Source organism: Sarcophilus harrisii, chromosome 3 (assembly GCF_902635505.1).
Source record: "Sarcophilus harrisii chromosome 3, mSarHar1.11, whole genome shotgun sequence".
Classification (NCBI taxonomy): Eukaryota; Metazoa; Chordata; class Mammalia; order Dasyuromorphia; family Dasyuridae; genus Sarcophilus; species Sarcophilus harrisii.
In genome coordinates, this window is record NC_045428.1 from 597,145,031 (window position 1) to 597,217,119 (window position 72,089).

Below are 72,089 nucleotides of genomic sequence, written 5' to 3' on the forward strand. Positions count from 1 at the left end.
GAGTGAGATGGACAGAAATTAAATTTGTCTAAATAAATAAAGAATGTAAAAATAACCACCACAAATACTAATTAGAAAATTCATACAGCAGTTGGCTAAAGGATGGTGATGAGTCATGAAGGGCATGCTCAGATGAAGAGATAATTAAAACTTATGTGTGAAGATACATCCAACATCAAATCTGATTTAGTTTTTTTCAGGTACCTCATAATATTGCTATGATACATAAGGAAATGCTTTAGAATGATGTCTTCTGCTGTCATAGGATTTATGATTTACCCATTCGTGGGTGTTCCACTGTGGCCTCAGAAGGATCACATAACATTTGGGAAAGAAGATGCAGCCCAGTAACCCAACACTAGAGCTCAAGATGGAAAAGACTTCTACAGCTACCATAGTTTTCCCCTTGGTGCTTTGGTAAGTGGGCAAAAAGGAGATCCAGACACTGCAGAATACTAGCATGCTGAATGTGATAAATTTTGTTTCATTAAAGGTATCAGGGAGATTTCTGGCCAAAAAAGCCACAGAGAAACTTACCAGGGCCAGGAATCCCATGTAGCCCAGGACAAAGTAGAACGCAATGAGAGAACCTATGTTGCACTGTAGGGTGATGTATTCAGGCTCTGAGTGTGGATCTGCATCTGGGAATGGGGGAGAAACCAACAGCCAGATACCACAGAGAATCACTTGGATCAAAGAGCAGATAAGCATAATAGAAATGGGTGTTTTGGAGCCAATCCATTTTCTGCTTCTGCTCCCTGGTCTTATGGCTTTGAAGACTAGAACTACTGTGATGGTTTTAGCCAAAATGGTGGAGATGGCTATTGTGAATGTGATTCCAAATATTGTCTGTTGAAGGAGACATGTAATTGAATTGGGCTTACCAATGAAGAGCAAGGAAGACAAGAAACATTGGCTTAGGGAGAGGAGTAAGGTATAGCTGAGAGTTCTATTATTGGCTTTCACTATGGGGGGTGTCCTTATGCTTCACAAATACCCCAATGATCAGAACTGTCAGGACACAGAAGGCCAGAGCTGTGAAGGTCAGAGTAATTCCCAGCGGTTCCTCATAGACTAGAAAGGTCACCATCTTTGGCAGGCAGAGATTTTTCTCCTTATTGGAATATTCATTTTCAGGACACATGATACACTGGTTCATATCTAAAGATAAAGATATAATTATAACCAGATTTCATCAACCTTGGCATACATTAATACAATTTTTTAATCTGAAAGTCTTGACTATAAAGGGTCCTTTGTTTCTAAAATATTTGCTCAACATCTCTTTTCTCTCTAGGTCCCACAGACTAATAAGGATAGAAAACAGGACTTACACTTATGCTTTGGAACCTACTCAGTAACTGTTTATACATATGAGTGTATACATTTATATATATATATATATATATATACATATACATATACATATACATTCATATATACATATTGCTTCTGACAGCTAACTCCACTCCCATCCTGGACCTCATTCCATCCTTTTAAAAAAAATCATTTATTTATTTATTTTACCATTCTTTTCTTTTTTAAGTTTTTAGTTCCAAATCTTTCCCTCTTTCAAACACCTTATTTCCCATTGAGAAGACAAATAATATAAGAATAACTATGTGAAACTGCATAAAAAATGGCAAGAAAAAATAAAGTGAGAAAAAAATTTTCTTTATATGTACTTTGGAATTGTTTTGGATAACTGTATTGATTACAGAGACTATATCATTCATAGTTGATCATCATTTTGACATTGATATAGCTTTGCACAATAATCTCCTGGTTCTTCTCACTTTACTTTTCAGTATTTTATATGTCTTGTAATTTTTTTTTAATCACTGCCCTTATCATTTTCCATTGCACAATAGTATTCCATCACAATCATATGCCACAACTTGTTCAGTCATTTCCCAACTATTGAGCATTGGTTTAATTTCCACATAATTGCCATCAAAACAAAACCAACAAGAAACAAAAATAATCAGGGTTACTCTGAAAGCATTTATACATAGAGGTCCTTTTCCTTTTATTTTTTGATTTCTTTGGGATGCAGATATAGCAGCAATATTGATGTTTGAAAAAATTATGCATACTTTTTTCTCTTTACGAAAATTTCAAAAATGTTCTCCAAAATGTTTAGATAAATTAACTACTTCACCAAAAATTCTTTAGTGTACCAGTTTTCCATCAACCAGTCCTGCATTTGTGTATTGTGATGTGTACAAAGTGTTTCCTTATTGTTGCAAGTAGCATTTCTTTAATAAAGAGTGATATAGAAGTTGGGTTTTTTTTAAATCACTGTACATAGCTTTAATTTCTTCTTTTTAAAAACTACCTGTACATATTTTTGATCATTTATCAATCGGAGAATGGCTCCTATTTTTTTCCAGTATATCGCTCTTTTTCATTCAATTTTTTGGAGATTATTCAAACATAATCAACTCATAATCACGCCTGTTATTATACTTTTCTTTAGTCTCTAGTCATTTCTGGCCTTTTCATCAGAACCACTTTAAAATCTTCCATTTCATTACATGATCTCTTCCTTGAGCTCTTGCAACTATAAGCCTTAGAACTCTTCTCTGCATTCAAACTATGACTATGGCACCTGTTTGACAGTAGCTGACCACTAGAATCCTTACTTTAGGCAGAACAGTACTCATTCAGTCAAATGAGAAGAAGGTAACTCTGGTATTGCATCAGCATGTGAATTTCTGAGCACTTATACCATCTTTGGGACTTGAGAATTATATCAATAGACTTAAAAGTAAAGACAACTGGCATACAGATGATCTTGTGTTGTCCCCCTCACCAAAGTCACTGAGGGAAAAGACTAAAAGTAATGAAAAGTGACTCACCAAGTCTGTGAAGAGCCAGAGTCAGTTTTGAGGTCCAAATCTCTGGTGATCCACCAAAAATTGGAAAAAGTAAATAAAGCCTGAACCAACAAAAGATTTTAGGGGAAAAACAGTTCAAATTCTGGAGCATAAGCAGACAAAAAATGAAAAAGAAAATAAATGAAAATCAAAAGGAAAGCACTCTCTATATGAACTAAATGAGTTCAACATCAACAAATAAATTTTGGAAGAAAAAAATTTAATTAATCAATACCTGATGAGAAAGAGGTCACTGTGAATTCCCAAGAAAACATGTATTCACTGCAACATGTTTCTAATTCAAAAGTAAAATAAAAATTATGATAGCAGAATTTGTGTTCTTAAAGGCAGAAATAATTGGAAACATGGAGAAATATATATTCATAATGATATATTTTACCAATTTGAAAATATAAAATACATAAAAATATAGAGAATGAAGGGCATTTGGGAAGAAGAAAAATAATAATGTTAACAGGAAACATTGTATTTATACAATCCAAACATACTGATTTCAAAGTCAGAATGTGAGGAGAAAACTTTTACAGGACAGGTTTCACAGAATAAGACAATCCCCAAATTGAATAACAATGCAAGAAACAATAAAAAAAAATACTGTGCAACATGTCAGAACATGATAAAGATATTGAAAGTCAAAAGAATCCATAGAGTATTTTGAAGAAAATCAAAACAGACATCCTTTTCTGCAAACTCAAAGACAAACACACATAAAAGTTAAGAAATTCTCATGACTTAATGGGAAATTTTTAAAGTGCATAAGAGAAAAATAATCAAATATAAATAAAAAGGCTCTAGAAATATCTAATGCTGTGAAGGTTTGTTAAAGATTCAAAATCACAAATAAAGAAAACAATCATGGGATTGGCAGGATATAAAGAAACACATAATAAAAGATTCAGGAAATTTTCTATCATTTTCTAATATTTTGCTTCTATATCTTCTGAAAGAATTGATCATTTTAAGAATGATTCACAATTTAGAAAAAAAAGAGCATGTGAAATGTACAATGAAATAATAGCAATGATTTCAAATAGGAAAATAAAAATAAAGATATTATTAGCTTTGAGTGAAAAACAAAGACTACTATAAAAGGAAAAAATAAACAAAAGACTATGTTTCTATAAAGGAAACCTAACAATAGAAAAAAAGAAGACATTTACAGAAGAGAAGAGAGGAAAGGAATATTTTTTTAGGAAAAAATACAACAATGATTAGTTGAAGGGAATTAATATAAGGAAAATTTTATTAAATACTTAATTGAATAGAAGATATAAAAGGGAAAATATTTGGATAACTAAATAAATGAGATAAATGCAATTAATTAGTTAATAAAATTCAGAAACTATTAGAAAGTGAAAAACTAGTAAAGTTGCTCTAGAGGGGAAGGAAGGAAGCTATGGGATTAAGACAACTTTTCTAAACAAAAACAGTAGCAAGATTAAAATATTGCCTTTGCTAGGGTAGAATTTAAAATGAAATTCTAATTTGGAAAAGAAAACAATATTGGAAACAAATGGATCAAGATATAACCAAAGTTTTCAGAAAAATATGGCAGAATTTTGAATGCAATGGATAGATAAATCATTTTAAAATTCCAGATAAATTAGAAGAAAAATAAGATATATTTTAGATCATCTTCTTAAAATATGTCCATTTCCAGAAAGATGTGATGGAGTAACAATGTATTATAGTAGAAAGATTTTGCAAATAAGTGTGAAATGCATAAATAGGAAAGACATCATCAATATTTCCCACTTGTATCTCCTGAGGTTCATCATATGCTCCATGAGCTAGGTTGTACACTGTATGGAGCAGCAGGTTTGAAATCAGGAAAACCTGAGATCAAATCTGACCTTAATTATGTGACCTTTGGTAATTCAATTAGATTCTGTTTGCCTTAATTTCATTTTCTGTCCATGTGGAAAATAATAGCACCTCCCACTGAGGCGTATTGTGAGGATAAAAAAAAAAAATCATAAATGTAAAGCCACTGGGCTTGGCTTTCTGAAGTTATTGTTATTGTTTTCTTCCTGCAAGATTGCTACTCTAAAATTCATGCCTTTTTAGTATCCTTTTCCCTTGTGTCTCTCAGTCTCTAATCAGAGAAAATAGTGGGTGGACTTCAGAGAACTTGAAGATCCTCATTTCAACTAGATTCCCCTGGTGGTCAGAATGGGAATGACTTCTCATTCAGCTACAGGACTTCAATGTTCTTATCTCTCAAGTTTTTTTTTTTTTGTTTTTGTTTTTGTTTTTGTTTTTTTTCATGTGCTGTCTTCCTCATTACATTTTAAATTCTTTTAGGCAGAAACTATTTTTTGATTTTTTTTTTTTTTTGGTATCTCCAGTGCCTAGAACATTTTAACCATTTCATAAATGTTTAGGTGATTAATTTCAATTAGCATAATAAAATAGTCTTCAATTTAGGAATTTAGGAAACACAGACCCATATTGAGACAATGAAATTTTATAGTGAATGTGTCAAGAATAAATAGAATTATTAAAAATGATGAAAAAGACAATGATATGGAATTGCACATGTTTAACTATATTGGATTACTTGCTTTCTAGGGGAGTGAGATGGAAGAGAGGGAGGAGAGAAATTTGGAGCACAAGGTTTTGCAGGAGTTGGAAACTATCTTTGTATATATGTTGAAAATAAAAACCCATTATTTAAAAATGATAATGATATTTTAAACATAATTTATATATATATATACATATATACAAACATACAAACATATATATATACAAAGACATACATATAAATGTAAATAAATCCTGTTTTAAATAATATGCATTACCATAAAAACATAGATTAACAAAATTCAACATTCTCCAAAGATAAATTGCAAAATATAATGATGCCACAAGTGTTCCAAATCACTAATAAAAGAAATTGTAAAATAAAAGTGAAAAAAAATCCCTGATTTTTCTTGGTCCTGTTCCCCATACCAGGATCACTCTTTGGCTCTGTTCTGACTACTAACTTCTGAAGATTCCTCTGATTCCAACTAAAATCCCACCTTCTTCAGGAAGTCTTTTTATCTCTTTCATCTCTTTAATACTTTCCCCTTTTGATTATTCTGTCATTACTGTGCCTGTCATTTGTTCATATTTGGTGGCATGTTGTCTCCCCCTTTAGATTATAAAGGTTATAATTATCATTTCGGAAATAGCTAATAACATTATGACACATAAATATGATGGAATTTTTCTTTGGTTGTTTTGAGCAATGGTAATTATTATATTATAATAAATATAAAGACCAATGGAAAGACTTGTCTGAAAGAATAGATAATGATGTAATCTGAGTGAAAAAACAAAGTAGAATGTGTATAATGGTCATCACAATTCCAATAGAAAAAAAAAACAACAAAATGCAACGAATATAATAAAAGAATGTATGTTTCAAAATTACAAAGGATAGATATATGACCCTAATGAAAAGATATGAGAAGAAACTACAAGCTGTTTTTTTGGCAGGGAGGTGAATTCCAAAAATCTTTTATACTGCATATTTTTTTTTGATGTATTGATTTGTTTTACTGATTTTATAGACTTTTTTTCCTTTTCCCTTTACTTTAAAAATTATTCTTGTTATATTGTATGATGCTCTGAGAGGAAAGAATGTAATGGAGAGATTTTGGTAATATATAAAAAAGATATTAATAAATATTCAAAACATGGATTTTCAAACTTAAAAAGTGCTTTATTACCTATTTACCAGATGATACAGACACAACAACTTGCATATGTATGTATATGTATACATGTGTATATATGCTTTCTTCACTTTGGATGAAAAAATCTGATATTAGGTATATCATTTTTATTTCTTTTCCAGTTTGAGTTTTCATTTTTTCCCTAAGTTTCTGAGCATCACAGTTATAAATGTAAACAAAAGGCATTCAATTCCCAGTTTTCATTTTTGATATTGTGCTGACACTACCCACTTTGTTCTGCCAGCTTGCTTGTCCCCATCTCTGGTATTTTTCCAATGGTGTCCAGATATTTGCCCCAGGTGATTTATTTCCATAGAATGTATATGACCTTAAGAGTCAATTTCAATTCTATACCCAACACTCTTGTAAGGTAAGGAGGAGGCATTTCTCTGTATATACTCACCAGTCTTGTTGGAAATATCCCCCTCTGGGCAAGGGATACAATCAAAGCAACAGATGGCCATGCCCTCACGGGCAGATTTCTGAAATCCCAAGCCACACTTCTCAGTGCACGCAGAATGGGGAATCTGAATAAGGAAGAAATCTTTGAGGGGGCTTATCACTCAAATAGTCTAGAAGGTCCATAACAGTTTGGGAACCGATGATGTTGGAAGGTCATAAATTTTGGAGAGTTTTTGGAGGAGTAATCATACCTTGTCTATGTGTCTAAGGATTCAACCAATCAAATAATAAGCATTTATCAATTACTTTATGTGTAACATTCTGCTAATTTCTAGGAAATATTAAGTGAATGAAATGTGATTCTATCTTGAAGAAAATACTCAAGAAGTCAATTGACAAATAAGCAAGAATTCCCAAATGGATTTAAATTTAAACTGCAGACAGGCTTACACAAATAATATATATGTACACAAATATTTTTTTAATATATGTACATCTCATTATATAAATATATGATATTCTTATTTGAACTCTTGTTATGAATCTTTTTATGCATACTATTCTAAAACATACCTACTAAAGACAGGTATCATTCAGGATCCTGTCCTGGACCGTCTTTTATTCTCCCTTTATACTTCTAACTTGGTGACTTCATCAATTCCCATGGATTTCATTGTCATCTCTATGCTAAAATTTACCAAATCTACTGTTCCTCTACTGATATTTCTGTTGACTTCCAATCTCGCATTTCGTATTGACTTTCAAAAGTCTTAAATTGAATGTCCAGTAAATATTTTAAACTCATTATTTCTAAAACTATGCTTTTTACCTTTTCTCTGAAACTTTAAAATGTTTTATCTACTTTATTTCTGTTGGGCACAACAGCAGTTCCCAGTCTTTCAGGTTTACAACCCAAGAGTCATTCTGGATTCCTCAGTATCTCTCAACCCTTCATATCCAAGCTGTAGCCAAGGATTGACCTTTTGCTCTTTTGACACTTTCATCATTTTAGGACAAGCTCTTATCAATTCATTCCTAGATTATTTCAATAGCCTAGTCGAAGGTCTGCCTACATTGTCTCTTCCCACTCCAATGATTTTATTCATCTAATAAATTGATTTTTAAAGCACAGGTCAGATTTTTTTTCACCCTCCCTCCTCATCACAATAAACATATTCATATACAACATATACAAAATGTTCTATTTGACATTCAAAACTCTTCATGATCTATGCCTCTCCTACACTTCCAGCATTCTTAAACTTTATTCTCTTAGATTTACTCTTTGATTCAGTGATATTGACTCACTGGCTGTTCCAGACACTTTATCTTGTGGCTTCAGACATTTTCCCTGACACCTCCTCCATTTCTAAGACTTCCTTTAAGTCTTAATTAAACTCTTCAACAGGAATCTCTTTGAAGACTGAGACTGTCCTGTGTCTGCTCTTGTATTCCAAGAGTCTAATATAAAGTCTGATACATCTTTTTGTTATTAAGTCATTTTTCAGTCATGTCCATCTCTTTGTTATCCCATTTTGGAGATTTCTTGGCAGAGTTATTGAAGTGATTTGCCATTTCCTTCTTCAGCTCATTTTACAGATGAAGTATTGAAGTAAATAAGAATAAAAATCCATGATGTTTTGTCTTCCTAATTTTGGGTCAAGTATTTTATCCATTTCTAGATGTTCTCTCCCCACCCCAGCATATAATAGATACTTAAATAATATTTACTGATTGACTGAACCCTGTGTCACTTAGGAGGGAAGGTAACCCAACCTCTATATCTAAAGCTTGAATACTTTCCCACTAAATACCACTTTCACTTTGAACATACAGAGGGTATCACAAAGTACCCCATTTATAAAAACTATAGCAAAACAGAAATGAGAGAATGTATCCAGGGGAGAATATATGAAAGAATATAGAGGATGAAAGAGCTTTCCTGTTGGAAATGGGTTGATGAAATTTAACTAAAGGAAATTGTCTTTTATCTCATGCACTAGGAAACTCCCTGAAGGTCACCTGAATAGGAATATGGTACACATGGCCAATTCCTTTCATGTATTGCCAGAATATTATTCTTTCAATAGCTTCCATCTTCTCTCTCAAACCTGGCCACCAGAAGTACTGGAATTGATTCACTGATTTAAGAGTTCTCAAGGTTGAGCACTCCCAAAAGAGAACTAGTCTTTTCATTGATGATTATTTCCCTTAAAGGAAGTGGATAGAGAGATAGACAAACACACACACACACACACACACACACACACACACACACACATATACATACATACATAGATAGATAGACAGACAGATGAACTACAACCATTTATTGTACTCCCTACCCCACCCCCACAAATAAAAAAATCCTAAATGATTATTTCACTGACAGTGTATAAACAGGAAATTCAATTAATTTAATTAACAGGACATTAAATATCTCTTCATCCTTCCCCAACTTAACTTATTGATTTTTTTTTGTTTTTATCCTTGTGGAATGGTATCAAAATTTTTAGTAGTAAGAACTTCAATACTTATAAATTAAATATGTCCTTTGGAGGGAAAAAAAGAAGTGAAATTAAAATTCCCATTTATAGACTTTCTTATGTCCATACTCTAAAGAAAAATCTCCCTGTGAATTACTACTAACCTTTAGATACAATTGGTTCCACATGATCATATTCTCATGGATGGAAAGATCTTCACCAAATGGAGCATGAGGAATAAACTCTCCCACTTTTACCAGAACTTCGGTACCATTATCAAAGATTGCAAAATTAGTAATATCATAGTTTCTCGCAGCAATCCTTTTCTCATCCATGAACACCTGGTCACCGACAGTGTTGTTAAATTGGATGTTCCTAAGAACAGAGTGCAGCTGAATGGAAAGAGAATTTAGTTGTGATGCTTCAATGCAAGATGCCCCCCCAAAATTTTGAATTGTTAGAATATAATCTTTTCATCAATCTCAGGCACACAGTGATGATTATAATCTTCAACCTTCAAAGAATTTGACCTCCTTAATTAATTTTTTTTCAATTCATTTATGTGATCAAAACTTTTTTATTATTCCATTTCTCACCATGCTTCACTCTCCTAAAGTTGGTCGTCACTTTTGGTGGGATTTCTGATTGTTTAATCCCTCAATAGATTTTCACAATATTAAGGAATATTAAATAGTGACGATTATTTTACTTTCTTCCCTTTTCAATCCTGCCTCCATTTTAATCTTTTCCTCATTACATCATCCTATACTCTCAAATCCTTTGATCACTTGTCTTATTGACTCTCTTGCTATATCTCAGAACTGGAATGTTCATCCAACAACCCTTTCCTAACTCAATTCACTATCTGTTGTTTAGAACTGATAGAAGTCACATATACCACTATATTAAATATATTATGAATTTATGTTAACACACTACATTTGAACACTCAAAAAGAAAGAAATTTGTTTGATTCATTTGTAAATAATTTGCTCTCTCACTCCTCACATTGATTTTTTACTCTTTTAAAGTCACATATCCCCCTTTTTAAAAAATTTCTTTACCCCAGCATCTCAGCCTTTATTGAGTTTGTGGAGGACATAAGATAGGAAATATCTCTCATAGAACCAGAGTTTCATAGAATGATGGGTAGAGAAGACCTTGTAAATTGCATGCAACCCCACCATGTTATTGATGAGCTGCATAAAGATTAATATAGACATTTGCCACGTTAACACAAGTAACAAGTTTCCTTTCCTCATATTCTGGAAAAAGATACATCCTTCAATTAATTATTTTTCTTTTTTTTTTTAAATACTGTACTTTCTCCTATCTCTTGTTTCTTTCCAACTTCATTCTAATATGTTTAAGCTACTTGAATCATCAAAACAAAGAAAAAAACCAACTACACTCAATCACACTAGTTTTACCAAGCTATTCTTTTATCTTCTTTTCATTTCTCATTCACAATTCTAAAGAGAGAATGAAACAAAGAAATTGTCTCCAACTACTAAGACAGAATCTTTCTTAGCTCACTTAATACTTTTTTCTGAATTCTGATGTCATCACTGAACAATAAAAGCTCTCTTAAAAATTAGTAGTTTAATCACTTTCTTTAAAACAGATTTCTACTTCAATTGCTTATTGTCTTTTAAATTTTGTACTATTCAAACATACTTCATTCATTCTAATTCTTCTAAAAAAATCTTCACTAAACCCTATTAGTGTGACTGAAGCTATCTATTATACTTCATTTTTCTTCTCTATCATTTACATTTTTAGGAAACAACAATAAGAAACATAACCCAACTTGTCTCCACTGAACACCACAATTTATGATACTATCAACCAACCCTTTTAAAGTGGATCCTGACATGATCACTGGACAGTGATCAGTGTTTTTTTAATGATCAAATGTGGCAGTCTTAAGTCTTCATATTTTTTTGAAATCACTGAAATATTTCTTTTCTTCAATAATCTTTTATTTTTCCAATTGCATGTAAAAATAGTTTCAATGTTGACTTTTGTGAAATTTTGAGTTTCAAAGTTTTTCTCCCTCCCTCCCTTACCTCCACCTTTTACAAGACAATAAGCAATTGGATATAGATTCTTCATAGATAAACATTTTAAACATATTTCCATATCGGTCATATTGTAAAAGGAAAAAATCAGAACAAAGAGGAAAAACCATAGGAAAAAAAATAACAAAAAAAAATGAAAATAGTATTATGATCCAATCTGCGTTCAATCTCTATAGTTCTCTGTCTAGATGTCAATGGAATTTTCCTTCCCACATTCATTAGAATCATCTTAGATCACTGTATTGCTGAGAAGAGCAGAGTTAATCATCACATAATCTAGCTGTTACTGTGTAAAATATTCCTTTGGTCCTGCACTAAACATGAGTTCATGTAAGTCATTCCAGACTTTTCTGAAATCAGCCTGCTCATCATTTCTTATAGAAAATAGTATTCCATCACATTCATGCACCATAAGTTGTTCAGCAATTCTCCAATTGATGGGTATCCCCTAGATTTTCAATTCCTTGTCCCCATAAAGTACTTATTCAGCATGAATGATCTCCTAGAATCCCAGGGGTCCTCAAACTTTTTAAATAGGGGGCCAGTTCACTCTCCCTCAGACTATTGGAGAGCCAGACTATAGTAAAAACAAAAACTTTGTTGTGGACCTTTAAATAAAGAAACTTCATAGCCCTGGGTGAGGGGGATAAACGTCCTCGGCTGCCGCATCTGGCCTACAGGCCGTAGTTTGAGGATCCGTGAATTAGATAATGGCTGAACAAATTATGGTATATGAATGTAATGCTATAGTATTGTTCTATAAGAAATCAGAAACATCAGAAAGACTTACATGAATTAATAGTGAGTAAAATTAGCAGAACCAGGAGAACATTGTACATAGTAATAGCAATATTGTGCAGATGATCAATTTTGATAGAGTTTGTTCTCAGAAGTACAATGATCTAAGGAAATTCCAAAAGTCTCATGATGAAAAAAGTTATTCACATTCAGAGAAAGACCTATGAAGTCTAAATGCACATCAAAGCATACTAGTTTCACTTTTTGGTTCTTTTTTTTTTATTTCTCATGGTTTTTCCCATTTGTTCTGATCCTTCTTTCACAATATGACTAATGTGAAAATATGTTTACTATGATTGTATTTCTATAACTTGTTCCATATGGATCGGTGTCTTTGGAAGGGAGGCTGAAAAATATAAATAGGAGTCATAACAGTAAGTACTGAAAACTATTAAATAAATAAAAACAATAATAAAAAGAAAAGAAAAAGAAAATCAATGATAATAGGAAAAAAGAAAAAGAAAGAATTGAATGATAAATAAAACCTTTTGTTTTCTTTCTCTTCATTCTGTTTCTTGGTATTTTTATTAAGTCTAGAGATGTAATAATAATTTCTATGAACATCACTCACTTATCTATGTAGCCAGCCTCTTACTTGATTTTACTGTCAGTTGCTTATAAGTCTAGCCTCTCCTACACATTGTTACCCCATGAATTTTTCTCAAGCACACTTTTGACCACGTCAAACCTCTAAAAACCCAACTTCCAGAGTTCACTATTGCCTCTAAGATAAAATATTACTATATTATCCCTTCCACATCACAGGGGTTAGTAATGTGATTGCCCTGCAATCAGGAGAATTCACATACTTGTGGCAGTAAAACATAAAATATCTTGATATTTTACTATGCCAGGCCCATATTTTATGCATTTCTGAGTTTGCAAACTTTTTCTGTGGTGTCTGCTGTCTTTAATGTTATCTGCAAAATGCTCAAGAAAATTCCGCCTTAATTTCTTATGCCTTTGTCAGAAACCCAGTGTTCTACTGCTTTGATGCTCTCTTTTATAAATAAAGATCTGGAGTGGAAGAAGTCTCTATAAATTCTGATTGGATTTACTAGATCGTCACTCTTGTGTGAATCTCAGAGTTTTGCTGGAATTACTTTATGGGTGCAGTATGATTTGCTTCTTGTTCTGGAATCTACCTTGTCTGTAAGACCTTTCCAGTTCAGATATGGTTCCTAATTTCCTGCTTAATATGACTTAAAATTCCTGCCCAGGTAAGTAGGTCAAGCTTGATAATGCACCATTTAAAAAATCTGTTCTTCTATTTTGTCTGTAAGAATACTTGCCCTTCTTCAATGCTGATTCATCTCTCTTATTCCCTTCAGTATTTTAAAGAGCAAAGAATAACACAGATACTAAATCGATTACCTCTTTCAATTTAACATTTCCAATGCATTGTCCTCATGACCACACTGTGAAGGTGTCACAGGCTTATTTTCCATGTTTTACAGGTGAAATAACTGAGATTTAGAATTGTTCAGTAATAATGAAAATGATGATCAAAATATTTGTATGTTTCAATAACATCCATTTTTATACAGAGATTAAAACACTTTGAGAGTTAAAAGGCACCTCATAGGAAAAAAAATAATTTTTCAGCTTCTTCCTGAAGACTTCCAAGAGGAAAAATCCATAATCTTATGAGACAGCCAATTATGCTTTTGTTTATATTTAATTTTCACATTTTTTCTTACTGATGAACTTATTTATATATTCATTTATTTAGTTATTCATTATCTTATTTTCTCTTGATGTGAAATCTAAATTGTTTTCAGCATTTAACCACTCTTCTTCCTGCCCACTGAGGACAAATGGAATAATTCTAATCTCTATATAATGTAATCAATTTTAAAGTATCTGAACATAACTATCATTCACCTACACCTTAGTCCTTTTTTACTCCCTGCAAGTTATAAATGCTCATTACATTCATTGAAGTCTCATGAGTCACGAATTCAAGCCTTTAATATCTTGTTTTATAATACTTTGGGCAGTATTTATCAGCGTTCATCTTTATTTATTATTAGCAGAATTGAACACTTTATACCAAATTAGACCCTGAAGATTTGGAGGGCTGACCCTAATTAAACTTGGAATTAGCTAGAAAATAAAGTTAGTAGAAACTGAAACTACATAGATCATTTTTGAAGACATTTTTAGATCACTTTATAATGCTTGTGAATTTAATCTAGAAATAAAAAAAGCTAAAATTATGTAATCTATGTGAGATTCCCCTTAGCTACTATTGATCTGGAGAAAAGTTTCTAATTGTGACTGAGAATGACCTCTGGAAGAGCCAAAATTATACCTTTAAAAAGTAAAGTAAATTGTTGGCTCCTAAGGACATATAGTTGATAAGCCATTTAGCTGATTGATTCCCAGCTTTCTAGAGACAGCAACTCTTTTTCCTAGCCTTTGAATCAGAGGAGTTTGGACATGTGAAATATTTGATGATAAAAATGGAAATTTACCTGCCATGGACGTAGAACTAGGCTGTCTTCATCTCTCAAGTATTCCATTTCTGATCTAGTTAAGAGTATTTTATGGAGAGCCCAGGCCACAGCATACACAGCATTGTAGATAGTGTAACTTTGGCTAGACATAGACATTTCAAAATACCTAATAGACACCATCTCTAAAGAAGTATTTTGTAAACAATGCTTTGGCCCCGATATTTTGTAGTCAAGTGAACATCGAAAAACTGAGTTCCAAAATCTTTTAAGGAAAGTATCTTCTGGGTATTTGGAAGGTTTAAGTGTCCTTAGAAAATGTTTGAAACCTGGAATGTCTTTTTTTTTATCTGAAAATACCAGAGCTCTATCGAAACTTTTAACATCCATGCCATGGGGTCTTATGACAAAATCCCAGTGAAAGGTGGTAATCCACACTTTGTTACAAATTACATAATGTCCTTTAACATATTTCAGAGTCATTAGTAAATTAGTATCTCCATAAATAATGATTACATTAGCAGAAGACTGATTAATTCTTCGCATGGTATCTCCAAGGGAATTTATGTATTTATCACTGGTAGGAATCTTCTCTACAAAAGCTTCACAGACACCCTTCCTGGTCATCTTTTCTCTTATATCCCAAAGGAAAGTTTCCCCCCTGGTATTATCTACTATAACCAGTCCCACCCATGTCCAGTAGAAATGTACCATTAATCGGACCATTCCCAGAGCAAGGCCGGAATCCTTGGATGCCAGTTGATAAACACTTGGAAAATTAACCTTGTTACTCAGGAAAGGATCAAATGGTCCATAGCTGATCTGAATGGGAAAGAAACAAGATGCTTGTTGAGAATGAAGTACAGACAAGAGAAAACTATTTAATAGAACCATAGTATTATCATTTTCTCAACATAATATCTCTTTTTCTATATGTTTAGATAAATTAAAGAACATTCCTATAATCCAACCCTCCTTTTTTCCCTTTAAAAGCATTAAAAATACTTTTAATATTTCCCTCTCCACTATTCAATCCATCTCTAAGGGAGTGATTAACACTTGTAACCAAATTCTACAGCCTTTTAAAAAACTATCCTAATGTAAGCACCTGAGTATTTTCTTTTATTAATAGCACAGGTGTTTTTGAGACAACTTTCTCTGGGTATCAGTTTTGCCTCATTTTCACTTGGTATTTTATGGCACTTGAAGTATCTCAGATAATTTAAATAAATGGAGATTTTAAAAACAAATTTCTTCCTACTACCTCTATCTGTGGGTTCCATTATTGAGTACTATTTAGTCTATGTTAAGGAACAGGTCAATTCTCCGAGAGCCTCCACAGCTGTGGATCATAGCATCTGAAGGAATTGCAAGGCAGAGTTTGCTGACACGGGTATTGTGGACTAGAAATGAGATAAATTGGAGGCAGAGGGAAGAGGAGAGAGGTCAGACAACACAACAGCCTCTTAGTCTCCTTTCACAAGAGGAGATCCATTCTGGGTTGCATCTCCAGCAGCCACTGTCAGTTGGCTCATATGTATTCCAACAATTCTATGTATCCAGAACTTAAGAAGTGGCTATTGATTTTTGTTGAATTAATTTTTATGTATTTTTATACAACACCCATATATGCAACAATTATATCACCTTATGATAAATTACATTGGTGTGTAGATGGATTTTAGGGATTTCAGTAATGTCAAAATTTAAAAACCCCATTTGGCATGTTTTTAGTAAAGACAATGGAGAAGTTTGAATTTCCTTCTCCATTTCATTTTGCAGATGAAAAACTGAGTAAAGCAGAATGAATGACTTGACCGAGAGCTAGCTAATGTCTAACACCAGATTTGAATGCAAGATGATCAGTCTTGGTGATTATAAGCTCAGAGTTTTATTTACTGTGTTCTCTACCACACTAGGTACATATTTATGTGCACATATAGATAGTCATACAGTTATATTTATATAAAATAAGTATATATAAAGGCACCAAAGTGATTCATTGTAATATAATTATTAAGTATAACGTAGTACTAGAAAGATAGATAAATCAACTTATGTTGTCAGGAACATATCCTAGTAAAAAAGGAATACATGATCATTAATTTCATATCTTACCTTTGTAGCTTTCCTTCTCTGAGTACCAACTGAAAAGCATTCCAGAAGATAGAACATGTCACATATATAGTTTGAAGTCACACATATTAATCCCCTTCTTCCTATTAATTTTCTCTTGACAGTCTGCACTGTTTTGATCATGGTTCTTACCTGTGGGAACTTGTAGAGATTAAGAAGGGTATTTATTTGGATTGATAATTCAGAAGTTTCTCCTCCAATGACAGCCACAGACTGGGCTTGTTTCTCACAGAGGTAATTTGGAAGTCAGTCCTTGTCCTGACAGCCACATTAAGGAGCTCTCCAATGTGCTGAACTCATTGGGTTGGGTGTTATAAATGTGGAATCCAAGAGTAATATTGGGTAACAAATTAGGGTCCTTGTTGATCTCCTCAACAGCAAATAGCAAGGCCAGGACTCGACTGTAGTGTTTTTCCTGCAATCTCAATTAAGATGAATAGTGTCATCATTCAGGAAATTTTATCATCTAAAAGGTAATTTCTTTCACAAATACCTAATGGTTACTCTACTTTTAGCTATAATTCAAGCAACTTATTCAGTGTGATATTCTTTGCCAGTTCTTAAGTCCTTCTTTAAATACTACCTTAACCTCTTCTAGTAATTTTTTCCTTATATTTAGTTACATACACATATACCCATACATGCATATATATGCACATGTATATATGTGTATTCATGCATATATGATATGTATTTAATTCTGTCTGTCTATTTATCAAAGATGCCTATTTACAAATCTATGGTTAGAGAAATGCATCATGGGGCAGCTATATGGTACAGTGGAAAGAGCACCAGCCCTGAAGTCAAGAGGATCTAAGTTCAAATCCTACTTCAGATACTTAATACTTCCTACCTGTGTGATCCTGGGCAAGTCACTTAACTACAATTGCCTCAGCAAGAGAGAGAGAGAGAGAGAGAGAGAACTGCATGGCTCATATAATTCTGCTTTTTCTTCCACATTCTAAGAAATGGTTATCTCTTTAAAGGGTAGGTTACATTGATTTTTTTGTCTACCAATAAATGAAAACATTTCTGATACTTAGTTTCATAATACTGAAGTGGAGGAGGACAATAACAAAGAATATGGAACTAGTTTTGCCTTTTAAGACTGATTGGAAGTATTGTAGTACTACTAGTATCAATTTCTACAACAGCAACTTTGTGCAGGAGAACATAAAACTGGGGTTATGAAGAGAGGCAAGTACACATGATAATCATGGACAGAGAGTAATTTCCTGGACCTGGTAGGCTTGACTATAATGACTACTTTCCTCATATGAGCCAATAACGCTGTTTGTTGTGTGTGTGTGGAGGGAGGGATATGGAATGAAATTATGGAAATGAAAGCGATAGTTTCTTGAAGAGCAACCCAGAAAAGTAAACTCAATTCTCAATGGCTTTCATTAAATGATTCTTGTTATATGGTTAGCTTTCTTCCTTTAAACTGTTTCTATTACCTGGTATTATTTAATATAAAAAGTATTATTAATAATAACTTCTTTGAAGCATTTGATTTAATAAGTTTAATGGTGTTCAGTACAATAAACGTTTATTAAGTGCCTGACTGATTGATACTATGCTAAGCAGAAAATGCATTGAGGAGTGTTTGTGGTTCAGATGATATATACAGAAGAAAAAAGAACAATCAGAAGATTGTACTACTATGTAGAATATGGCACATAGTGAGATGGGGGTTTAAATGACTATAAGATGATCATAGTGTTTTCAGTTTTTAACAATTAACTTTATAAATTCCTAAAGAACAGAGATTGATAAGCCATATTTATTTGAAAATATTGTACCTTTAGTCTAAATTAAATCCAATATATCTCTATTAATAAACAAACAGTTAAGAGATAATAAGGTAATGCCATATGTCTTGGTCTTTTTCCAGGAAACTTAGGGAAGATGTGATCTAGTAAGGGAGGTGGTATTTGAGGAAATGAAAACAAAGATCAAAAGACGTTGACTTATTCCTGTGCCTAAACATTTCTAAGTCCCAGTATCAGAGTATATTTTCAAATCCGTGATTTCTTTGAGATGGTAACTGACTTGTTTTAGAAATTACTTCAGTCAATTCAGATGTAGACAGTCATCCTGATTTTAGGCTCAGCAATCTACGCACTCTGCATCAAGTTTTCTCAAATCAATATAGAATAGTTTCATATGAATATTGATATATTTCCACATGGGTAATCTGTATGAGAGATATGATGTTGCTATGCTAAATGAAATAATGTAAATTTAATCTATTTAAATATAGGATTGTGGTTTCACAGATAGAATACACCTAAGAGTTCATCACCTCTGATCTACTTATTCAACATAAAGGGAAACTGATATTTGTTAAAGGAACTTGACTTACCAATATCAAATTTACAAAACTTTGGAAAAAATTGAGTACAAAAGAATAACTTTTGCAAATTATATAGGAAACAAAGAAATTGGAACAAAATATATAGAACTTAAAAATTAACAAATAATGCAATAATTTGAGGAAAGTTAAAGCCAATAATTTAATTAGGTAAAAATCCTTTGTTAAGTACTTCCTATAGGCCAAGAATTGTGCTAAACTTAAGGGATTCACAACAAACAAAAGGCAAAGAAAGAGATTTCTGACATTAAGGATCCTACAACATGAGACATATAGTATGCAAAAATATTGTATACAAAAATGATTTACACAAGATTAATTGAAATAGTATCTTAAAACTACCATTAGCATTAAATTGGTTAGAGAAAGACTTGCAAAAAGTTAGATTTTAGTTGAGGCATGAAGAAATCAAATGAATCCCCCAGAATGTGGGATAAGAAGGAAGAATTTTCCAGGGATGAGAAACAGTTAATAGAAATAGATAAATTTCAAGATGGAGTGTCTAGTGTGAGGAACAGCAAATAAACTTCTATAACTGGTATACCAGCATGTGTGTAAATGAATAAAAAGATTGGGGAAATAGGAACTCAAAGGGTTTTGAAGGGCTTCCAAATCCAGATGAAGTATTTTATATTTGATACAGGGTACTTCCTTCTTAGTACCTTCCTAAGAAGGAAGCACAGGAGTTCATAAAGTAGGTATGTAACACAGTTAGATATTATTTAGGGAATCATTTAAGGAACTGAGGGAGGGATTAACTGAATTAGGTACAGATTCTAAATACAGATTGCATCGATAAACTTTCATTTAACCAAATTTAAAAGTACATGGATAAAAATATTAAAAACAACAATGTACAATGTACAAAATGAGAATAAATTAAAAAAAGAATGATCAGAACCACATATTCAGGTTAAAAAGTGGTACATGAGATAAGGTGCTAATTCTAGAATTAGAATATTAACTTAGATTCTAGGTTTGTGAAATTGGGCAAGTTATTTTTAGTGCTTTCTGTCCCAGTTTACTCATCTGTATAATGCGCTTGATACTAGCATTTATGACATGAAAGATTATGAAGATCAACTGTAATAAAAAGTATAAAGTAATTTAAAAATCACCTCAAAATTATGAGGAAATGCTATCTTTTTAAATTTGAAAAACAATAATATTAAAAGGATAAAATATTGAGAATAAATTCACTCTGTCAAGCTACTTATATAAAAGAATTATAATCCTTAACATAAACAAGGGAAACATCAGTAAGGCAGAAAGAGAGAGACAGAGACAGAGAAACCTAGGAAGACTGAGAATCATGAAAAAATCTTTGAAAAATATCAGCTGAATAATCATTAGCAATTCACTTTACCTCTCAGTGCACCAGGCAATACTCTAAGAGAGTAAGTTACTATTATGTTACTATTATTCACCATCCAGGGGAATAAAAATTCTGTATTGTAATAAACATTAGAATCTATATGTTTTATATATATATGTATATATATATATATATACATATATATATATAAATGTAACAGTCATATATAAATGTTTGTAACAAATATGTGTTTTTAATTATGTGATAATTATTTATGCATTGTTACAATATTGTATGTTATGTATGTTATTTGTATATTATGTGTGTATATACATGTGTATATATGTTATGTATGTATATATACACATGATCATACACATGCATATACACACAAAAGTGATTCTCTGTGTATATATTAAAGAACCCATGGCAAAATGAAGCAGCTATAGTGAGTAAAGTAACTTGGAGTCAGAATATCTTTGATTCAAATTCAAACTTTGATTTTTACTCCCTTAGTGATCATGAGTAAATGATTTCATGGCCATGAGTCTCTGGTCTTGCATCTTTAAAAGGTTGCTAAGCATATTTATACTGCCTTTCTCATAGAACAGGTATAAGGCTTAAATAAAAATAAATGGTATATTCAAACAATATATCAGGCTATCAGCTTTTCCAAGAATATCAACTGTTAGAAGGAAAAAGAAACATAGATTTCATAAGAAGAAAAGCTGCTAAATCCTTCTTCTGCCAGAATATTTCCAGAAACAAAGCAATTATAGTGAAGACCTTCTTTGGATTAATCTGTAGCTCAGAGTGTGTGAATGTCTGAGTGTGTGAGAGTGAAGAAGTATTCTGTTTTTTGTGGGATTTTAAAGGGAAACTGAGACATTGAATGCATGGAAGTCAGACAGGAAATGAGACTCTGCTGATGGAAATGTTTTAAAAAGTGACTTTTTAAACATCCCTCAAAATTTGCTTCTTAAAATTAAAATTAAACAAAAACTTACTCATAGTAATATAAAATATACTTAGGATGAATATTCAAATAATCCCAAATCTTTGGCAGCATCAGATCATAAACAAATAAAGGGAAAAATCCTCCTACAATAAAATCCCCATGCCTGTAGTAAGTGGGACCAAAATCTCTTTTCAGGAAACAGAGAGGAGCTTCTTTATGATCCATAGACCCCAAAAGCATCAGTAACAGGAAAAAAAGTGAGAGCATCAGAAATACCCCACTCCAACTTCTAACACATGGGTAAACAACAGTCAGACCAAAATAGGGGGTGTGCTGTGGATCAGACGTGATTACAGGAGAACAAGAATTGCAAAGAACTTTCTGATGATAAAACTGTTCTGCAGACAAATGCTTCTTTCTTTTTGAAATTCTGAGTTCCTTTCTGCCTCCTGATTTCTGTGAAGATAAATGGTTCAGGCCCTTGCCCAAGACAAGGGTAATGGGGAAAAAAACTAGGGGATATTTATAAGAATTTGATATTGCTTACATATCACTGTAGGCATATTTATGGTAAAAGATGCATAAGGTCCTTACCATTCCTTTTCTCCCCAAAGTGCAATCAGAATGAGCCACATCAATGGGTACTCTGGGACCATCCTTCTTTGGGGCTCTGCACCTGAGTTCCCATATCTGAGTGGTAAACATATTTTTCCCTTTTCTCTTTCTCTGGCCAGGTATTCTCAGCAGAGTACACTGGGAACAAGGGAAAAGGTTCTCATAGATTTATCTTGAATCACTGGTATGTCCTACGTGTATAGTCCCATGTCAATAGTTAGTATTCCTGCAATAAACCTGGGCTTGACAGATGTTAGATCAATTGAAATGTGTGTGAGATGACAAAGTGTCAATGACTGGGACAAAGTCAAGGGCTTTTCCCAGCTCACATTTCTACCATTCATTCAGCAGGAAGCATGGAAGGTCTCATGCTCCTGGGGTACAATGAGTTCACTTCCCAAGTCCTGTCCTCTAATCTGAGTACTAAGTAGTAATCTTTTACCAAGTTGCCCCAGTGTCACACCTAGATTAGGAAAATAATGATACAGCATATTAAAATGTATGAGATGCAGGCAAAGCACTTAGAGATAATTTTATATCTCTAAATATTTCTTTGAATAAAACAGGGAAATAAAACATCAATAAATTGAACATGCTACCAAAAATATAGAAAAAGAACAAAATAAAAATCGCTAATTAAAGACCAAAAGAGAAATTCTGAAAATGAAAGGGGAAATTAATAAAATTGAAAGTAAGAAAAATATGGAAATAATAAATAAAACTAAGATCTGGTTTTATGAAAACAACACCAACATAATAGTTAAAACTTTAATTAATTTGATTAGAAAAAAATAAAGAAAAAAACAAATTTCCAGTATCAAAAATGGAAAGGATGAATTCATCAGTAATGAAGGAAAAACTAACATAATAATTAGGAGCTATTTTGCTCAACCATCTGCCAATAAAATTTCAAAAATCTAAGTGAAATGAATGAATATTTACAAAAAATATAAATTACCCCACTTATCAGAAGAGAAAATAAAATAATTAGATAACCCCTTTAAAAACTTGAACAAGCCAACAATGAATTTCCAAAGAAAAAAATCTCCAGAGTAAGATGAATTTACAAGTGAATTCTCCCAAACTTTAGAGAACCATAAATTTTAATATTATACAAGGTCAAAATGGGTATATCATTTGGGCATTAAGGGCGATATCATAAGCAAATTAGGAGAGCAAGGAATAGAAGGGAGGAATATGACCAAGAAAGACCTAGAGAACATTATGAAATGCAAAATGTACAACTTTGATTATTTTGAATTTAAAAGTTTTTGCATAAGACCAACACAAACAAGATTAAAAGGGAAACAAGTCTGGGAAAAAAACTTTACAGCCAGTGTTTCAGATTAAAGCCTCATTTCCAAAATATATAAATGTTTCAATGTATAAAAATCCAAGCCATTCCCTAATTGATGAATCGTCAAAGGATAGTAACAGACAATTTTCAAATGATGAAATTAAAGCCATCTATAGTCATATGAAAAAATGCTCTAAATCACTCTTGATTAGAGAAATGCAAATTAAAACCTCTCTGAGGACCATCTCATACTAACCCTAAATTCGCCCTGGTGGTGGGGATTTGGGAAAACTGATCCACTAATGCATTGTTAGTGGAGTTGTAAAATGATCTAACCACTCTGGCTAGCAATTTGGAACTCTGCTCAAAGGGCTACCAAATTGTGCATACTTTTGATCCAGCAGTGCCACAACTGTATCTGTATTCCAAGGAAATCATAAAGAAGGGACAAAGACTCAAATGTACAAAAATGTTTGTTAACAGCTATTTTTGTAGGGGCAAGTAACTGGAAAACTATTAGATTTCTATCAATTGGGGAATGGGTGAACAAGTTATGGTATATGAAAGTAATGGAATATTATTGTTCTATAAAAGTGATGAAAAATATGGTTTTTAAAATGCCTGGAAAGATTTATGTGAAATGATGCTGAGCTAAACAAACAGAACCAGGAATATAATGTATACAGCAGCAGCAGATTATGTGATGATCAATTATGACAAACTTGGTTCTTCTCAGTGATCTAGAGCAATCCCAAAAATGTTTGGATAGAAAATAAATGAAGTGGGTTTTTTTTAAGTAAAATACAAATGGAATATGCTATCAGGTGATTGGTAGAAAATGGTAACATGGTGATAATAGCAGAGAAGTTTCGTCTGCTGAAAAAAAGGCTGCCCCAAAGACCTCCAGAAAAACAAACAAGAACACTACATTTTGGGATATAGAACTAGTAGTAGTGTTGTTAGATCAAAGGGCATATATGTTTTATAGCCCTTTGGACATACTTCCAAATTGTTCTATAGAATGGTTGGATCTGTTCACAATTACACCAAGAATACATTAGTGTCTCATTTTCCCTATATTCTCTCCAACATTTTCTTATTTTCATTTTCTGTCCTATTAGCTAATCTAATGGATTATGAGGTAGTACCTCAGAATACTTTTAATTTTCATTTATCTTATCAATAGTAAGTTGCATTATTTTTTCATATATCTAAAAATAGATTTGACTACTTCATCTGAAAACTGTTCATATATTTTGGTCATTTGTCAGTTGGGGAATGACTCTTATTTTTATAAACTTGATTAAGTTCCCTGTATATTTGAGAAATGAGACTTTTACCAGAGAAAATTACTTCGAAATTATTTTTACAAATATTACTGCTGTCACTTTATTCTCCTCATTTATTCTATTTTCTCTCTCCTTTCCTCCTGTCCTAATTACTCCCATCTTCACCTGCCCTTACTTTAACACTCACACCACTTTCCTGTAAGGTAAGATCGATTTCTATACTCAAGTGTGTAGGTTATTCTCTCTTTGAGCCAGTTTTGATAAAGGTGGGGTTCACTCACTCTTCTTCCCCTTGCTCTTTTCCCTTCCACTGTAAAACTTTGTCTTGCCTCTTTTATGTGAGATAATTTACCTTCTTTTATCACTTTCATTTATTTGTTTGCTTATTTAGTCTTCTCTCATCACTTAATTTTATCATTCCTTCATATTCAACTCATCTATGTCTCTGTCTATAAGTACTCTTTAATACTGCTCTAATAATGAGGAAGTACTTATGAGTTACAAGTATCATTATGCCATATAAGAATGTAAACAGCTTATTACATTTCTTATGAGTCCTTTTTCCTGATTACTATTCTGCTTTCTTGAGTCCTGTATTTGAAGATTAAATCTTCTATTCAGGTCTGGGATTATAATCAAGAATACTTAAAAGTCTTCTATAAGATTGAATACCTATGCTCAGTTTTGCTGGCTAGGTGAGTCTTGGTTATACTTCTAAATCCTTTGCTATTTGAAATATTATAATTTAAAGACTTTGATTCTTTAATGCAGAAGCTGCTAAATCTAGTGTTATTAGGACTGCAGCTCCACTGTTACTTAAGTTGTTTCTTTTTGAATAGTTGAAATATTTTTTCCTTGACCTGGGAGTTCTGAAATTTGACTCTATGATTCTTGGGAGTTTTTATTTTGGCATATCTTTCAGGAAGTGATTGATGAATTCCTTCAATTTCTATTTTAGCCTGTAGTTTAAACTATCAGAACATTTTTTCTTGACAATTTCTTGCAAGTCTAGGATTTTTTACCAAGATTTTCTAGTAAATCAATAATTTTAAAATTATCTCTCCTGGATTATTTTCCAGATCAGTTATTTTTCCAGTGAGATAATTTACATTATCTTTTACTTATTCATTCTTTTGATTTTGTTTATTGTTTTTTAATTTCTCATAAAGTCATTAGCTTCTATTTCCTCAATTCAAATTTTTATGGAATTATTTTCCTCAACGAGCTTTTTTAATCTCCTTTTCTATTTGGCCAATTGCTATTTTTGAGGCATTCTTCTCATTGGCTTTTTGTACTTCATTTGTTTCTCTTTCATTTCTTTTCCCATTTTCCTGGTTTCTCTTTTACTTGATTTTCAAAATCCCTTTTGAGCCATTGAAGGTGTGAAACCAATCCTTATTTTTCTTGGAGGCTTTGGATACAGGAACTTTGATTTTGTTTTCTACTTCTGAGTGTGTGTTTTGATCTTCCTTGTCACAAGGTAACTTTCTATGTTTGGACTCATTTTTTGTTGTTTGCTCATTTTCTCAGCCTATTATTTGATTTGTAAGTCTTTGTAGGTCTCTGTTTTCAAGGGGGAGGGTGCAATGTACCAGTCTTCAGGGGGTTTGTATATCTGTTTTTAGAGATCCTTCCAAGGACCTTTAATTTTTCAGATCTTCTAAGGTGTTAGGATCTAAGGAGATGTGTGTTTACTATTCTCCTGCCCTGTGCATTAGTCTATGAGTGACCACAAAATGGGGGTTAAATTCAGTTAATGTCCCATGAATTTGGTCCTTTAAGTTTTTAATGGCATAATAATATTCTATTCCATTTATTTACCCAAAATTTTAAGACCATTCTCTGGTAGAATGATATCTCTAGTGTTCTAGTTTCAAGCTAAGGTTTTGGAGAATATCAATCATATTATTTTTTTTGGTGATTTTATTGATTATGGTATTACTGTCATTTCTGGGACAAGGCATACAAAAATGCCTGGAATTGTGAGGAGAGACCTACTCTACTGTGGCTGCAAGCTCTAGTGTACCAGTGCTCTTCCTCACCTTGATATTGTGAGTCAGGACTATGTCCTGCTTCTGAGTATGGGCTAAATAACAGATTCCTGCCTCAATGTTAGCAAAGAGACTCCTGTATTCTCCTTACTTTCTGTGGGCTGGAATGTCCAGAAGCAATTGCTGTTAATTCAAAAGTTCCCAAGGCCTGCGTCTTGTTTCTCTAGGGCTATACTGGCCTGGTCCACACTGGATTGTGCCTCTCTCTTATCCTAGTGCAATAAACCTTTCCTTCTGACTTTCTAAGTTGTCTTTGGCATTTGCAGATTAAGATATCTGGAAACTACCACTGCTGCCATTGATTCAGAGACTCCAAGGACTTATGATTTGCTGAGACTCAGTCTGTACTAGTGTTATCTGAGCTGTATTGTGTTCCACTCTCACACTGGTGCAACAGATTATTCCTGCCTATATTCTAAATTGTCTTGGGCTGGAAAATTGATTCATCCTGTCTTTTTATGGCTTTTACCACTCTAAAATTGAATTAGAATCATTATTTGAATATATTTAGAGGGGTTTGAAAGAGAACTCAGGCAACTCCCTGGCTTTAGTCAAACATCTTGGCTCAGCTTATCCACTTTGTTTTCTTTATGCTATTGCACATGGTTTATCCTCCTTGCTCTGCTCAATTCATTCTGAATCATTTCATGAAAATTTGGTCAATTTCCCATGAATTTGGTCCTTTAAGTTTTTAATGGCATAATAATATTCTATTCCATTTATTTACCTCAAAATTTTAAGGCCATTCTCTGGTAGAATGATATCTCTAATGTTCTAGTTTCAAGCTAAGGTTTTGGAAAATAGCAATCATATTCTTTTTTTGATGATTTTATTGCTTATAGTATTACTATCATTTCTGGGACAAGTACTATCATAGTACATGAGGAGCAATTCTCATGGAAGTGGCTTTCTTCGGGAATGAGAGGCTCCAATTCAGATCCAATTTGTAACTTCTCAAAAAAGAGTTCTCAATTAATTTCCTGTTTGGCTGGACCAAGTCACAATTCTACGAGTAGTGAACAAAGGTGACTTCAATAATTTTTATTATAGGAATTTATTGTAGCTGATGCAATGAATAATGAGTGGGACTTAGCATCAGGTAATTATGAGTTCAAATCAGACCTCAGACATTAACATCAGGATGACGCCAGTAAAAGTCACTTGACCTATTTGTACCTCAGTTTCCTCCTCTATAAAATAAAGATAGCAATTACTTCAAAAGAGTTTTGTGAGAATCAAACAAAAAATTATTTGTGAATGCTTTGGAAACCTTATAGTGGTAAGTACATCAATACTAACTTTTATTATGATGAACATTTGAATCTTTTGTTATTTTAGCCCATTGAACAAGTATGAGATGAAAACTGTTAAATTTGCATTTGTAAAAAAGTTATCAAACTGTACATACCCTTTGACCCAGCTGTGTTACTACTGGGCTTATATTCCAAAGAGGTTTTAAAGAAGGCAAAGGGTCCTGTACGTGCAAGAATGTTTGTGGCAGCCCTCTTTGTAGTGGCCAGAAACTGGAAACTGAGTGGATGTGCATCAGTTGGAGAATGGCTGAATAAATTGTGGTATATGAATATTATGGAATATTATTGTTTGGTAAGAAATGACAAACAGGATACTTTCAGAAAGGCCTAGAGAGACTTACATGAATTGATACTGAGTGAAATGAGCAGAACCAGGAGACCATTATACACTTTAACAACAATACTATATGAGGAGCAATTCTCATAGAAGTGGCTTTCTTCGGCAACGAAATTGGAGAATTTCCAATTCAAATCCAATTGATCAGTGATGAACCAGCTACACCCAGCGAAAGAACACTGGGAAATGAGTGTGGACTGTTTGCATTTTTGTTTTTCTTCCCAGGTTATTTTTACCTTTATAAATCCAATTTTTCTTGTGCAATAAGAAAACTGTATAAATATGCACACGTATATTGTATTTTAGATATACTTTAACATATTTAACATGTATGAAACTGCCAGTCATCTAGGGGTGGGGTGAAGGGAAGGAAGAGAAAAGTTGGAGCAGAAGCAATTGCAAGGGTCAATTACCCATGCATATGTTCTGTCAATAAAAAACTATAATAAAAATAAATAAATAAGAAGAAAAAAATTGCATTTGTAATATTTTCATATAGCTTTTGATAACTTTTTCGTTTGAAAAATAGCTTTTATTGTAATCTAGTTATCTATTGAGAAATGTTACCAAGTTTTGAATTTTGTTCCTTATGTACATTTTCACAAAAGACATTTCCAAAATAGTAAGCACAGAAACAAACAAAAAACTTCCAGCAAAATCTTTTCCTCCAGTTACTTTTTTTCTCCTGAATTTAATTATAATAATTCTGTTTGTAAATAAAAATTCCTTTTCAACATTATAAAAGCACAATTGTTTCTTTTTATTTGATCAATCCCTTTATCTTTCGTTAAAAAATTTTCTAGATCCATAGATCTGAAAGGAATTTTGCTCCTTGCTGTTTTAATTAGCTTATATGTTTATATATATATATATATATATATATATATATATATACACATACACATACATACATATATAAGTTGTTTAAGTTTTTCCTCTTTATTTTAGAATTTAATTTGAGCTGTTGGAATATGAGTGATATCTTTCAGACAGTTTTCTAATTTTCTATTTTTTTAAGTCCTTAGGGAAATAATCATGATATTCAGATGAATCAAGCACTGTATTAAAATGTTTATTTGTTCTTGTATGCTATAGACTTAACCCACTCAAAAATATATCTCTATACTTATTTGTCAGTGTCACTTGTGTTAATGGCTACTGTTTTGAAGTATTAATTGAGATCTGGTAATGTTAAGCCCTCTTTCACACCACATTTTACGTTAAAAATGATTTTAAAAGAAAACTAACTGTATAATAGGTAAGCAAAGGATCACAAATTTTTCAAGCCTCATACAGGTTATTGGACAAGTATGATCAGAGATGGGACATCGGGATCGCTGATCAGTTATTGTCATCTAGAAATTACCTTGTAGATGATTCTTAAAGAGAAATGGAAGGTGTCACAGCAAAATAAATTATTATTATTACAGAACTGGTATGAGTATGAACTAATAATTATTTGAGAATAGATATGAAAATGGATTACACTTATTCATAACAATAATATATGTGAATGAAATACTATAGAATTTTCAGAATGCTACTAGACATCTTTTTTGAGATAGAATATTTATTATTGAGAATATTGAGATAGATATTTTATTACAACTTTATAAATGAGACACCTGAGAGGCAGATAAATTGGTATAAGTAACTTGCCTATGATTATATTATTAGTTGTTTCTGAGGCAGAGAGAGAACCCACAACCTATCTTTATTATTTTTTGTCTATCATCCTATTCAATACAATAAGCATCTTATTATACTTGAAATGTTGCTTATTCAATAACAAGAAAATGTATTTATAGGATAATATAAGTTAAGAGTGTTTTTTTAAACAGAGGAAAACTAGAGTTTATTATTATTATTTTTTGAAATGGGGATCTTTTTTTATAGTTTTTTACTTACAAGATATATGCATGGGTAATTTTTCAGCATTGACAGTTGCAAAACCTTTTGTTCCAACTTTTCCCTTCTTTCCCTCCACCCTCTCCCCCAGATGGCAGGTTGACCAATACATGTTAAATATCTTAAAGTATAAGTTAACTACAATATATGTAATCATTAGACATCATTTTTTACTTTAAAATTGTGGATCAGTTAACTTCAAAATTGAAGAGATAATCCTGGGAATATAACAAAGTGAAAGATGGTCTAGTTAGTCTCCTAAAGTCACAAATACCATTAAATGTACTTTATCCCCTAAAATTATAAAGTGAGTTATTTTAGGACAAAGAAGACATAAACATTGCTCATACAACATCGCACTAGAGTATACATTATTCTTTTCTAATGTAGAAGTGTCAAATACATTGCCAGAAGATCACATTGTGCCTGAAGATACTACTGAATATGATTTGAACTATATTAAAGCATAATTAGGAAATGTTTAACTAAACTAGTAAAAATACAGTAAAATATATATAATATTAATTGTAAATTTGGCTCAGTGGGTTCTAATTTTAATTAAGTTATAGGTGGAAAGAAAAATAGATTTGGAATCATAAGGCATGTCTTTAAAAACTGACTATATAAAAAAGAAAACTGACTATCATTAGTAATCTGTGTGACAAAGAAAGAAACCCAATGTTTAGATTAAAATAGTCTTTTCTGAAATGGGAAAGAGTTGAAATACCTAATTACAGAGGTCATTTCTATCATCAGGCCCCTTAGATTCTGAAGATCTTGCTCCTAATCCCCCAACTTCTGAATGATAAAATGTAACTAGGAAATATTTAACAAAATTAATAAGAATACAATAAAAGACATAATATTGTTGCTTTTTAATGACTTCAGTGATGCTTATGTCTTTGTGATGCCATTTGGTGTTTTTGTATCAAAGATAATGGAGTAGGTTTGCATCTTGTATTCCAATGGATAGAGTGATTCCATTTTGATAGGTAATCAGAGGTTAAATGATTTTCCCACATAACTAGAAAGAGTGTAAGATTATATGTGAACTCAGAGTTTCCTCATTCTAGGCCCAGTGTTCTATCCAGTGAGCAAGAAACTGTCCTTGAATCACAGATAATATTACATTTTAAAATAAAATAATTATACAACCTACAGAGACACTCATTTAAGACTCAGTGGCTTCTCTTATAATTTGAGTCAACAGAGAAAGAAAAGTACATTTAAAATCAGGAGACATGAATAAGAATTAACTATGTTACTTATAATCTCTGTCAACAAGACCCATACCCAATGAACAAACACTGTTAGGAAAGAGGAAATTATTTGAATACATGATCACAGAGATAATTTTTAATAGTATAGCTTATAACCTTTAGATTCCAATGTCTTTGCTCCTCTTCTACGAATTTCTGAAACATAATTTTTTGTTATATTTTTAAGGCAGAATTCTGGGGAGAGCAATGGTTGAAGAGAGCATAACAAAAGAGAAAACAATATCCCCTATGCCAAAGATCATACCAACTCTTGCGGATTTGGTGGTCACAGAAAATCAGCACAAAAGGACAAATGGCTGGGAACCATGATCCTAAGAGATCTAAAATGCCCACCAACCAAGGTTGATGTTTGTCTTTTTGAAAGAAGTAAAATGACAAGCCAGAATTAAGTGAATAAAAGGAGACATATGTACTCACTAATAGGAGGACAGCATGTGTGGCTCTTTTCTCATGGAAAGCTTTGAGAGAGAGATGAGGATTATGAATATGTTTGACTTGCTGATGGTGCCTGTGCAGAAGAAATATTAAGTAGGCACTGGCCCAGATCATGAATCCCACACACATAATATCAGGTATAGAAAAGACAACTGCAAAAAGTGCAGCATTAAAAGAGGAAGGACTTAAATTTGAACAATATCCCAGATACCACATTTTTGTATTATTAGTCAGGTACCTTGAGTTATGCATAGTACCAAGTAAAGTGAAATTTATCAACAGGTAGAAGCACCAACAGAGAAAGCAGGAGTGGACAACACACTTTTGAGCTTGGGGTTTGAGTTCTGCCCATTTGGAGTTACTGGGACTGATGGTGATGACCTGAAAACCACTCAAGAGGCAAGTGATGCTGAGGGAAACACTCCGGGCCACATTTTGAATACAAACAGTAATTCTACACCCAATACGATCCAAAAAATTTTTGATACCCAAACAAGCAATTGTATGAGGGATTCCCTTGGAGAGCAGCACTTCTGAGTTGGCCAAGGTTAAGTGAGCAAAAATGCAATCTATTGGTCTCAGTCTTTGGCCAATGAATAAAGTGAAACTGTATAGACCAAGGAGGAAGAAATTCCCAAGAATGCCGACTCCCATTTGAATAAGGAAGATAATTCCTAATGCCAAGTCACCAAACATTATTTTCTCCAAGTCTTGGGAAGAAGAATTGTGATCAGGGCTGGCAAATCCTATGGAAAATGTAAGAAATGTATTTAATTTCTAAAGTCTGTTATTGAAGGTAATGAGGCTTTAATGAGGAAATATTATAACTTGTTTATTGGTTTGAATTCTGACATAATTAAGCTGCGGGGGGGTGAGGGGGACCATTAACACTTGTTTGTAAATCTTGAATTTTTCTTGGCTAGCTAGGATATGAAATTTAGCAAAATTTTTACTTTCCATATGGATGATGGAAGAATAAATTCACAATTTCAATTTCAAAAGGCCAGAGTAGTAGAAGTAATTTTTACAAAACATTATTAAAATATGATAAACAAAAATAAGATACCAAAAAAGACAGTATAAAATGGGGAATGACTATAGGAAACCATGTTACCATGGGCAGCATAATCAAGATTTCTTATCTACATTTGCCTCTTGTATTAAATGTAGTAATAGTAGCTCCATTACAAGATGTTTTGGGAGAACAAATATGAAAAGTACTTTTCCATGATTTAGAACTCTATAAATTATATTAATTTATTATAATGTGTTTAGTTCCATTATCTTTATTGATTATAATCTACCAATTTAAACTTGGAAAAATTAAATTTAACAAATGGTACATGAGAAAATATTTTCTATTAATTTTGTTGCAACAAAGATTGGTAGAAGCATTTTAAGTATTGTTGAAAATATTTTAGAAATCACAAACTTATTCAAAATTTTAATCAAATTATTTTTAAAAACAGTAAATATTCCTCTCTAAACCCTAAATATAAATATTTTATTAATTTTACACACACATCCCCAAACAACTAAAAGTCCATCAGTTTGGTAATGTTTTGTAAATTTTGTTTAATATTGCATATTATTATAAAATAAAAAATGTGGAGAATCAATTAGTTAATAAATATGAAGTTAAATGCAAATTATATGTTAGATAATGTCTAACCATCATGGGATGTTAATTTAAAAAGAAAATTCCTATTCTTTATTAGGGTCTATCAAGAGTACAAGAACATATAAAAATGACACATATGACAAATGTGGTAATATGTGCACTGTCCATACTGTCTATAAAAAAATAGAAGGGCAGAAGATATGGAAAAGCAATAAAAAAAATAAATGCGACAATAACAACAGTAATAATTAACAATAATATAAAATGGCATTTAAACAGTAATTTAACAGTCAATGTGCTAGGGGCTTCAGAAATATTTTAGACAACACTGAATAAATATGTAGCTTATACTTAAAAAATTTATATTGTTTTTCTTGATACTATTACTTAAAGACAGCTCATTTTCATCCTCTTGTAGAAGAAAACTTAGTTGTCCTTATCTTGGTTGGTGGAATACATCTTCTCATTGATTCTATTACTCTGACTTCAAATAGGGTCCTAGAAACTGAATAAGTCTTCTTTGGTCATGACAACTCATAAAATAAAGAAAATAGAAAATATCCATCATCACTGTCTGATAGCTTCTGTTTTTTGTGATGACAACAATAAAGTGAGGGACAGTGAGGGTAAATGTTTTAAAAATTGCAAAAGTTTTATATAACATGGAACCAATAACTTTTATTTTGTTACACTAAATGTGAGGTGCTTATAAAGTAACCAGAAAACAGGCTCAGTACTGATATAAATGGATTGCATCAATCTTGACATTCTTGGTGTAAGTGAATAAAGAAGAAAAAAAGTGAAATGGCATCTAAATGAATAATTGGCTAAAGGTTCTCCCTGAAGATATAAATGAAATAGGTGACAAAGTGTTTCCTGGAATAGAAAACACTTTGTCACCTATTTCATTTATAGAATAGAAAACACATCATGACACGTTATCATCTTGCATTGCAGTACTCAAAATACATATTGGAAAAAAATTACCTTGAAAAATAATTAGATTCTGTACACTAATTACCAGAGATAATCTTATATAATAAACTTAGCAGTGAATTGAATCTTACTTTTGTCAGTCAGCCATTCAACAAACATTGATTCACTGTTTATTATGGGCCAGATACTGGAGTAAAAGCTGGAGTTGCAAAACAACAACAAATAAAAACCAACAACAATAATTCCAATGGGTGAGAAGACATGCAAAACAATTATGTACAATGAAACTACATATTAAATAAAATGAGAGATAAATCAACAAAAGGAAGGCACAAGAATCATGGCAAAAAGGATTATGGGAAATCAGAAAAAGTATTAAGTAATTCCTATAAATTTCCACTTGGTGATGGGATTTTATTGGCAATTTGATGGAATGTAGAAAATGAAGAAGGAAGAGATGAGTAGAGAAATAATGCCAATAATGAGGGATAAATGGTGAAAATGCCTAGAGTTAGGAGGTTAAATATCTTAAATTCATAGAATTACAGAGTACCTGCTGGAGGGAACAGAACATATAAGGTGCAAGACAATAATAAAAGTAAAAAAGGGAGGTAACATGGATTTAGAATTAGAAAGCATTTCATATTTGATCTGGGAAGCCTTAAGGAACTATAGAAATCCATTGCATAAAAGAGAGACATGGTCAGGGCTATGCTATAGGAAAATAACTTTACTGCTCAAGTTGAAAATCAAGGGGAGTTTAAAAAAACATTTTGGCAGGGAGACTTACAAAGCAGCACACTGTTGTAACAGTCCAAGTGTGAGATGATAAGATCTTGCCTCATGGTGGTAGTAGTATTGAAATAAAGCAGGATTTTGCTTGGGACAAATGACTTTTCATAACAGACTGGAAATAATTGTTAAGAAAGTATAAACATAAGGGAAGAATCCTAGTTCAACAGGCTGAATGAGTTGGAAATGTTGGTAGCATCAAAAATCATAGGGAAGTTTGTAGGAGGGATGAAGGGTTTGAAGAGAATATAATGAGTTCAATTTTATGTTACATTTAAAAGTCGAAGAGGACATCCACTTTAAAATGTTCAATGCACAAGTGAATACATGAGTTGAGAGGTAAGCAGAGAAATTAAGTTAGAATAAGAAGATCTGAGGATCATCAGCATAGAAATGATAATATAATTTAAAAGCTAATGAGATCATGAGGTAAAATATGACTTGAGGGGAAGAAAAGAGGGCCCGTTAGAGAGACTTTTGAAATACCAAAGACTGAGTCAAGATGGCAGAGAATAGACAGGTCTTCCTGGCTTTCCTCAGATCAACACCAGTTCAAGCTTCTGAATGGATTTTGAAGTGACAGCACCCACAAATATTTGGAACGCAACAAATTTCCAATAGATGATATTTTGGAAGAACTTCAGTTCTGTCTCAAATGGGTGGAGGGTTGCAGCCTAGCACACATGCAGGTACAGCATAGTGCAGGGAAACACAGGGCAAAGAAGCCTCCATAGACAGAAGGAATCTAGTGGGAAGTTCTTGGTCAAATTGCAACAACGTTTGCTACTCTGTCCTGGTTTAAAAGCCAGTGGAAAAGCAGATTAGTTGTTAGACCCCCAACACTACTACAAAAGGCAAATAATGAGCCACTGAACCATAGCAAGCAGGTCTTGGCTATACCCACTCAGCATAAGAAGGAAGCTGGCAGCATCAACCCAAAGGCATCAAGAAGCTGCTGTCACCTGAGGAGGAAGCTTGGAAGGGAAGCAGAAAGGAGAAAAAATAAATGTCAGGGAATGGATGGGTAGAGAAAAATAAAAACTTTTCTCTGTTTCAGGAAAATATGCATTGACAATTATTAAAAGGTGGATCAGAGACTGTAAAAGCCAAAAGAAACAGTGGAGTGATGGCAAGAGATAGGAGTTTGGGAAAACCCCCTTCACAATCTATGTTTAATGGCTATCTAGGGAACTCTCAAGGAATGGACAATTGTCAAGAGATGTTGAAACATCACCTTTCAAAGGTATTGAGGTCAACCATTAAGACAGTGAATCTTAATAAAAGATGGATAAATTAAGAAACCAAGAAAAAAATCCCAAGGCCTGTCCCACAGTCTTATCAATACCCATTTACTGTCCCTAGGCAGACAGGGCCTGAACAATATTCTAAGTTCCTCTTAGAAAAGATTTTCTGCTTCTGAGCCCCTAGATATAAAACTGAAATTTAAGAAGATGCTCACCTGATTGTTTTTTGCTTCTAGAATGGAGGAAAGGGCTGCACAAAAGTAGACATGTCCCTGTGTGTATATATGATGTATGTGTGTTAATGCACTGAAGTGAACACATATATATGAAGGTATAAGCAGTTTCTACTTAATAAAAACTGGATTAGCGGTCTCTAGAGCTATGATTATCATATCATGGGCAGAGCAATGACATTAATCAGACAGGGGAAAAGGGATGTGTCTAAAAGACACAACTTATGTCCCACATGAAAAAGTCTTCAAAGATTTCTACTGATTAAGAATTCCCTATCTTTAATTACTAATGAATAACAACAATTAACCTAAGCACAAAGAAGAGAGAAACGTTTCTGGGCTCCAAGAGACCAGAGATGCAGTCATTAAAGAGGATGTCACAGACAGAAGGAAAAGTAACACCTTATTATGTCTACTTTCATTAGTAATCTTGGCCTTGCATGGAATTTGGGCCTTGGCTTGAGTGATCTCAGGTCTTACATCAGCACTCTTTTTCCTTCAAGTTCCCTGCTTCCCAGTGTAATCTCTGAATGTGAAGTCTTGTCTAAAGCTAATAATCCTAAGTATGCAAATTTTGCCTTTTTTGGTGCCCTTATGTCTTTTTCTGTTCAATCCTTAAGATATTATCTCCTTTTCAGTTCTCTTCCCTTTCAATGATCACTAGCAAGAAATGGATTTTATTTTTATTAGCAAAGGTTACAAAGAGTTCTAAAAGAGGCCAGATTTTTTCAGTCTCTGATGAATTCCTCATTCTTGATGGATAATTCAATCAAAAGAGTAGTGAAATTGTGAGATCTTTGTGATAGACTTATCTCTTATATAATTCCATGTGTGTGTGTTTGTGCATGTGCATGTGAATGTGTACACAAGCAAACATGCACTATTCTGAATTGTTTAGCCTCAGCAAAATATGTTGACCAAATGTATTGACATCAATGAGAGGATTCAAAGCGGTTCTGATAGTCTTGTGATAACAGAGCCATCTATACCCAGAGAGGATTGTGGGAACTGAGTGTGGTTCACAACATAACATTTTCATTCCTTTTGTTGTTGTTTGCTTAAATTTTATTTTTTTACTCAATTTCTTTTCTACATATTTAACGTATATTGAATTACTTGCCATCTAGGGGAGGGAATGGGGAAAGGAGGTAAATTGGAACACAAGGTTTTACAATGGTTACTGTTGAAGAATTATACCTACATATGCTTTGAAAAATAAAAAGCAAAAACTTCAGTGCAGGGAAAAAATGTGTTGACATAAACATCAGAAAATGAAGGAGATAGGATGAGAGTTATCTGTGTCTATGAATCTCCCTAGATGTGACTCACGGAGAAGCAATGACACATATCTCTAGAGTTACCTTCCTCCATCCTTTTATAAGAAGATTTTTTCATTCCCTACCTGAAAGGGAGCAGGATGCTAAGTAAGAGGTTAGCACCCTTCTCTACTCAAAGAGAGATAGTGCAGGGCTAGTTATATTTATCTTCACTCTTAGAGTTTATTAGTCTATGGGAGGTAAGATTTTACATTCAGGAAAATATATATTGACAATTATCAAAAGGTAGATCAGAGACTGTAAAAGCCAAAAGAAACAGAGAAGTGATGGCAAGAGATAGGAGTTATTTTAATTGTTACCCATTTATAAAAATAGACTATACCACGTTATTTATGCAATACTGAACTCCTCACTAAATTTCACTTCCACAATGAATATGCATAACAAACAGCAGGAGAAATGATTATTAATTATTAATGATTTAGAGATATTCAGATTTCTCTTCCTAATTTTAAGTCCTGATTTTAAACAGTTCAGTCTTTTGAAAGAAATTGCTGACAGTGAGATTGGACTAACGTTTTTGCGCAGACTCCACTCAAATGAAGTGTTCTGGACAGATGTGGTTGGGACATATCTTTGGGCATTGCCCAAGGATAGAATGCTCTGGATATAGAGATAAATCTAGTGGCCCATGTAGACACTGGATTGCTACTAGTCATATGGCCTTTTGTTGGGGTCTCTTTATTCCATCAGTCCCACCACATACCTACACACACACTATGTATATGACATTAAGGCAATATGGGTAAAACTACAAAAAATAAGCTTTTTGTATTTTAAAACACTTTCATCAAGGCTTTTATATAATAGTCTTTAATGCAATCACTAGGATTTCAGTAATTAATTTCAAATATATATATATTAACATTGTAAAAGTTATTTCTTTGTTTTCAATAAGAAATATTGAGGGCCAGCTAGGTGGTGCAGTGGATAGAGCACCAGCCCTGAAGTCAGGAGAACCTGATTTCTGATAAAGGCCTCATCTATAAAATATACAGATTGTTGGAATTTTTACAAATTAAGTCATTAGAGTTGATAGAGACAATAATTATCTAATTTAGCATGGTTCAGTATGATTGATCTGATCTTACAAGGAGATGTTATGGGCCAGAAGAAACAAGGTACTAAGTACAACTGATAGAAACAATGCTTGTGTTCACACCTTTAGAGAGCTCATATAAGCAAGAAGTATTTAAATACTCATTGGAGTTCACAGTTTGGGAGATTTCAGGCCTTAGTATGAGATATCTGAATTCACACCTCCCTTAATCCCTCCCTCGAAGGGGAGGAGTAAACCTTGGGGAGATGATATATAAGAAGCGGATTCAGTTGGGAGTTCAGCTGAAAAAGACGGAGAGGGGAGCATTGGTCAGTTCAGCAGAAGCCCACTCTCAGAGACCCAACCAGATTCACTTCATTTCACACCACTGTGGTGTCTGGGCTCCTGCACTTCTCCCACTGAGAGCAAGGCTTCTCTGAAAGGCTCTCCAGAAAGTTGCCCAGCCTCAGGCAAGGAGGTGCTGGCTGGTGGCTGAAGAAAGCAGAGGCAAAGGACAACTGCAAGAGCTCTTGGAACCAAGCAGAAAGATAGGCCTCTAAGAAAAACTAACCAGGCTATTTTGGAAGAAGAAAATAAACATTTGCATTTTATCAGCTGGCTTGCATTTGAGTAATTATTACTTTTAACTGAAACTAAGGCTGCCTCCAGAAAACCTCCCCAAGAAACCTGCTCCCAGAGAGAACTATTATTTTAAAGAAGAAAAACACCACAACAGATAATTAGTTCAAATTTATAAGATTGCAATTTATTTCCCAACTGATAAGTGGTGAAAGGATACTAAATGGACAGTTTTCAGATGAAGAAATTAAAGCCATTTTTAGTCATATAGTAAAATGCTCTAAATTATTATTGATTAGAATGCAGATTAAGACAACTCTGAGGTTACATTTCACAACTCTCAGATTGGCTAAAATGACCAGAAAAGTTAATGATAAATGCTAGAGAGGATGTGGGAAAACTAGGACAGTAATATATTATTAATAGAGTTGTGAAATGATCCAACCATTCTGGAGAATAATTTGAAACTATGGCCAAAGGGCCATAAAAATGTGGGTACTTTTTTGATCCAACAGTGTCTCTACTGGGTCTGTATTCCAATGAGATTATAAAAAATGGAAAAGGACCCAAAAAGATGTGCAAAAAGATTTGTGGCAAGCCTTTTTTTTAGTGGTAAGGAAATGGAAATTGCATGGATATTTATTATTTGGGGAATGGCTGAATAAGTGCTGATATATGAATCTAATGGAATATTATTGTTTTATGAGAAATGATGAGTTGGCTGATTTCAGAAAAACCTGAAAAGACTTACAGGAACTAAGAACATTGTACATAATAACAAGATTAAGTGATGTTCAACTATGACAGCCATGGCTCTTCAACAGTGAGGTGATTTAAAGCAATTCTAATGGACTTGCGATGGAAAATGTGATCTGCATGCAGAGACAGAATTAAGGAGATTGAATGTAGATCAAAGCATAGTATTTTCATCTGTTATTAGTTTCTTTGCTTCTTTTTTCTCTTATATTTTTCCCCTTTTGATCTGATTTTTCTTGCACAGCATGATAAGTATGGAAATACGTTCAGAAGAATTGCATTTGTTTATATCGTGTTCTTTATTGTGTTGGAAAGGGGTTGGAGAGAGAAGGAAGAGAGAAAAATTTGGAACACAAAATTTTATAAAGGTGAATGTTGAAAAACATTTTTGCACATATTTGGTAAAATAAAATACTATTACTGAAAAAAAAAAAAGAAAAAGAATTTGCCCCAAAATTTGGACTAGGAATAGACTGAGCAAGTTTCTGTTTCCTTTTGGGGGAAAAAAAAGAAGATTCGGAACTCTTTGATTTCCTAGAATCATAAAATCATGATATGCAGATTAATACAAAAAAATCCTCTGGGTGGAAATTAACTCCATTGCTTGGGAAACTAGAGTTGTAAGATCTTGGTTTAACAATAGTATGAAAAAAAACAAAAAAAAATGAAAAATAAAATAAATAAATAAAATAAAAAAAACAAAACAAAACAAAACAAAACAAAAAAACAACAACAACAAAAAAAACCAATAGTATGTACAATCTTGTATAAGTGGTTGAAATGTAAAGGTTGAAAAATTTTTTGAAAACGTTTTAACTGTATCAGATCTAAAACTATATTATAAAGCAGTGGTGTTCAAAATCATTTGGTACGGCTAAGAAATAGAACAGTTGATCAGTGGAATAAGTTAGGTTCACAGAACAAAATAGTCAATGACTATAGCAATCTATTCTACAAACCCAAAGGTCCCAGCTTTTGAGATAAGAATTCACTATTTGACAAAAACTGCTGGGAAAATTAGAAACTAGTATGGCAGAAAGCAGGCATAGACCCACACTTATTAACACCATATTCCAAGATCAGGTCAAAATGGGTTCATAATCTAGACATAAAGAATGATATTATAAACAAATTAGAAGAACATAGAATAGTTTAACCTCTCACATTTGTGGAGGAAGAATTACTTGATTTTTAAATGTTTAATAGAATTTCACTTGTGAATCATTTGGTTCCAGTGCTATTCTTTTAGAAAGCTCATTTATTGACTGTTCAATTTTTTCTAACATAATTATATTTATACATTTTATTTTCTGTTCTAATCTAGGTAACTTTTTTTTAAAAAAATATTCTTCCATTTCATTTAAATTATTAAATTTATTGACATGTAATTGAACAAAATGATTCCTTGTAATTGCTTCATCTTTGTTGCTTAATTTTGCTGGATAGTTGATTCTTAGCTGTAGTCCACAATATCATATTCCAGGACTTTTGATCCTGTAAAGTAGAAGCTGCTAGTTTCTGGGTAATCCTGATTGTAGTTCCTAAATACCTGAATTGTTTCTTTTGATTTGCTTGCAGCATTTTCTCCTTGATTTGTTAATTCTGGAATCTAGCTATGATATTCTTTAAAGTTTTCATTTTGTGGGGAGGGTCTTTCAGGAGGTGATTGATGAATAATTTCAATGGCTATTTTACCTTCTGGTTCTAGGACACAGGGCAGTTTTCCTTGATGATTTCTTGGAAGATGTTGTCTAAGCTCTTCTTTTCATCTTGGTTTTCAGGGAGTTCAATAATTCTTAGATTATCTCTCCTGGATCCATTTTTTTCAGGTCAGTTGTTTTTTCCAATGAGGTATTTTACATTTTCTTCTACTTTTTCTTTTTTTTTTTTTGTTTGATTCTTGATGTTTCAGTGAGTCATTTGCTTCCATTTGTTCATTTCTAATTTTTAGTGAATTATTTTCTTCAATTATCCTTTTTATCTCTTTTTGCATTTGGTCAATTGAGTTTTCAAATGAGTTGTTTTGTTCATTGAATTGTTTTTTTTTCCATTTCAGAAATTATTTTTTAAGGAATTATTTTTCTTTTCCCACTCAGCCAAAACTATTCTTTAAGAAATTATTTTCTTCAGACAATTTCTGTTTCCTTTTCGGAGCTCTTCTTTCTTTTCCATTTTTTTTCCAACTCTCTTTCAAGATACTTTTTGAATTCTTCCAAGGCTCTCTTGAAATAGTGAGTCAATAGTGAGTTGGAGACTATTTATATCACTCTTTAAGGCTTCATCTGGACATATTTTGCCTTTAATTTCCTCAGGATTTAAGGTCCATTCTTCCCCATCTCCATAAAGGTATCTATGGTCAGAACTCTTTTTGCTTTTTTGCTCATTTTTAAATGTTGGGGTCTTCCCTTAGGGCAAAGGGGAGATTGTCTCAAGCTTCCTCTGCAGGTGACAGTAACAGTAGCTTTACACTGCTGGTGCAGCATACTTCTGTTCTGTGCTGGGGTAGGTGTGGTGAAGTCACATATTATGCTGGGATACTGAGGCTCACTATTTGCCTTCTGTAGTTGTGTTGGAGATCTCACAGCTAATCTGCTTTTGCACTGTCTTCTGAATGACTGAGCAGCAAACACTGCTGTATTTTGGATATAAACCTTGCACCAGATTTTTCCAGTGCAGGGATGCCTCTCCACTCTCATTTGACCTTCACTGCACTGCACTGCACTGTATTGTGCCTGCATTGGTCTGTAACTCTCCATTCCACTACCAGATTGAGATCTTTGCTGAAGTTTTTCCAAAATATCTTCTGCTGGAAATTCTACTCTAAATATTTGTGGGTTCTGTCATTTTAACACCCACTCAGAGGCTTGATTTGTTGTTGATCTAAGGGAAGCCAGAAAGAGCTCAAAGAACTGTGTACTCTTCACCATCTTGATTCACCTTTAATTCTTATTTTCTTACAATGTCATTTGATTCCACTTGTCCAATTCTAGTTTGCAAGGAGTTGTTTTCTTCCAAAAGATTTTGCATCACTTTATTTAGTTGGTTTTATTTATTTTCTTTTTTTCTTTTTACTATTTTATCTCATTCACTCATATAATTTTTAGTTCCTTTTAATTTTCTTCCTTAAAAATTTGTATTTTTAAAAATTTGTTGAACTAATTTTTAAAATTTTTATCTCATTCACTTTTAAAAAAATTTTTTTTAAAGTACTCCCATGATTTGTTTTTGGGCTTGTCACCATTTGATTTTACTCTGTACAATAGGAGTGGCTTTTGAATATGATCCCAATTCTTTTACACCAGAGAAGGTATCAATGCTCTTAGCTTTCTCAACTTTCTTTTTTTTTTCTTTTTCTTTTTCTTTTCTTTTCTTTTCTTTAGTTTTTTTTTTTTTTCTGAAGCAATTGGGGTTAAGTGACTTGTCCAGGGTTACACAGCTAGAAAGCATTAAGTGTCTGAAGTCAGATTTGAACTCAGGTCCTCCTGATTTCAGGGCTGGTGCTCTATCCACTACACCTGGCTGCCCCACTCTCAATTTTATTTTTAATTTTTATTATTTAAATTTCATTTATTTTTACATATTTATTGAAATGCATGTAAAATAAGAAATAAAAAAATAAAAAAAAAAGACAGAAAAGGAACATTCAAGAAAAAAAAGTGTCATGTTACCAGAAGAATATCAGGGAGGACTCAAAATATGTAACAATAAATTTTCACTTCAAGAAAGCATTTAGAATAATGGAAAAATTATTCATGATTATCTTACTTTTCTTTGCTTCCTCATAAGTTATTGTTTTGTTCTCTGTTGTATACTTTTTACTTTATTCTTTTTTTTACCTTTTATCCCGCAAGTAGGCTACAGCTAAGGATAGACACATACATATGTATGTGTATATTTTATATATATTATTCACACCCATTCAGACACCCAACACATTTCCATATACACATACATATACCTATATGCTTACACACACATATATACATGTGTTTTTTCACACGCACACACACACATACATATATACATGCATCTGAAATAATATTAAGATGGCTGACATTTATTTTTCTCTTGCTTGATTCTTTAAGTTTGACTTTGTCTCAGATGAATGATTACTACCCCTACTTTTTTTCCCCTAATATATTCTACTTCTGATCCTTATTATAGTATTTGTATATAACTCTTATTTTCTATCCTTGCTAGCTCTTCTTTTTAATTCTAATCCTTAACCTTCTCCCACCCATGAATCCCTCCCTTACCTTTTCAACCTTTCTTTCTCCTCCCTCTTTATCCTTTTCTCATTAATACTCTTATATTGGTATAGAGTGTGAAGTGTGGGTCAATGCCTAGTTTCTGCTGTACTAATTTCAACTTTTCTCAGCAGTTTTTGTCAAATAATGAGCTCTTATACCAAAAGCTGGGGCCTTTAGGTTTATCAAACACTAGGTTACTATAGTCATTGATTATTTTGTTCTGTGAACCTAACTTATTCCACTGATCAACTGCTCTATTTCTTAGCCAGTTCCAAATGATTTTGAAGACCACTGCTTTATAATATTATTTTAGGTCTGGTACAGCTAGACCATCTTCATTTGAAATATTTTTCATTAATTCTCTTGAACTTCTTGACCTTTTGTTCTTCCAGATGAACTTTGTTATTATTTTTTCTAGCTTTGTAAAATAATTTCTTGGGAGTTTGATTGGTATGGAACAGAAGAAGTAAATTAATTTAGATAGTATTGTATATTAAATGCTCAGCCTACTTATGAGCACTTTTTTTCCAATTGACTAGATCTGACTTTGTGTAGAAAGTGTTTTGTAATTGTGTTCATATAGTTCCTGACTTTGCCTTGGCAGGTAGACTTTCAAATATTTTATCCTATCGACAGTTATTTTAAATGGAATTTCTCTTTGTATCTCTTTCTGCTGGACTTTGTTGATAATATATAAAAATGTTGATAGTTTGTGTGGTTTATATTTTGATACATATATAAACATATTCACATATATTTATGTAATTTTGATTATATTTATGAAAGTTTATATTTTGTATACTACAATTTTGCTAAAGTTGTGAATTGTTTCTAGTACTTTTTTTTTTGTTTGCATAGGATTGTTGCATTGTTGTTGCATAGAATTCTCTTAGCATGCCATCATATCATGTGTAAAAAGGGATAATTTGGTTACCTCATTTCCTGCTCTAATTCCTTTAATCTTTTTTTTTTCTTTTATTACCAAAGCTAACATTTCTATTACAATATTGAATAGTAATGGTGATAGTGGGCAACCTTGTTTCACTCCTGATCTTACTGGAAAAGTTTCCAGTTTTTTTCCCCATTACATATGATGCTTACTGATGGTTTTAAATACATGCTCCTGACTGTTTTAAGGAAAAGCCCATTTATTCCTATATTCTCTAGTATTTTCAATAGGAATTGGTGTTGGATTTTTTTCAAATGCTTTTTCTGCATCTATTTAGATAATCACATGGTTTTTGTTAATTTGGTTATTGATATAGTCAATTATGTTAATAGTTTTCCTAATATTGAACCAGCCCTTCATTCCTGGTATAATACTTGGTCAGGGTGTATCATCCAGAGATCTGTAATAATATTTTATTTAAGATTTTTGCATCAATATTCATTAGGGAGATTGGTCTATAATTTTCTTTCTCTGTTTTTGTCCTACCTGTTTTAGGTATCAGTACCATGTCTGTGTCATATAAGGAATTTGGTAGGAGACCTTCATTCCCTATTTTTTCAAATAGTTCATATGATATTGGAGTTCATTGTTCTTTAAATGTTTAGTAGACTTCACATGCAAATGCATCTGCTCCTCGAGATTCTTGCTTAGGGAGCTTCTATTTCTTTTTCTAAAATGGGACTATTTAAGTAATTTATTTCACCTTCTGTCAATCTGGGCAATCTATATTTTTGTAAATATTTTTCCATTTCTCTAAGATTATCAGATTTATTGACATATAGTTGGGCAAAATAACTCCTAATTATTGTTCTAATTTCCTCTTCATTACTGAAAAGTTCTCCCTTTTTATTTTTTTATGATTTTTTTATTAAAGGTTTTATTTACAAAACATATGCATGAGTAATTTTTCAACATTGACCCTAGCAAAACCTTTTGTTCCAACTTTTTCCCTTCTTCTCCCCACCCCCTCCCCTAGATGACAGGTAGACCAATACATGTTAAATAGGTTAAAGTATGTTAAACACAATATATGTATACATATCCATAGTTATTTTTCTGCACAAGAAAAATCAGACTTAGAAATAAGGTAAAAATAACCTGAAAAGGAAATCAAAAATGCAAGAAGACAAAAACAGAAGGAGCAGAGATGCTATCTTGTGGTTCACAATCATTTCCCATAGTTCTTTTGCTGGATGTAGCTGGTTCTCTTCATTATTGAACAAATAGAACTGAATTGTTTCATCTCATTGTTGAAGAGAGTCATGTCCATCAGAACTAATCATCATATAGTATTGCTGTTGAAGTATATGATTATCTCCTGCTCCTGCTCATTTATCAGTTCACGTAAGTCTCTCCAGGCCTTTCTGAAATCACCCTGCTGGTCATTTCTTATAAAACAATAATATTCCATAACATTCATATACCACAATTTATTCAGCCATTCCCCAATTGTGGGGCATTTACTCAGTTTCCGGTTTCTGGCCATTATACAGAGAGTGTTGTAAGATTTTAAAGTTTGAATTAGCTATCACAAATGACTCATATGTTTCAGAAGCCAAATATAAAAGAACTTTAATAATAATAATTAAAAATAGCAAAGATAGACCTTTTGCAATAACAAAACCAGCATATAACTAAACACACTACAATTATTAATACAATAATCAGAATAGATAAAAAAAGAGAGAGAAAACATCACTAATTCAGGGGAGCACCGACTGATTCATTGGCCATGGGAATACACATGTTAGCTCATCAAGGAGATAACCATGAGGGGCTGCAAGGTTGTAATTAATAAATGATATACATGGGACATTAGCCATTTCTCCCAAGTACCGTCCTTGAGTACTAGGAGGAACTAGTTCCTGAAACATAGGTTAGTAGCCAATGCATACATGATACATTCCTTGAGAAGTCAACTAAAGGACAAAGTGAACTTTCCTTGGGAAGTCAACTAAAGGACAGAGTGAAACTACTTGGGAATAGGGAATATTCTTTCAGAGGGCTGCCACAAACAATTTTGCACATACAGGTCCCTTTCCCTTCTTTAAGATTTCTTTGGGATATAAGCCTAGTAGTAACACTCCTGGATCAAAGGGTATGCACAGTTTGATAACTTTTTGAGCACAGCTCCAAATTGCTCTCGAGAATGGTTGGATGCATTCACAATTGCACCAACAATGTATCAGTGTCCCAGTTTTCCCACAACCCTTCCAGCATTCAGCATTATCTTTTCCTGTCATCCTAGCCAAGGTGTGTAGTTATATCTAAGAGTTGTCTTAATTTGCATTTCTCTGATTAATAATGATTTGGAACATCTTTTCATATGGCTATAAATAGTTTCCATTTCTTATATTTGGAGGTCAAATTTTTTGTTTAGCTCTGGTTTTTTCATTAGGAATAAATGGAATTCACCTATTTCATTGAATATCCATCTTCTTCCCTGGAAGAGAGTGTTCAGCTTAGCTGGGTAGTTTATTCTTGGCTGCATACCAAGTTCTTTTGCATTTCAGAGTTTCAGATTCCAGGCCCTTCGATATTTTAATGGGGAAGCTGCTAGATCCTGAGAGATCCTTATTGTGGCTCCTCAGTATTTGAATTTTTTTTTTTCTAGCTGCTTGTGATATTTTTTTCTCAGTCTGATAGTACTGAAATTTAACCACAATATTTGTGAAGACCGTGTATTTTTAAAATCAGCAGGAGTCAGGAGTTCAGGTTAGGGGAACATCGTCAGTCTTTATTCTCAGCGAAGAAGGATCGGAGGCGGAAGAGAATCGGCGATAGCAATGTGTGCAGCTGAGTCAAGAAGCTAGATAGACTCACAGCCACACGACCAGCAGCTAGGAGAATGGAATCCAGGCCCAATCTCTCCCAGCTTCTCTTCCTGTTCCTCTCTCTGCCTCCACCCACCAAAATCATCATTTCCTGTACAACACATCAGGACTTGCACAGAGAGTGGGCAGGGACCATTCTTTATCCAATCATGTATATTAATACAGTATAGCCCAATTAATTTAGCCTCACGTACTTGGGACCTCAGTGCATCAACTCAAACCTCAGCCCATTATAAATATTCCTTGGGGTTTTTATTTTGGGGTCTCTTTCAGAAGGTGTTCAATGAATTCTTTCAATGCCTATTTTACCTTTTGATTCTATTACGTCTGGGCAGTTCTCTTTCATCATTTCCTGAAAAATAATGTCTAGGCTCTTTTTTTACATCATGGTTTTCAGGGAGCCTAATAATCTTTAGATTATCTCTGCTATATCTATTTTCCAGGTCTGCAATTTTTCCAAGTCGATATTTAATTTTTTTCTATTTTTTTCATTTTTTTGGTTTTGCTTGACTGATTCTTGATGTCTCAATGAATCACTCATTTCCATTTGTTCAGTTCTGATTTTTAATGAGTTTATTTTCTTCATTAACTTTCTTTACATTTCTTTTTGTATATATCTGATTGAGTTTTTAAATGAGTTGTTTTGCTTTATGGAATTTTTTTTTTCTATTTCACTAATTTTTTTTAATGAGTTATTTTCTTTTTCCAATTCACAAATTCTGTTTCCCTGGGAGTTCTTTAACTTTTCCAATTCACATTTCAGGAAGTTGTTTTCTTTTTCCACTTGTGTAACTTCTCTGCTGATATACTGCTTTGCAACCAAAGCAGAGTAGCCAACCTGTGGTAAGAGTCCTCCCTGCAAATTCTCCACCTGGAGAGACTACACTCCACTCCCGGTCCACTCAGCATGCACTCTCCTCTGTGTTCTGCCTCTCTGCCTGTGTTGGCCTCCTCCCACCTGATCAAAACAGACCTTTTCTGGCGACCTTCCAGATTATTGTTTGCTGGTAATTTCTTGTACTCCCAATATTTGTGGATTCTACCAGTCAAGCACTATTTCAGAGGCTGAATTTGGTAATAAGTAGTGAGGGGAGAAGGGAGCTCTGAATGAAGTGTGTGTCCTCTCTGCCATGTTGGCTCTGCCCCACTATTCTCATCTTTATTATATTTGCTTGACCTATCCAAGAGCACTTGATATTTTTCTGATTGCTTAGATCTGACTTTACTTGTATGGAAAGTGTTTTGTAGTTTTGCTCATATAGTTCCTCACCCTTTCTTGGCAGATAGATTCCCAAATATTTTATCCTATTGACAGTTATTTTAAATTGAATTTATCTTTGTTTCTCTTGCTGTTGGATTTTGTTAGTGATGGATAAAAACAGTGATGATTTATGTGGATTTATTCTGTATCCTGCAACTTTGCTAAAGTTGTGGATTATTTCTAATAGCTTTGTAGTAGAATCTCTAGGGTTCTCTACATATATCATCATATTACCTACAAAGAGTGATAATTAGTTTCCTCATTACCAACTCTAATTCCTTTAATCTCTTGTTTCTTTTCTTATTGCCAAAGCTAGCATTTCTAATGCAATACTGAATAGTAATGGTTATATTGGGCAACCTTGTTTCACCTCTAATCTGATTGGCAATATTCCTATTTATCTCCATTACATATGATGTTTGCTGATAGTTTTAAATAGATGCTATTGACTGTTTTAAAGGAAAATCCATTTATTCCTATACTCTCAAGTGTTTTTAATAGGAGTGGATGTTGGATTTTATCAAATGCTTTTTCTGCATCTACTGAGATGATCATATGGCTTTTGTAATTTGGTTATTGATATAGTCAATTATGTTAAGTTTCCCTAATATAGAACCAGCCCTGAATTCCTGGTAAAAATTCTACTTGATTGTGGTGTATTATTGTGGGGATGATTTTCTGTAATCTCTTTGCTAATATTTTATTTAAGATTTTTGCATCAATATTCATTAGGGAGATTGGTCTATAATTTTCTTTCTCTGTTGTCATCCTACCTGGTTTAGATATCAGTACCATGTCTGTGTCATAAAAGGAATTTGGTAGGGCTCCTTAATTCCCTATTTTTTTCAAATAGTTTATATAATATTGGAGTTAATTGTTTTTTAAATGTTTGGTAGAATTCACATGTAAATCTATCTGGTCCTGGGGATTTTTTCTTAGAGAGTTGATTAATAGCTTGTTCTATTTCTTTTTCTAAATGAGACTATTTAAGTAATTTATTTCTTTTTCTTTAAATCTGAACAATTTATATTTTTGTACATATTACTCCATTTCTCCAAAATTACCAGATTTATTGGCATATCCCTTTTCATTTTTGATAATAACAATTGGACTTTTTTCTTTCCTTTTCCTAATCAAATGAAGTAGAAGTTTATCTATTTTCTTGGGTTTTTTCATAAGACCAATTCTTAGTTTTATTTATTAATTCAATAGTTTTCTTACTTTTATTTTATTAATCTCTCTTTTTATTTTCAGAATTTCAAATTTGGTTTTTAATTTTAATAAAAATGCATTTACTATTTATGCCTTTCTGCATTTGATTTTGTATTTTTATGTTCTAACTCAAAGAGTGATATGAATTTGTCTCAAACCCAAGGAGGCTTCTTGGAAGTGCTCATAAAAGACATTAAAAGATAAATAAAAGCTATAGAAGGAAAAAAAATGAAAGAAGAAATGAAAGGTATGAAAAGAGAGTCAACAGCTTGGAAAAGGAAGGTAATTCTTAATTAACCAGATGGAAAAAGAAATACAGAAGCTAACTGAAGAAAATCACACATCAAAAACTAGAATTGTGAAAAGGGAACGTAATAACTCTATGAGACCTGAATTATCATTCCTTAGATTTCAGTGTTGTCTCTTCCCCACCAACTTCTGAAAGACAAAATGTAACTGGGAAATATTTAACAAAATTAATAAGAATACAATAAAAGACAGATGTTGTTGCTTTTCAATTACTCCCATGGTCCCTGTACCTTTGTGGTGCCATTTGGTGTTTTTGTGGCAAAGATACTGAGGAGTTTTATATTTTGTATTTTAATGGAAAGAGTGGTTCCATTTTGTCAGGAGATCATAAGATAAACAGTTTTCCCAGGATTACATAACTAGAAAAAGGCCAACTTTGTATTTGAATTTAGATCTTCCCAATTCTAGGCCCAGTGCTTCATCCAGTGAGCAACAAATTGCCCTTAAGTCACAGATAAAACTATATTTTAAATCAACATCATTATACAATCTGCAGGGACCCTCATATAAGGTTCAATGGCTTCTATTATTATTATTATTATTATTATTATTTGATATTATGTGCCTCCTAGAAGGAAAAGTAGATTTGAAATCAGAAAACATGAATTTAAGAACGATGTTACTTATAATCTGTGCCAAGAACAGCAAGACACATAACATGTGAACACTGTAATGAAAGAGAAAAGTGTTTGAGCACATGATCCCAGAGGCCCTTTTTAATAGCACATCCTATGACTTTTAGTTTTCAGTGTTCTTGCCTCTCTTCCACCAATTTCTGAAAGATAAATATTTTTTTTCAGTTTATTAGTTTGTTATATTATTTTATTATATTTTATATATGATACATATACAAATATAATATACAAACATATAATACATATATATATATATAAACAATGTTAACAATACATATATAACAAAATTAATTTGTTATATTATTAAGGCAGAATTCTGGGAAGAACAAGGATTGAGGACAGCATGGCAAAGGAGAAGGAAACATCTCCTGTGCCATAGAGCATACCAGCACTTGCGAATTTGGTGATCAAAGAAGATCAGCACAAAAGGACAAAGGGTTGGGAACCATGATGCTATGAGATCTAAAATGGCCACAAACCAAGGTTGATGTTGGTCCTTTTGAAAGAAGTAAAATGACAAGATAGAATTAATTGAATAGAATGAGACATACGTGCTCACTAAGAGGAGGACAGCATGTGTGGCTCTTTTCTCAGGAAAAACTTTGAGAGAGAGATGAGGATTGTGAATATGTTTGACTTGCTGATGGTGCCTGTGCAGATGAAATACTAAGCAGGCACTGGCCCAGATCATGAATCCCACACACATAATATCAGGTATAGAAAAAACAATTGCAAAAAGTACAGCATTAAAAGAGGAAGGACTTAAAGTTGAACAATATCCCAGATACCACATCTTTGTATTATTAGTCAAGTACATTGAGTTATTCATAGTCCCGAGCAAAGTGAAATTTATCATCAGGTAGAAGCACCAACAGAGAAAGCAGGAGTGGACAATATACTTTCGAGTGTGGAATTTGAGTTCTGTCCACTTGGAGTTACTAGGACTGATTGTGATGACCTGAAAACCACTCAAGAGGCAGGTGATGCTGAGGGAAACACTCCGGGCCACATTTTGAAAACAAACAATAAGTTTACACCCAACTCGATCCAAAAAATTTTTGATGCCTAGACAAGCAATTGTATGAAGGATTCCCTTGGAGAGCAGCACTTCTGAATTGGCCAAGGCTAAGTGAGCAAAAATGTACTCTTTGGGTCTCAGTTTTTGGCCAATGAATAAAGTGAAGCTGTAGAGACCAAGAAGGAAGAAATTTCCAAGAATGCCGACTCCCAACTCAGTAAGGAAGAGTATGCCCAATACTAAGTCACCAAACATCATTTTCTCCAAGTCTTGGGAAGAAGAATTGTGATCAGGATCAGCGATTTTTATGAAAAAATGAAAACAGTTTTAAATTTGTTAAGTGTCAGAGAAGGTAATGGAGTTCCATTTGGAAACATTATGATAACCTGTTTATTGGATTGAATTCTGACATAATTAACCTACATTAGGGGAGACCACTGAAATTTCTTTGTATATCCTGAATTTTTCCTTGCTAATTAAAATATGCAAGGTAGTAAAATATTAGGAAATAACAAGATGTAATACCAGAAGTCCATCTTGCAATCCCCAGCCTTTTGGGGGGAAAGGTAGACTTTTTATCTAGTTGATGGAGAAATGAATTCCCAAATTCATTTCCAAAAGACCAGATGAATAGAACTATTTTCACAAATCATTTATTAAAATATGAAAACAAGTTAGATTTTAAAAGGACAGGATAAAATGGGAAATGACCACCAGAAATAAATGTCAACTGTAGGCAACACCATCACGTTTTCTCATCCTCACTTGCCTCTCATATTAAATGCAATAATAGTAGCTACATTACAAATTGTTTCTGGGGAACAAATGAGATAACATGAAAAGTGATTTTATAAGATTTCAAACTCTACAAATTTTACTAATTTATTTTTACATATTGAGTGTCATTATCTTTTTAAATTATAATCTATCAGTTTAAACTTGGTAAAAAAAGAATTTAACAAATGTTGTAGCAAATATTGGTATAAATATTTTAAACATTAAGTTGAAAATATTTTAGAAATCATAGATTCACTCAAGAATTTAATTAGTTTTTTTTTAAATCAATGTTCCTATATGTTCCCTGAATATGAATAGTTAATTAATTCTAATTATATTCAAAGAAATTGAAAGTCTATCAATTTGGTAATGTTGTGTAAATTTCACATATGAGTATAAAATATCATATTTCTATAAAAAGTGAATAACCAAGTCATTAAGAAATAAGTATTCATTAAATACAAAATATGTCAGATAATGCCAAAGCAACATAGAATGCTAATTAAAAAAAGACAAGTCTGTCTCTTAATTAGGATCTATCAAGAACACAAGAACAAGTACAAGAACATAAAAAGAGACATACAAGAATTACAATTACATTATTGTCTACAGTTTACAAAATAATAGAAGGGTATTGAAAAACAATGGTAAAAATAAATTCAACAATAACAATAAAATTAATCAGCAACAATATAATCTAGTAATTAAATAGTAACTACCATTTATCAGTAATTTGGTAAGGGCTTTAGGAATATCTCAGATATCACTGAACAAATGCATGGCTTATACACATATAACACTCTATTATTGTTCTTGAAAGAATTACTTAAAGACTGTTCATTTTCATCCTGGTATAGAAAGAACTCTGTGCTGTCCTTAAATTTGCTGGCTGTAATAATCTTCTAATTGATTCTATTTCTCTGAGAAATCTTCAAGGAATTCTAGAAATATAATAAAACTTTTCTTTGGTCTTGGCAACTCACAAAATAATGAAAATACAAAGTGCCCATCATTACTGTCTGATAACTTCTAATTCTATGATGACAACAACAATGTTAGAGAGAGTGGGCTTAAATGTCTTAAAATTTGCAAAGATTTTATGCAACACAAAATCATTAACTAGTATCTTGTTACTCTAAATGTGAGGTGCTTATATAGGAACCAGAAAACAGATTCAGTACTGATATAAATTGATCACATCAATTTTGATGTTCTTGGCATAAATGAAAGCAGCAGACAAAAACACAAATTGACACTAAATGAAAGACCGGTTAAAAGGTTCTCCCTGCTATAAAACTGTACATATCTTTTAATCCAGCATTGTCTCTACTGGGCCTGTATCCCAAAGAAATCATTAAAAAAGGAAAAAGGACCCATATGTACAAAAATGTTTGTAACTGCCTTTTTGTAGTAGCAAGGAACTAGAAACTGAGTGAATGCCCATGAGGTGGAGAATGGCTAAATAAGTTATGAATAAGTTATGTGTATGTTATGGCATATTACTGTTCTATAAGAAACAATCAAAAGGATGATTTCAGTCAGGCCTGGAGAGACTTTTATGAACTGGCTAAATTAAGTGAGTAGAACCAAAAGATTATGCAATTATTAGTTCTGAAGGACTTGGCTTTTTCAGTAATGAGCTGATTCTGGCCAATTCTGGTGAACTTCTGTTGGAGAGAGCCATCTGCATCTGGAGAGGGGATTTTGGAGACTGGGTATGGATAGCTGCATAGTATTTTTTATTTTTTTGTTGTTCACTTGCTTTAGTTTTCCTTCCTATAGTATAGTAATTGTGGAGGTGTGTGTGTGTGTGTGTGTGTGTGTGTGTGTAAATTGCACATTTTAACATATACTGGATTGCTTACTGTCTGAGGAGGGTTGGAAGAAGGGAGGGAAAGAAAGTTTGGAGCATGGAGTGTTGCAGAGTTATGTTTAAAACTATGCAATATTTTAAAAATAGAAAGCTAAAACAAATAAAATGTTAAAAGGGAAAAAAAAGTTCTTCCTCAAGATATAAATGAAGTCAGTGAAAAAATGTATTCAGGGATCGGTGACATCACATTATGACACATTATCATCTTACAATGATGTACTTAAAATATGTATTAGAAAAAAAATCACCCTGAAAAATACTTGGAGTATGTACACCAATTATCAAAGATAATATTATATAATAAATTTGGTGATTAAATGAATCTTAGAAGCTTTTTTGTAAGTTAGTTATTCAATAAACACTAATTTAATATTTATGATGTGCTAGACACTGGAATAAAGGCTGGAGCTGCAAAACAACAACAAATAAAAACAATAGTTCCAATGGGTGAGAATACATGCAAAAACCTATGTACAATAAAACTATATATTGGATAATGGGAGAAGATATCAATAAAGGGAAGGCAGAAGAATTAAGGGAAAGGTATTAATTCCTGTAAATTCCCATCTGGTGATGGCATTTTATTGGAAATTTCATGAAATATAAAGAAGAAAGACGGCAGAAATGAGTGAGTAATAATACCAGTAATAGCGGATAGCTGGTGAAAATGTCTACAGTCAGAAGGTTGAATGTCAAATAATAAAGAGAAAGGAGGCCAATGTCACAGGATCACAGAGAACTTGCTGGGGAGGGAGAAGAGAGTAAAAGGTGCAGAACAACCAGAAAGGTACAAAAGGGAGATTAATATTGGGTTTGAAATTACAAAGCATTGCAAATTTGATCTGTTAATCCATAAAGAATCATTGTAGTCTATTGTATAGGAGAGAGACTTGGTCAGGTCTGTGCCTTAGGAAAATAACATTACTACCCAAGTTGAAAATCAAGTGGAGTAAAGAAAGACCATTGTCAGGGAAACCTAAAAGCTAGAACACTATTGTAATAGTCCAAGTGTGAGATGATGAGGTTCTGCCCCATGGTGGTAGTAGTGTTACAATAAGGCAGGGGTTGCATAGTAAAAACAGCTCTTGACAACAGATTGGATAGAGAGAGAGAGCCTGGATGAGTAGTAGATGTTGGTAGCATCAAAAAATTATAGAGAAGTTTGTAAAAGGGGTGAAGGGTTTGACGGGAAGGAAATGATTTCAATTTTGGATATGTTAAATTTAAGAGTTCAATGGGATTTTCACTTTAAAATGTCCAATGAACAAGTGAATCCATGAGTATAGAGGTAAGCAGAGAGGTTACTGTTGAATAAGAAGATTTGAGAATCATCAGCATAGAAATAATATAATATAAGAATTTGTGAGGTCATAAAGTAGAATATTATTTTGGTAGAAGAAAAGAGGTTCATGAGAGAGACTTTTGAAATACCAATGATTAGATCTTGGCCTGGATAAAGATTTTTAAAAAAGAGAATAAGAAAAAGCAATCAGAGAAGTAGGAGGAAAACCAGGAGAGATTTAAGTCATGAAAATATAAAGAATAACAAAAATAAGAAGGTCATATTCACTTTCATTGGTTGCAAATATGTAAATCAATATTTAAAAAGTTCCTTTAATAGAGTAACCATGAAATTTTAGCAACTTTGAAGAGAATAGATTCAGTTGAATAATAAGATTAAAACCCAAATTATAAAGAGAGTAAAAAAGAAGATAAGGAGCCTACAATAGATAGTCTTATTATATATGTTAGCTAAATTGGGAAGAGAAAAGAGAAATCATAACGAATAAGAATAGATAGTCCAAGTGAATTTTTATTGTAGTTGCAACAGATTTTTTTCCCTTATTTATCGGAGGTGACAGCATGTTAGTAGGCACTATGGAAGCAGTTAACATATGAAGAAAAGTTGAAAGAATGAGGATTAGACGTTAACCTGCTAGAAATAAATGGTGGGATACAAAGGGATTATTTGTGAAACTAAAGATGTTTCCTTTAGTAAGGAGTGGGACCACCTCTTAATATGAGATGAATAAAGGAGGACATAGAAATGGAAAGCATCTAATTGATTTGAAAGGAAGAAGAGAGAATAAGAAAAAGATCACTCTTGCCATAATGGTGTCTTTTCCAATAAAAATAATACAAAATTCTATATGAAAGAGGTGATAGAAGCAATATGAGATTTGTGTTGGGAATGACAAGTTTTGGAAGTACTACTTTAGTGATTGGGTAGTAAGTAAATTATGAAATTAGGTAAGGATTGTTTTGATACATGACGTCCCAGTTGAGAATATGTAACAAAAATAATATAGGAGCTAAAACTGAATAATTTTTTTTTCATTTTGTTTAGTCTCTTCATTCTATAAGAATAGAAAAAGAGGCCAAGATAAGTTATATGACTAGTTTCTAGAAAACACAGAAAATAAGAATTATCAATTGAAAAATATGAAAATTCACAAAAATTAGAAATAGGAATTAAAATGAGAGATAAAACTCCATTTTGAGAAAAAAAACAATTAAAAATAGTCCTAAAAAACTATAACAAAAAGAATTAGCATAGGCTAACATTTACTATACCAAACACTTTAAAATTATTATCTCATTTACCCTTCATGACAATTTTGGAAGTTAGATACTAATATTTTCATTTTATATGTGAGGAAACTGAGACCAAGAGCTTAAATGACTTACACAGAAACAGAAAGCTAATAAATACCTAAGACTGGATTCAAACTCAATATTCCTGAATCCAGGTCCACTGCCTTTCCACTATGCTACCTTGCTGTTTAATTTTACCTTAATGAAAAAACTTGGAAATGGATAGAAAAAAATTATCCTATTTATAGTAATTATAGAATAAAATTTTTACTGTTGAATAAATTGCCATGACAGGAAGAAAGAGCTATAATTGTCATACTATTTAATAAACGATTCAATCAAGGGCAATACCATTTTATGGTATTATTTTAGTATTGACAAGGATATTGAAAAACTATAAGCAGTGTTGTCTCAAAAAAAGAGAAGTATATTTTTAGATGTTTAATGTTAGCCTATTAAAAGACTGCATTAAATATGGTTATAACAAGAATATTTAAGGTCAAAACTGGAAGGAGGGGAAAAATAGGCAAAATAGGCAAATGATGACAGAGATCATAATGTTTTCTTAAATTATTTTTCCCTAACCAACATAATTGGTGTCACTGTATTACTGTTCATATAGTTCCTAGCACTGTCTGGGCAGGTAGACACGCAAACATTTTATTTTCTTTGTAATTATTTAAAATGGATTTTTTTTTTCTATTTCTTGCTGCTGGGCTTTGTTAGGAACATATAGAAATTCTGATGATTTGTGTAGATTTATTTTATGTCCTGCAACTGTGCTAAAGCTGTGAATTGTTTCTAGTAACATTTTGAATAATTTTCTAGGACTTATTAAGTATGTCATATAATCAACAAAAAATGATAGTTTTATTTCTTCATTGCCTATTCTAATTTCTTTCTTTTTCTTATTATTAAAGTCAATATATTACTGGGAATTATTGATATTATTGGGAATGTTTATAGCTCTTCCCCATTACATATGATGCTTGTTGATGGTTTTAGATAGATGCTACTTATCATTTTAAGAAAAGATACATTTATGTCTATACTCTCTTGTATTTTTAATAGGAATAAGTAATGCCTTTAGTCAAATGCTTTTTCTGTACCTATTGAGATTTTTATATGATTTCTATTACTTTTCTTATTGATATAGTCAATTACATCAGTAATTTTCCTGCTATTGAACCAGTCCTGTATTCTTAGTATAAATCCTACCTAATCAAGTGTTATCCTGGTGATAAATTATTGAAATTGTTTTGCAATATTTTATTTAAAATTTTTTGCATCAATATTCATTAAGGAGATTGGTCTATAAATTTTTCTTCTGTCTTGGCTTTTCATTACCCTATTTGTGTCATAAAAGGAATTTGGCAGGACTTCTTATTTACCTATTGTTCCAAATAGATTATGTAGCATTGTAACTAATTGTCATTTAAATGTAGAATTCACTTGCAAATCCATCTGGTCCTAGAGATTTTTTTCTTAAGTAATTCATTGATGAGTTGTTCAATTTCTGTTTCTAAAATGTCATTATTTATTTTTTCACTTGTTAATCTGGGCAACTTATATATTTGTAAGCATTCATCCATTTCAATTATATTATCAGATTTGTTAGTCTATAATTGGGCAAAACAGCTCCTGATAATTGCTTTAATTTATTTTTCATTGGTGGTATGTTCACTTTTCATTTTCTATCTTAGTAATTCTATTTCCTCGTTTTCTTTTTTTAATCAATTAAAGATTTAACTATTTTATTGTTTTATTATGAAATCAACTCAGATTTATTTGTTACTTCAATCGTTTTCTTAATTTCAATTTTATTAATCTCTTCTTTGATTTTCAGAATTCTAATTTGGAAATTAATTGGGGTTTTAAATTTGTTCTTTTTTTAAAGCTTTTTGAGTTGCACATTCAATTCATTGATCTCTTCTTTATTTCATTTATGTTAGCATTCAAAGATATAAAATTTTCCCCAAGAAATGTTTTGGCTACATCCCATACATTTTTGGTATGTTGTCTTATTATTGTTATTTTTTTTGGATGAAGTTATTGATTGTTTCTATGACTAGGATGAGATTGTTTAATATCCACTTAGTTCCTAACCACTCAAAATTCTAACAATACCTTCTTTTTATTATTACCTAATTGTGGGCCCAAGTTATTTAGGGGTTGGATATATGACTCTGATCATGTCACTCATGAACAAAGAGAGATTCATCTCAAGCCAGAGCTACCCATTGCTAATAAATCATGCACAATGGTGGTGTAACAATTTCACCTAGATTGACCCTCTAAATTTTTGAGCAAGATCAGAAATGTCTTTGAAAGGCTAGAATTTTAATAAGGAAACAGAAAAGAAAAAAATAAAGTGAATCTTCTCAAGATATGTTAATAACTTGTTATAAATAATTATTTCTCTCAGAGTCTCACTAAAATCATATGATAAAATGTTCCTAGAAAATTGCCCCAGATTAATATAAATGAAGGTGGTTAGGAAAGAGTTCCACTGGTGTAAGAAAAAGAACTTGTTCTTAACAGGATCCAGAATCACAAAATATTCTGCAACTGAATTCTGCTCTGTACAGGCAGGAGAAAATGAAAAGCTTTACTTACTGAAAAGGAAAGCCTGGAAAAGAACTAAGGAGTTTCAATTTCTTGAGTATAGATCAAGATTTTCAGCTTTATGGCACAGGATAGACTAAGAATAAAAATATGAGAATATTAAACTAGTATTCCATCTTTGAGCTCTATCCCTTTTTATAGTCTACACAGACAAACCTAATTCCAAGAGTGATTAGAAAATGATGACAAGAAAAGATGCCTTAGATCTAAGCAAAGACATGAGTTAAGAGGTCTCAGAGAATGCCACAGTATAGAAAGGGATGGGTCTCGAATAGGGAAAAAATAAGATCAGGGAAAGTCATCTCAAGTATATAAAGGATATAGAGAAGAAAGAAATCAAAGATTTTCTCTGAACAGCAGAGAAAAAAGAAACAGAGGAAAGGAGAGTAGCAATAAAAGAAAAACAAGGCTTTCAGGTTCCTCACAGAAGGAATATGAGAGAGACAACAGACATCAGAGCACAAAATGAGAGCAGAGCAGAGAGATAACATCAAAGAAGAGAGAGAAAGGAAAGGGAGAAACCCAAGTTTCATTCTAATTATTAGGAAAGAAAAAGATTGACATGATAGCCAGAATGTTGTGACGATAGAAACTTAGATTGTAAAAGCCAAGAAAGACCTCTCAGAGGACTGATGTGAAGAGAGTGGGGTTTGAGAAAATGTTCCCAACAATATGTGCTAAATAAACATCTATGGAGTTCTCAAACCCAGAGAAGGCAGTTCCATTGAAAGCCCCCTATGAGAGATGATGAGTCCATAGAATAGGAGAAAGAATCACAATAAAGTCATGAATAATAAAGATATGCAGGGAAAATCCTAAGACTTTTCAAAGCTTTTTTCAAGGTTCTTTTCCTGCTCACAGGCAGACAGGGCCTGGACAAAAACTGAATTCTTTACTTTTGTCTTCAAAGAGATAGTCTGCTTTAAACTCCTAATTGTAAAACAAATATAAGAAGATATATTTACCTGCTTGCTCTTTTTCTAAGATTGAGGAATGGACGGCACCAAACAGAATGTATCTCTTAGCATGCATGAGTGTCTGTGTGCATTTGTGATGGCTCAGGCAGATCCTAGTTATAAGGACTGCATTAGCTGAGCCCAGCTGTTTCCAGAACTGTTATTATCATGTTATGATAAAGACCAGTGACATTATTCTGCTAAGGGAAAAAGGGTTGTATCTAAGAGTGAAGTTTTATCCCAAATGAAAATGTCTTCAAGGATTCCCACTAATTCAGTATTCCTCATCTGCAACTAATAATGAATAATGATGACAGCCAAATCATGAACTACCTCAGAGGCCAGAAACTTTCCTGATCTCAAAGAGATTGGAGGAGTAGCCATTAAAGAAATTGTCACAGACAGAGAGGAAAAAAAAAAAAACTTTATTGTGTATGCTTCCATTAGTACCATTTACCTGGCTTAGGCTCTGCAGTTTGTTCTAAGGGATCTCTGGCCTTGCATCTGCACTTTTTTTTTCACTGAGGCAATTGGGGTTAAGTCACTTACCCAAGGTCACACCACCAGGGAGTGTTAAGTGTCTGAGGCCAGATTTGAACTCAAGTCCTTCCCTACTTCAGGGCTGGTGCTCTATCCATTGTGCCACCTAGCTGCCCCACATCAGCATTTTTCTTTCAAGTTCCCAGCTTTCCATTCTATTCTCTGAACATTAATTTCTTCATAAAGCTAATATTCCTACATATTATATTAATACCTTTTGTGAGCCTTATGTCCACCCCTAACAATGGTGGACAGCAGGAAATAGGTTTTTTATCAGTAAGGAAGATTACACATATCTCAATAAAGGCCCAATTTTCTTCAGACTCTCATTATTTTATCATTCCTGGAAGACATTTTAATTCACTTAAAAGTGTAAAGAAGTTTTGGATTCTTTGTTACAATCTTATCTCTTCTGTAATGTGGAGTGTGTGTGTGTGTGTGTGTGTGTGTGTGTGTGTGTGTATGAACATTTCTTTGTGTCTCTGTGTATATTCTGGGAAATTGTTGTCATGTGGATAACCTATGTCCTCATGAATAAAAATGTGACTTGCACAGAAGCAAGAATAGATTTCCTTAGTCACTTTTCTCTGTCCTTCTCTGAGCAATCTTTGTTCTCCTTTCTAAAGGCAAACAGGACAGAGCTTGGTCACTAAGCTCTACTCAAAGAAATGGAATCCTGACTTTGAATTATGTTTATTTTCTTCCCTAAAGATATCACAATAATTCTTAATCTTAATCACTTAACATCATTTAATATTTCACTTAATATTTCCTAAAAAAAATTAATTGTGTGAATTAAGGAAAAGAAACATAGAAACAATAATAAAATATGTGAATGATCATAAAGATTAGATAGAGCACATAGACAAAATGACAAAGATAAAACATAATATAAATAATTAGTGGCAAGGTGCACAGGCAGTTACATTAATGAATTGTTTCTGGAACTGTGGATTAATAATAATAATATAAGGTTTATTACCTTAACTATAATAATAATAGGTAGCTTTTATATGGAGAAAATTTGGGGTCAGATATTTTGCACTAGAACATCTAGTTGCACTGGAATAGCCGAACATCACCTTTTTAGATTATAAAAACAACCTTCCTAAGAAAAAATTCTTCCAAACATTTAAAGAACAATTAATTACAATACTAAATAAATTATTTGGAAAAATAAGTGAAGAAGCCTAACCAAACTCCTTTTATGACTAAAACATGGTAGTGAAATCAAAAACAGAAAGAACTAAAGCAGACAAAGAAAAATATAGACCAATTTCCCTAATGAATATTGATGTAAAAATTTTGAACAAAATGTGAGCAAGACAATTACAGAAATATATCACAAGGATTATACACTATGACCAGGTGGTATTTACCCTAGGAATGCAGTGTTGGCTCAGTATTAGAGAAAACATCATCACAATAAGCTTTAAGCTAGACTATTTTTCCATCATTTTTATCCCCATTGCATTGTACGTCACATGATCCATTCTAGAGTTCTCAATATGATATATACACACAGACCCAAATATATACCACTTTTTCAAATACCTAATTATCTTCTTATTCACCCTAATCATCCTTAAAAAAAAAAAAAGACATTTGAGAGCATAGGAATAAAGAGTATTTCTTAAAATGATAAGCAGTATCTATCTAAACTGACCAGCAAGCATTATCTGTAATAAAGATAAGCTAGAAACCTTCCCAATAAGATGAGGGATGAATTAAGGATGCCCATTATAACCATTATTATTCAATATAGTTTCAGAAGTGTTCATTTTAAAACTAAGAAAAAATATATTAAAGCCAACAACTATAGCCAACAAAGAAACAAACTTAACAATACTGAAATAGCCCAGACAATAAAATTCAAGACGGCCACAGTAATTCATAATTTAGAAATAAACTTTTTTCTAACCAGCCTAACCTAGATGGTCTGCATGGCCAGGATGGCCTCCAGTAGGATTCTGGCATGGCCCTATGCCCAACTGAAGTAGGGGCAGCCTTATAAGCGTTCTTGTTCATCTTTGCTGGCACATTTTGACATTAAATAGTGACTGGACTTTATAGGACAAAAGATACAATGGCAGATGTTTAACATAGTTTATAGGTCAGGGTTATAGAACAAATATCCCTCATTGTTGAGCAGACACTTTGAAGTGCAAAACACCTCCTTTAATCTAGCTGAGCAGACCTTTCTCTGCTAGCCCCAGCCCTTTAACCTAAGACTGAAGGAGGGGAGGGGAAGCCAGTCCTTTGTCCATTTCAAATACCACTACAATCCCAAAAGAGATAAAAAAGAAAAGAAAAAGGACCTATATATGTACAAAAATATTTAAAAGCAACCCTTTTCTCAGGAGAAACATTGAGGGAATGTCTATGAACCCGGAAATGGCTGAATAATTTGTGATATGTGATTATGATGATATATTATTGTTCTATAAGAAATAATGAGCAATATTAAATTGTGGTAAGCAAAGTAGCTAGAATTACAACCAGGAATCACCTATGCAGCAAAACCAAGGATAATCCTTCAAGGGAAATGGTGGAAATTCAGTGGATCAGAGGACTTGCAAACACTCTAATGAAAAGACCAGAGCTAAACAGAAAATTTGACTTTCAAAAACAAAACTTAGGAAATGCATAAGAGGGTAAGCAGGAAAGGGAAACCATAAGGAACTAATTAGATTAAACTGTTTACATTCTTACATAGGAGGATTATGCTTATAACTCATATGATCTCATTATTAGGGCAGTTAGAAAGAGTATGTATAAAGGGCACACGTGTGAGTTGAACATAAAGAGATAATATGTAAAGGAAGTAAAATTAAGGAGAGGGAGTTGAATGTTCTGGGAAAAAGGAAAAGGAAGATGTGAAATGGAGTAAATTATATATAATATATGAGAGGCAAGAAAAATCTTTTATAGTAGAATAGAGGAGGAGGAAAGGGTAGTGAGTGAATCTTATAATTGGCTCAAAGAGGAATTAACGCACACTCTTAATTGCACATAGGAATCTATATGCAGGAAAATAGTGAGGGAACTAAATATAAGGAGGAAATAGGGTGATAGAAGAGAAGGCATATTGGGGAATGAGGTGGTCAGAAGTGAGACATTTTTGAAGAGAGACAGTTTGAAGGGACAGAGAGAAGGGAATAAATGGGAAGAACACCGTTAGCAATAGTACTTATGAAAAGATTTTGAACTGAGTTTCTCTAATGTAGATCACATTTCTCAAACATATAGAGAACTCATTAAAATTTACAAAAAAAAAAAAAAGAGCGAGAGAGACTAATTCCCCAACTGATAAATGATTAAAATTTTCAGATAAAGCAATCAAGTTATTTATAGTCAAATTAAAAACATTCAAACTCACTATTGATCGGAGAAATACTAATTTAAACAACTCTGGGGTACTATTAGATTGATAATGAAATATCTATTAGATTGGCTAATGGGTCAGAAAAGTAAAATGACAAATGTTGAATGGGATGTGGGAAAAATGAGATATTAATTCATTCTTGGTGGAATTATAATCTGATTCAATAATTCTCTAGAGTAATTTGGAGTTATGTCTGATGGGCCATAATACCATGCATACTCTTTTTTTTCTCTCTTTTTTTTATTATAGCTTTTTATTTACAAGATATATGCATAGGTAATTTTTTAGCATTGAATATTCATGCATGCTCTTTGACCTAAAAATACTGCTATTAAGCATGTATTCAAAAAAAAAATTTTTTTTTAAAGTAAAAAGACATATATGTACAAAAATATTTATAGCAACTCTTTTCTCAGGGGAAAGAACTGAAAATTGAAGGGATGCCCATCAATTGGGGGAATGGGTGAATAAATAAATGAATATATGATTATGATAGAATATTATTGTTCTACAAGAAATGATGAGCTGGACACTTTCAGAAAAACCTGGAATGATTTCTACGAGTTTATGCAAAATGAAATTTACTGTGTATAAAGAATAGCAATGTTGTTCAATGATCAAGTGTTAATGACTTTGCCATTCTCAGCAATAAATGATTCAAGACTATTCTGAAGGATTTACAATGAAAATGCTATTCATACCCAGAGAAAGAACTGATTGTGCCTAAATACAGATTGAAACATACTTTTTAAAAACAATTTACCTGATCTTTTTTATGGGAGGGGAGGGAAGAACTATGTTTTGTTTTCATGAAATGTTTTGTATAACTTCATACATGCCTTCTCAGTTGAAGAGGAGGATTATCAGAAAAAGAGGAAAGAAGAGAATATGGAACTCAAAGTTATAAAAACAAATGTTAAAATTTATTTTACATATAACCATGGAAAATACATATTAAGAAAAAAAGAAAAAGGAAAATGTCATGTATTTACAAAAAAAATTATAGCAGCTCTTTTCTTGAGGCAGAAATAATGACATGGAGAAAATGAACATTAATTGGAGAATGGTTGAATAAATTTTGGTGTTTGATTATGTTGAAGTGCTATTGTGCTATAAGAAATAATGAGCAAGACGTCCTTAAAAAACAAAGCCAGAAAACTGAAAAGACTTTCATGAATGGAAGCAAAATGAAATCTGTGTACAGAGTAATAGCAATATTGAAAATGATCAGGTGTAAATGAAATATCTATTATCAGTATTACAATGATCTAATACAACTCTGAAAGAATAGCACCTATCTTCCATTATTTTTTTGATGAGAATATAATACAATATTATTTTTGAAGTGATTTGGAAAACTTAGAGTACTATATCAGTGCTAGCTTTTATTGTGATGATTATTTTCATCTATTATCTGTATGAGATGAAGACTCACTTCTATTTGCATATGGAATATTCTTCATATGCTTGTTGACTGCTTTTATACATTATTCTTTGAAAACTTCCTGCATATGTTGTTATCCATTTGTCTATTGAGAAGTCTCCCCAGTCTTATAAATATTAATTAGTTCTTTATGTATTTTTATAACAATTTTCTAAAAACAAAAGGCAAACATAAAACAAACCTTCCATCAAAGACTTTTGTATGTCATGCATTTTTCTTCTCAATTTAATTACATTAGTTTTCCTCATCCAAAATCTTTTAAGATGCTATACAATTATAATTGTGCCTCTTTCTGCTACATTTGTTTTTATTCTTTGGTCTTAAAATTATTTCATATCATAGATCAAAAGTACTTTGTTCCTTACATCTTCAGTTTGCTTCTATTTTCTTATATATCTAAATTCCATGTATTTTTGCTTTTTATTTTAGTATTTGATTTGAGTTATTAATCTATAGCTACCTGATTTTTTTCCAGATAGATTTCCAATTTTTTATTCTTTCTAAAAGTCAAGTCCTTAACCAAGCAACTGAGATCTCTGAATGCATAAAACACTGTTTAACAATTGGTTTCATATATCATATGGTTAATCCATTCCGATAACTTTTCTATGTTTATTCTTCTGTAGCAGTTTGTCTTTTTTTATTGTTCTAATTTGTTCAATTTAATATACACTTTAAAAATGGCAACAGAAGTTCTCAATTACAAGCTTCGATATATTTATATGAACTGATGCTAAGTAAAATGAATTTGAAACTATGCTTAAAAGGTTATCAAACTGTGCAAATCCTTTGATCCAGTAGTGTTTCTACTGGGCTTGTATCCCAAAGAAATCTTAAAGGAGGGAAAGAGACTCACATGTGCAAACACGTTTGTGGCAGCCCTTTTTGTAATGGTAAGAAATTGGCAACTGAGTCGATGCCCATCAATTGGAGAATGGCTAAAAAAGTGATAGTATATGAATGTAATGGAATATTATTGTTCTGTAAGAAATGGCCAACAGGATGATTTCAGAGAGGCCTGGAGAGACTTACATGAACTGAGGCTAAGTGAAATGAGCAAAACCAGGAGATCACTGTACAAGGCAATAAAAAATTATATGATGGACATGACTCTTTTCAACAGTGAGATGATTCAGGCAAGTTCCAATGATTTTATGATGAAGAGAGACATCTACACCCAGAGAGAGATCTGTGAAAAGTGAGTGTGGATCACAACATGGCATTTTCACTTCTTTTGTTATTGTTTGCTTGAATTTTATTTTCTTTCTTTTTGATCTGATTTTTCTTCTACAGCAAGATAATTATATATTTATGTATGTCTATATTGGATTTACACATATTTTTACCATGCTTAACATATATTGGATTAGCTCAATATTTTACAAGGGTCAATCATAAAAAATTGTCCTTGCATATGTTTTGAATATAAAAAAGCTTCAATAAAAAATTAAAACATTAAAAGAAAAACAAAAAGTCATCATATCAAAATCAACTTGTATCTAAATCCTCTGTGTATACTCCTTCTAACTACCCTAATAAATATAGTTTTCAAGAATTACAAGTACCAACTTCCCAAATAGGGATGTAAACAGTTGTATATTTAAATTGCATGATTTTTTTTCCCTTCCTGTTTATATTCATGTTTCCCTTGGGCCTTTTATTTGAAGATCAAATTTTCTGCTTAGTTCAGATCTTTTCTTCAGAAATGATCAAGAGTACTCTATTTCAATTCTCCCCCTCCTCCCAAAAGATTATGTTCTGATGGAGCCATGATGGCAGAGAAAATATAGGGATTTGCCCAAGTTCTCCCTCAAATCCTTCTACATACTTTAAAATAATGCTTCTAAACAAATTTTAATAATCAGAACTCAAAAATATGGGATTTGATAATTATTTAGCTGTAAACAACTTGGAAGGTCAGAAGGGAAAATCTGCTGGACCAGAGTAGGACTGGATCAAAATTCTGGCATAGGCCATGACAGCATAATCACAGCATCAACAAACCAGAAACAGGCATTTTAGTCTCTGATTCAGTATTAGCAATGGCACTTTCCAGATCTCTCAGCCCACAGACATCAAGGATGACTTGGAAGGTAATCAGGAAAGGTTTGGAACACTACGACATGAAAGGAACTTTAATAAATCAGAAGTTTGGGAGACACTGAATTAGTATTGATCAGTAGCAGCAGCAGCAACAGCAACAGCTGCAGCTTCTGAGATCTCAGCCCACAGAAGGTAAGGGTCTTAACTGGTGAGAAGATTACAGTGTTCTCTTTGCTAGCCCTGAGACAGGATTCCATTGCTTTGCCCATACTCAGAATCTCAGGATGAGGAAGACAACTAACACAATAAAACTTATACTCAGAGTAGAACAGGGATCCTCCTGCAGGAAAAAATTCTTGTGATCACTCACAGACCAGAGTGTAAACCAGAAGAGTCAATACACTTCTTAAAACCATATCACCTTTGGAAGAACTGAAAATGTACAGTTTCCCAGAAAGCTTTCTAAAAACAGCTGCACAAAACCCTTGAAGCTTGGGACATTGCACACGCTACTCAAGAAACAGACCCTTATTCTAACAACTAGTTAAAATCTAAATAACAAGCTGGGAAAATGAGCAAACAACTCTGGCCATAGAAATTTAATGTGGTGACAGGGATGATCAAAACACAAATTTAGAAGAGGATAACAAAGTTAAAGATCTTACATCCAAAGCCTCGAAGGAAAAAAATTCCTCAAAGAGTAAATAATATAATACACACTCAATGTGTATATAGAAATCTATCTTACCTTGTAGGAAAGTAGTAAGGGAATGGGATAGAGAAAGGGGGAAGGGTGATAAAAGAGCACAATGGGGGAGGGAGTAGTCAATAACAAAATATTTTTGATGACAGAAAGGGTGGAAGGAGAGCTTTAATAGAATAAATGGGGAAGAATACAATTAGCAATAGTAAGTAAGAATTCATTTTAGATAGAGGGAGATAAAGATAGGAGGTTGATATAGGAGTGGGTATTTTTGGTTTTGGTTCTAGGCCAGAGTTAAAAACTGAAGGAAGAACCTGAGGCCAGAGACACCATCCTCCAATGAACAGGACTAGGAGTAATTACACTAACAAGCTGCTACAAATATTTTTTTTTTGAAAGAGCAAGCATGAAAGAAAGAATCTAACCATAGGAAATTACTATGATAATAAAGAAAACTCACATTCATCTTCAAAGGAGGATATTGAAGTTAAAAAAAATACTCCTTAAAGAATCATGAAAAATTATCATCTTCCCCAAAAGAATTCATAGAAGAGCTCAAAAAGACTTTAAAAATCTAATGAGAAGAAATTGAGGAAATTTAAAAAAAAATAAACAATCCAAGAAAAAATAAAATGATTATGAAGTGAAAGTTAACCAATTAGAGAAAAGATCCAGAATCTTAAAGAAGAAAATGACTGAAAACTAGAATTGGGCCAGAAAAGTTATGAAAGGAAGAAATAATAAAACAAAAGAAAAAGAATAAAATGAAACAGAAAAGAATGTGAAACATCTCATAAGAAAAAAGTCATCTGGAGAAGAGATCAAGAAGAGAAAACATAAGAATACCCGACTACTTGAAACCTACAATAAAAATGTTTTGATGCAATAATTTATTTTTATCATCAGGGCAATTAGAAGTTATATATAGACAGAGGGAGCAGGTTTGAGGATGTGAAGGCATAATATCTAATAAATAAAATTACGGGATGAGAGAAGAACATGCTGGGATAAAGGGAAAGGGAGAGGTGAAATGGCATAAAGTATCTGCTATAAAAGAGGCAAGAAAAATCTTTTACAATGGAGAAGAAAATAGGGAGAGAAGAGAGAGTGAAAAAACCTTAAGAATTGACTCAAAGAGGGAATACTAGACTACGGGTATAGAAATCTATTTTAGCATATGAAGGGGATAAAAGAAGGAGGGGGTAACAGTAGAGAAGGTGCATTGTGGGAAGATGTGGTCAGAAACAATACAGTTTGTAAGAAGGGACAGGATGAAAGGAGAGAAGGAATAGACTATGCAGAGAGGAATATAGTTAGCAATAGAAATTATGAAAAGAACTTTCTAGAAAGTTTCTCTGATGAAGGCCTTATTTCTCAAATATATAGAGAACTGAATCAAATTTGTTTAAAAAAAAAGCATTTCCCAGTTGATAAATGAATGAAATATATGAGGTATAAGGATAGGGTTATAAAATCATGCATAACCTTTGACCTAAAAATCCTACTACTAGGCATGAATTCCAAAAGAGATTATGAATTTAAAAAAAGGATCTATATGTACAAAAATATTTATACCTGCTCTTTTAGAAATTGAGAGGATACCCATCTATTGCAGAATGACTGAATAAATTTTATTATGTGATTGTGATGGAATATTGTTCCATAAGGAATAATGAGCAAGATGTTCTCAAAAAAACCTGGAAAGTTCTCCATAAACTCAAGCAAAGTGGAATGTGCTGTGTACAAACTAATAGCAATGTTGTGGGAGGATCAGCTATGAATAATTGCTGTTCTCAGTAATATAATGATCCAATACAACCCTGAAGGATTTATGAAAAATGTACCTCATCCTCAGAGAAGGACTGATTGTGTCTGAATGCAGACTGAAGCATACTTTTTTTTACCTTATTATTCTTGAGGATTTTTGTGAGGGGAAGATATATGTTTTCTTTTGCAACATGACTTTTAGAGAAATGTTTTGCATAAC

At 32.6% G+C, this 72,089-nt stretch overlaps 3 protein-coding genes across 3 annotated transcripts; all 3 read right to left on the reverse strand.

Annotated features, from left to right (window-relative positions):
- Positions 1-216: 216 nt before the first annotated feature.
- On the reverse strand, positions 217-29,888 carry LOC100932618 (vomeronasal type-2 receptor 26-like). The gene is given in 8 exon segments (XM_031961701.1): positions 217-972; positions 974-1,161; positions 7,029-7,152; positions 9,678-9,905; positions 14,870-15,670; positions 17,117-17,228; positions 17,230-17,406; positions 29,782-29,888. Coding segments are annotated over 8 exon segments (2,493 nt in total).
- A 1,986-nt stretch (positions 29,889-31,874) lies between these two features.
- On the reverse strand, positions 31,875-32,968 carry LOC100927333 (vomeronasal type-1 receptor 1-like). The gene has a single exon (XM_012545314.2). The coding sequence runs from the start codon at positions 32,850-32,852 to the stop codon at positions 31,875-31,877; it is 978 nt and encodes a 325-aa protein (XP_012400768.1). The 5' UTR covers positions 32,853-32,968.
- A 19,470-nt stretch (positions 32,969-52,438) lies between these two features.
- On the reverse strand, positions 52,439-53,416 carry LOC100922126 (vomeronasal type-1 receptor 1-like). Its single transcript, XM_003766742.2, has one exon. It carries the CDS (start codon positions 53,414-53,416, stop codon positions 52,439-52,441), a length of 978 nt encoding a protein of 325 aa, XP_003766790.2.
- Positions 53,417-72,089: the final 18,673 nt, after the last annotated feature.

Coding starts and splice junctions, on each gene's coding strand:
- LOC100922126 (XM_003766742.2), bottom strand. CDS start 53,416: ATGTTTGGTGACTTAGTATTGGGCATACTCTTCCTTACTGAGTTGGGA.
- LOC100927333 (XM_012545314.2), bottom strand. CDS start 32,852: ATGTTTGGTGACTTGGCATTAGGAATTATCTTCCTTATTCAAATGGGA.